This window comes from Cervus canadensis, chromosome 29, assembly GCF_019320065.1.
Source record: "Cervus canadensis isolate Bull #8, Minnesota chromosome 29, ASM1932006v1, whole genome shotgun sequence".
In the NCBI taxonomy this organism is placed as follows: domain Eukaryota; kingdom Metazoa; phylum Chordata; class Mammalia; order Artiodactyla; family Cervidae; genus Cervus; species Cervus canadensis.
The window spans coordinates 39,247,726-39,319,814 of record NC_057414.1 but is presented as its reverse complement, the minus strand read 5'-3'; the positions used below and the strand labels follow the sequence as shown (position 1 = coordinate 39,319,814).

General features: G+C 38.7%; 2 protein-coding genes and 1 pseudogene across 3 annotated transcripts in view; all 3 read right to left on the bottom strand.

Moving 5' to 3' along the window:
- Positions 1-4,843, bottom strand: part of LOC122431307 — a 14,545-nt pseudogene extending 9,702 nt beyond the window's left edge.
- An 8,802-nt stretch (positions 4,844-13,645) lies between these two features.
- LOC122431305 (solute carrier family 22 member 9-like) lies at positions 13,646-44,429 on the bottom strand. 2 transcript variants are annotated; one of them, XM_043452568.1, is made up of 10 exons: positions 43,842-44,429; positions 42,369-42,472; positions 31,457-31,611; positions 31,186-31,354; positions 27,315-27,438; positions 19,722-19,852; positions 18,839-19,053; positions 15,975-16,083; positions 15,309-15,512; positions 13,646-14,416 (listed from the first exon to the last, which is right to left on the bottom strand). In XM_043452568.1, the coding sequence occupies exons 1-10, from the start codon at positions 44,241-44,243 to the stop codon at positions 14,356-14,358; spliced, it is 1,674 nt and encodes a 557-aa protein (XP_043308503.1). In that variant the 5' UTR covers positions 44,244-44,429; the 3' UTR covers positions 13,646-14,355. The 2 variants fall into 2 exon arrangements, with proteins under 2 accessions (XP_043308503.1, XP_043308504.1); XM_043452569.1 differs by having other exon boundaries at positions 19,722-19,837; positions 43,842-44,426.
- Positions 44,430-55,433: 11,004 nt separating this feature from the next.
- LOC122431306 (solute carrier family 22 member 9) overlaps positions 55,434-72,089 on the bottom strand; it is a 25,528-nt gene continuing 8,872 nt past the window's right edge. The window contains exons 3-10 of the mRNA XM_043452571.1: positions 71,345-71,499; positions 71,074-71,242; positions 69,651-69,774; positions 60,784-60,899; positions 59,909-60,123; positions 58,446-58,554; positions 57,562-57,765; positions 55,434-56,668 (exon numbers count right to left, since the gene is read on the bottom strand). Of these exons, the coding sequence (XP_043308506.1) occupies positions 56,608-56,668; positions 57,562-57,765; positions 58,446-58,554; positions 59,909-60,123; positions 60,784-60,899; positions 69,651-69,774; positions 71,074-71,242; positions 71,345-71,499 (1,153 nt within the window). The 3' untranslated portion in view covers positions 55,434-56,607. The remainder of the gene's footprint in view (positions 56,669-57,561; positions 57,766-58,445; positions 58,555-59,908; positions 60,124-60,783; positions 60,900-69,650; positions 69,775-71,073; positions 71,243-71,344; positions 71,500-72,089) is intronic.

Sequence of the window (72,089 nt, the reverse complement as noted above, 5' to 3'; positions counted from 1 at the left end):
TTAATTTTCTGTCTCATACTAATAGGACAGCTCCTTGAAGGCTGGGACTCTGACTTATTCTATTATTTATGATCTGGCATGATGCCTGGCACAATTTAATTTTTCAATACACACTTTATATATGTGCATGACATGAAGAATGATTTAACTAATGATCTGAAACAGTATCTACCTTCTATGCCTAGGAGAGAAAATAAGATGAAAGCTTCTCTGAGACATTTTGGCTCATTTCTGCTCTTGGAACTTGTAATGTAGAATGTAAACGGTACACAATGTGGATTTTCATGATGGTGGTCACACCATACTTGCTGGGACAGAACAGAACCTGCCACAGGTGGGTGCTCACTAAATAGACCATGAAAGAGGGTGCGTGGATGAATGAACTGACAGCAGAACCTCCTTGTTCTCTATTCTGTATGGTCTCTAATCCTTCTTGCCATTACCTTTGCTGCTCTGAAAAATGGTCGTCAGAACATTAATTAGAAAAGAATGGATTTTTAAAAATTACTTTCTCTTACATAGACTGAGACCAAAACACAGTCTTCATTATTATTATTGCTCAGTGCTTTCTGCTTCCATTGACTAAGATATGTGTCCAGTCCTTTAGCAACTGCATATCCTTCTCTAATTTTAGCTCAAATGATGTTGACACTCTTTGAAAACCAGGATGATAAGGTCAGAAGACCCACAACCACACCTGTGATCTTACCTGACATTCTTCTTACAGATACTACCTATCTATAGACGTTAGGTTATATCTTCCCTATATTCCACAACCACCTCTCAGCCTCCTCACCTCCATGGTTAGGGTGTCTCCAACATTCTTCCTTCCATTCCTGTGTGCACTTTTTAAAGTTCCTTCAAGCCCTCCTCGGGTCTGTTGGTGATAATCAGCCACCGAGCAGACTCTGCCAGCCACCTAGTCAAAGAGGACAGGGTACAACTAACTCGCATTTCCCTTTTTTTCATATAACTTTTATCCACAATTATGAAGGGGTTCGGGATGTGCTATAGAAAAAAACGATGCTTTGGTATATTGGTTATTTTGAGCTGAAGGCACTGCACTCGAGAAGTGGAAGATCCAGGAAGAGAACTCTCTGACCTCCCCCTTTCTACCTAAAAGTAGGTCATAAAATTTCCCCTGAGAAAGATGCCCAAAGGCTGGGAAGTGATGCCCAAACAGACCTATACAAACAAACTTACTGAAACCACTCTTACTTTTTCTTAGTTTTTCCATAAGCTTTCTAGTAACTATCCCATAAATTACTGCCCTTTCCTCTTTGTCTTGTCACATACTCACAGCTTATTGCTTTTAATGTGAAAAGGCATATAAGCGTTTGGGCTTAATGGCTTCTTTGGGTTTTAATTTTCCTTTTGAAGACTCATTTATACATGTAAAACTATTAAATACATTTGTGTGCATTTCTCCTGTTAACCTCTCTTGTGTCCAAGGTTACCCACAGAATATAAGAAGGTAGAAGAAAGTTTTTCCTCCCTTGTAGATGTCTTTTCCCTCCCATCTAATACTCATCACTAATAGGTTATACCAGAAAATAAAAATTTACTCCTCCTGTACCATGACAAAGAAAATGCAAGGATGACACAGACAGGAGGTTTATTGACTCCCCTCTTATTCAGGAGATGTGCCAATTTTATCAAATAAAAGTATAATGTGCTTAGCTAAATTTTTAATCAAACAAACTGAATAACTCCAATAAATATTTTGGACATACTTATACTAAAATTTTATTTGCTATTTATCTGAAATTTGAATTTGATGAAATAGCCTACATTTCATCCAGTTAGCACGTAAAAATACAGAACTCTCAGATACATGGAAATTTCACACAAACAATGAATAATTTTCACTGTAACTACATGTCATGTAACATTTGGCATGTTATTATACAACAATATTTGTTGCCTATTTGAAATTCAAATTTAATTTCATGTCCATAATATTATTTGGCCACCCTGTCTATTTAGCCTGTTGAATTGCACAGATTAGTAGAGTACATGCTCAAGGGTTGAGCAAAGACCAAACAGAATTCAAGTGTCCTGATTCCATGCTTCTTTCTTTCTTTCTTTTATTTTTCAGAAGTTTTATTTATTTATTTTAATTTTTGGCCACCCCCTGCCGCATGCGGTATCTTAGTTCCCTGACCAGGGATTGAACCTGCACTCCTTGCATTGGAAGGTGGGGGTCTTAACTACTGGACTGCTGGGGAATTCCCGTGCTTCTTTCATTCTAGGACCTTCTAATACTCAGGGAGAGCTTATACCTTGAAAACAGAAAGCTGACAAATAATGGCACAGAAAACACCAGTTGAAGGGTGCACCAGTCTCGAATGGCAAAAGCCAGACCTCCTAAGAGTATTTGTGCAGCACCACTGGCACAGATTACTAGTGCTGTTCCCAAGGTTTGGAATCAGGGCGCCATCCACTCTAAAACTGAAAGAAAATACAAACAGAATTTTGACCTCAAGCAAAGGTGGAATGTCACCATCACAGTCAAGTCAAATTGTACAATATCCAAAGTGCTGACTTACCAAGTATAGTAATGTTTGCTATTATGGTTGGGACAGGAAGCCCAGCCAAGAAGCATGGTGAGCAGTAAACGAGGAAGGTGGGGGCAATGACTGCAGAGGTGTCAGCAATGGCAAGCTGGAGCAAACATCACCTGAGCGTCGTCTTTCGCCCAAACCTGAGAATCAAGTACAGGTCAGAATATGGGGCCGATAGCAATATATTGTAAACATACGTGACGAAAGGGCACATTGTGAAATTTAGGGAATGTTTTAACAAGTGAAACTTCACACTTGAAACCTAAAAGAATCAACAACAGATCTCAGAAGCAGCCTTCTTGTTCATAACCTGAGCATAACAAAGTGTCTTCTCTACTCTGTTACTAGTGAATCTTCAACAGCAATTGAAACCAAATAAGACAGCCTGCAATATTAGAAATTTTCACACATCATAAATATTTCTTGTGCCAACAGATGTATTTGGCATAGTAAGATGTCTTTTTAGCATCCAGAACACAGTGGATTTAGGGACTCTAGGACCCTGCAGGCTAAGGCTAAACTGATGTGAAACATCTCCTGTTTTTAATTTCTAGTTTCGTACTGTGGTCAGAAAAGATTCTTGTTATGATTTTAATAGTCTAAATTTTCTAAGACTTATTTTCTAAGAAGCCACCGTCATCCATCCCATAGAGTCCAGGAAGGACTGAACATGGCAGCCCTAACCAAGGCCAACAAAGCCATTTTCCACATCTGTGTCTTCACACAGGCTGAGTCTCATGCCATGAGGCATCTTCTCTGTTTCCATAGATAACTCTTTCTCATGCTCCTAAACCACATGTTACCGCACCTCCTTTCTACATCCTGTCCTGCTGTGCTTCCAGATCTGATGGAAATATCATTATTGTGTTTAGTATACAAAACTTAATGTTGAAAAAACAGCATTCACCACACTGATTAATTCTCTGTGTTTCTAAAAGATTGGAGGCCGGGGTAGCTCTAGGATGGTGAAGTTTGTGATATTTATTCATTAATGAAAGAATGATTCTTGAATTAATAAAAATACCCAGGAATAAGAAAAGCTATTATCTAGAGATACTCACTTGTCTGATAAATAATTATACATGATGCTTCCAACAAGCATTCCAGCCACGAGTAGGAATTTAGCCACTGAGTTCAGTGACTGATAATCATACATCAGGTCCCGCTGGAAGAGAAGGAGAACCAGCAAAGGAGAGCTCCATAGCATCTTATAAGCCCTCAGTGGAAACACCTTAATATTACTTGCAAATTTAATATCAGGCCTCTACCTTCTTCTTAATCTTCCATTTCTGCATTAGCTGATCTTCTCATTCAGACTTCAGTTTAAACATTAATTTTTTGGAGAAGCCTCCTCTCAATCTGTTCTATTAAGTTCTATTAATGCCCTGTTTCACTCCATACTAACTGATTCTAAATCTTGGCCACAGAGTGCAGTGATTTGAGTTTTAAGAATTTATCGATGCCTGAATTTTGCCACAGGTGTTCTTATATGATAGTTCTGAGGTAGTCTTGGGCATAGAGATTTTTGTTAAGCTTCCAGATGTCTCTAACTCACTACCAAATATCATGTAATACTTGCTTAAACCTGGTCTTCCTAAGAATAAAAGCATTGTGAATGCAGGGTTCATGTCTATTTCTGAATCCATCATTTAACAGAGAAGTAATTAATGTTTGCCAAAACAACAAAGAACAAACACCTACCTAGTGTTAGAAGCATGTTCATTCCTCTGTTACCACTAAACACTCAGACCATGTACTCACAAGAGGTAAATGAAGACTCTTACCTCAGTCACGATGGTGGAGGAGAAGGTACTTTGGTCATACACCCAGCCGTCCACACAGGGTTCCATGTCCAGCTCTCTCATGTTGGTGAAGGTCCCATTCAGGTGAAGGAACTGCCGCTGGGGGTGACTGAAGCGATGACACTTCTCTGGCCTCAGGTTTGAGTCCAGTGGGATGGAGATTCTCAGGAGGGCATCTTGACTGAGGGTCCCACTGTCATTAGCAGAGTCAGTGTCTTTGTCCAAGATGTGGACCCAGCAGCGATGACCAGGGATGGCTGCAGTGAAGTTCTCCAGTAGGATGTGAGGGCTGACTATGAGGCTGGAGACACAAAGGAAAACCATCTGAAGGATCTGGAATCTCCCCAGGCCTCCAACTTGGTCCAGAAGGTCCTGAAAGGCCATCAAGGCTGAGCAGGTGACCCCTAAGAAGAGGCAAAATGACTATCCAGGAAAGTTCAAAAGAAAAAATGTTTCTAGGTGCAATGTCACAGTATGTGTGTGTTAATCCTGACTGCACTTTTTTCTCAATTGGCCCTGTCTCACCTCTAAAGCTGGGCCATAGAAGCTGCTTCTCCAAGTTGTTGGAGGGTCAGGAAGGTAGCTGGTTTCATTAACTCACAGAGAGAAATATTTTGCTGAGGTAACTTTAGCAGTTGACAATTAAATCTGTTAAGAGTGTACTTTGTAAAAATTTTGTACTGAGCAATACCATGAAGTCAGCATTGGACTCTGAATTACAATATTGGGCTTTGGACTTTGCTGAAAGAACTGTAATAAATCTGTTAAACGATTTGCAGTTCTTCCCAGAAAACATAATTTGTGAGACACAAGAGTGAAATGCATTTGATTTTTTTTAAAAGAACAGAAAATGTATTACTTGTTTAGTATTAAACTTTAATTAAAGTGTTAATGAAAACTCCGTTGAGTTAAATTAAACAAGTGAAATGTGATGCAACCCTTCCCATTGTGGTAAGTGGCATTCTATTTCAGTTCAAATCATACCACAAATTCACACTGGAAATAAGTTACTCAAAATCGAGGCAGATTGGGCTGTAATGGAGGCCAGAGAGGTTAGTTTGTGTCAGCTCATATAGAGGCTCATTTTTACTGGTTGATCAATAGATCATTTCAGATAACATTTATGAGGATCTTTTTCTGTTCTAGTTTTAGAAATACAGCATTATGTCAAACAACATCTTCACAGCTCTTACAGTCTGGTGAGTAAAGGAGAAATAAATAATTATACTTGATATCATAAAATTCATATGGCAGATGCACAGTGTGCTAGGGAAGAATTGCAGAGAAAATATGAGATAAAATGTCATAACACTATTGATTAGCGCTAAATCATCTATTAAAATTTCTCTGTTTACAGTTTTACCGAGATATCTTTTACATGCCATCTAAATCATCTATCTAAAGTGCATAATTCACTGAGTTACAGTTATCACAGAATTTGTGCAACCATCACTATTATTTCTATAGAACATCTTTAACACCACCAAAAAAGCCCAACTGTAGCTAAAGGTGATAGAAATTTCCATTTTATCTAGTGTGCTTATTTTTTTCTTCCCTGTGATATTGTGATTTACGATTAGAAACATATATTTGGTCTTCATCTTAGTTCCTGGCACCTTGAAATTTCCTGTGTTGAGAGCAATAAATCTCTCTTTTTTATGTTAAGTAAGCCACTCTAGCAAATTAATAGAAGCTGCCAACTAAAAGTTGGCACTTGTCATCTGCTTCTGTAAGAATTAGCTTATTATTAAAAAAAAGAATTAATTTATTAGCCACTGCAATTGCTGACCTCCAACACACCCTGAAAGGATTTCAGAGTTGAGATCAGGAATGAGGCACACTGTGCTCTGGGAAAAGACTGGCAAATATTTAACTATACCTTCAGATAGTTAGATATTTTCAGAAGATTTTATGAGCCCCAAATCTTGCATCTCCTCATGTCTAGAAAAGCATGAAAATTATTACTGTTGACATCTGTTCCTTGTGACTAGCAGCAAGCCTCTGACAAAATGTGTGCTTGAGTGCATTTATTGCCCTTTATTAAAACCATGTGTAATATTGACCTTCCCCCAGAGCTACCTAAGATGTTGTCTCCCAGGTTATAGTCATCATTTTGCCCCAAATAAAACTTAAACTCACAACTCTCATATTATGCCATATTATATTTCAATCAACAGTTTTGGTGACCATGAAGGGACCCAGAGCAGACTTCTCTTCACCTGAGCTCTATGAGGAACCAAAGCCTTGGTATCAGCAGAGGCCTCTCTAATTTTTCCAAATAGTTACTGCATAATTGAGAAAAACTCACAAACTGGAATTTGTAAAATAAAATGGTTACCTTATGAAGTGTCAACTGAAAAAAAAATGCATCTCCCTACACCTCTATACCCACCTGCACCTCCCCACTCCCTCTCCGTTGTATCTTTGGTAGACAGCCTCTTCACTGTCTTTATCTTATACTATCCAGAGGAATGTTCTGCCGTTGTAGATGTATTTTTATTATCTGGGAGGAGGGTCATATGGGACCAGAGCTTAGAATTTCCACTGGCTGGCACAACGAAGCTTTTACTTTGCATATACACTGCAGGTGCAGGTTTATGACATTCCAAAACTTTGACTGCATCCATTCCCTTGAACCGTTCTCTATCCTATAGTTACAGCAGCAGTTCTCAACATTTTTGACACCAGGAACTGGTTTCGTGGAAGACAATTTTTCCATGGATGGGGGGGAGATGATTTTGGGGATGATTCAAGCACATTACATTTATTGTGCACCCTATTTCTATTATTATTACCTTAGCTCCACCTCAGATCATCAGTCATTAGATCCCAGAGGTTGGGGACACCTGAGTTGCAGAACATTTCCAATCTCCTCACAGTTCAGTGACTGTCAGAACAGAACATACACTTGTGTTCTGGCCTTTCTGTCTTTGTTCTTCAATATTCCCCAGGTACTAACTTTTTCCTGCACTCCAGCCTCTTTCTAAATAGCCGTCATGGCAGCACCATTGGCCAGTTCCTCTCGATCCGTCGTCCAGTTGGATAATCTGGTAGTCTGGATGCCAAGGACCACTCACTAACTGCACCTCACCCTCCTGCTTGCTCTGGTCACTGCAGTTAACTAGAGGAGGTGGTGGTGGTGATGGTAAGCTGGGGGTGCAGTGGTTGTCAGTTTCAGCCAGGTTGGAGAGCATGGGGAGAGGCGATGGGACAGGTCAGTCCTGTGGCTATTGGGACACAGTGCAGGGTGGAAGCTCCGGTCCTTGGAGTGTGGGTGTTGCAGGGAGATGCCTCTGCCACTGGCTGGTGTGGGCTGCTGTCCACTGCGCCCACCTCTCACCAGGTGGAGAGAGGGTGGGGCACCGCTGGCACCTGCAGGGACTCTGCCTGGCCACTGCCAGCAGAAGCACTGTGCCTGGCTAGTGATTTTTCCTAATTTGCTCTGTTATTCACTCCATGATATGTTTCCTACGTTTGCACTTTCTCCCTTTTCCTTGATTACTTTAGCTAGCATTTTTGTATTTGATAAGTATTTTCAGAAATACAATATGTATTAATTATGTGTTCTTTATTCTATACTGTATGCAAATACTTTTTGTCTTTGGTCTATTATTGTGGTTTCTTTTGGTTTGTTTTGTTTTACTTTTTGAAGTTTCTTGGCTGGAAATTCATTCATTATTTTCATTCTTTTATTATTTCTGATAGAAATATTTAGTGCTAGAATTTGTGTTTGATTACTGTTTTTAAAAAACCCTGTAATCTCCTGTCTGTAGTGTTTTAATTATTTTTATTTTTGAGTAGTTTGAAATTTCAGTTGATTTTTTCCTCTTTCAACAAAGAGATACTTAAGAGGTAGCTTTGCAAGTTCCAGGAGGGAAAGCCTTTTAATTTTTTCTATTGCATGAATTTTTAATTTTCTTTAGATGATTAGAGGTTGTGGGTTGGAATATGTCATCATATTCCATCATAGAAATTACTGATTTTTCTTTGTGATTTAGTATGATATTGTGATATAGTAAGAAGTATATATTTTGGTCTTTGTACCTGGCTCCTGGCCCCAAACCTTTCTAATTTCCTGAAAGATTAAGGCACTAGGAGTATCTTTCATTCTAATATTTGATCTGTTCCTGACACATAGCTCGTAAATCCCTTGTAAAAAGAAGGTGATGGACCTCCTTTTATTTTCATGAGGCTGCCCTTGCTGGGCTATAGGATAGCTTCAGGATGGGGTTGTTGTTCAGTAGCTCAGTCTTGTCCGACTCTTTGTGACCTCATGGACTGCAACACACCAGGCTTCCCTGTCCTTCACCATCTCTCAGAGTTTGCTCAAACTCGTGTCCATTGAGTTAGTGATCCCACCCAACCATCTCATCCTCTGTCATTCCCTTCTCCTCCTGCCTTCAATCTTTCCCAGCGTCAAGGTCTTTTCCAATGAGTCAGCTCTTTGCGTCAGGTGGCCAAAGTATTGGTGCTTCAGCTTCAGCATCAGTCCTTACAATGAATATTCAGGACTGATTTCCTTCAGGATCGACTGGTTTGATCTCCTTGCTGTCCAAGAAACTCTCAAGAGTCTTCTCTTGCACCACAATTCAAAAGCATCAATTCTTTGGTGCTCAGCCTTTTTATTTTCTAACTCTCACATCCATACATAACTACTGGAAAAACCATACTCTTGACTCTATGGACCTTTGTAGGCAAAATAATGTCTCTGCTTTTTAATATGCTGTCTAGATTTGTCATTGCTTTGCTTCCAAGGAGCAAGTGTCTTTTAATTTCATGGCTGCAGTCACCATCCACAATGATTTTGAAGCCCACGAAAATAAAGTCTGTCACTGTTTCCATTGTTTTCCCATCTATTTGCCATGAAGTGATGGGACCAGATGCCATGATCTCAATATGTTGAATGTTGAATTTTAAGCCAGTTTTTTTCACTCTTCTCTTTCACCTTGATCAAGAGGCTCTTTAATTCCTCTTCACTTTCTGCCATAAGGGTGGTGTCATCTGCATATCTGAGGTTGTTGCTATTTCTCCCAGCAATCTTGTTTCCAACTTGAGCCTTATCCAGCCCAGCATTTCACATGATGTACTCTGCATATAAATTAAATAAGCAGGGTGATGATATACAGCCTTGATGTACTCCTTTCCTAATTTGGAACCAGTCTGTTGTTCCATGTCTGGATCTAATTGTTGCTTCTTGACCTGCATACAGGTTTCTTAGGAGGCAGGTAAGGTCGTCTGGTATTCCCACCTCTTTAAGAATTGTCCACAGTTTGTTGTGATCCACACAGTCAAAGACTTTAGCATAGTCAATGAAGCAGAAGTAGATGTTTTTCTGGAACTCTCTTGCTTATTCTATGATCCAATGGATGTTGGCAATTTGATCTCTGGCTCCTTCCAGATGTACAAGCTGGATTTGTAAAAGGCAGAGGAAGATCAGGATGGGGGCTGGTCACCAGAAAGACCAAACCATGATCAGAAATTTTGAAGTTTTTGCCTTACCCTCCCAGTCCTCTGGGAAAGGAAAGAGGGACTGGAAATTGAATTAATAATCCATCATGCTTATATGGTGAAGCCTCTATGAAAATCCCTGAACTATGGGGTTCTGAGGGGGCTTCCCAGGTGGCGCTAGTAGTAAAGATCCTGCCTGCCAACGAAGGAATCATAAGAGACAGATATGATCCCTGGGTCAGGAAGACTCCCTGGAGGAGGGCATAGCAATCCATTCCAGTATTCTTGCCTGGAGAATCCTATGGACAGAGGAGCCTGGTTGCCTACAGTCCATAGGGTCACAAAGAATTGCACGTGACTGAAGAGACTTGGCATGCATGCATACAGCGTTCTGAGAGCTTCCAGGTTTGTGAACACACCCATGCACTGAGAGGGGGCGGCACACCCCGACTCCTATGTTTAGAACCTTTCTAGACATCACGCTATATACCTCTTCATCTGCATGCTCATCCATATCCTTTCCTGTAATGAATCAGCGAATGTCAATAGTTTCCTTGAGTTATGTGAACTGTTATAACTTGAGGAGAGGGGGCCAGGGCCAACCCCAGTTTTGTAGCTGTCAGACACAAGTGTGGATAACTTGGGGACCCACTTCCTTTGATTGACATCTGAAGTGGGGATAGTCTTGTGGGACTGAGCCCTTAACCTGCGGGCTCTGACACTAACTCCAGCAGAGGTGTCAGAACTGAACTGAATTTTAGGACACCTAGTTGGTGTTGGAGAATTGGTTGGTGAGGGGAAAAACTCACACATCTGGTCACAAAGATGTTCTTTGATTAGACAGAAAACCTTTCACTTACTATATGATTAAATTTTTTGTGTGAATTTTTAATATTTGCTTGATAGGAAGGCGTAGTCTGGAATATTAGATAGTAAAGTTCAATAGGTTGATCCACAAGATTTACCTTAAGATATCTAAAGATACTGCATTTTAAAGGCCGTCTATATCCTTTCTTGTTGATATGCCTTGTATTGAGGGAAGTGGTTAAAAATCTCCTATTATTTTGGCATTTCAATCTTTGTCTTCTTTCATATAGATCACTTTTCTGAAGGTGATTGATGCAAATATACTCATGACTAATTTATCTTCACATGCTAGCAAGGTAACACTCAAAATCCTTCAAACTAGGCTTCAAAAATATGTGAACCAAGAACTTCCAGATGTACAAGCTGGGTTTAGAAAAGGCAGAGGAACCAGAGATCAAATCGCCAACATCCATTGAATCATAGAGAAAGCAAGGGAATTCTAAAAAAATCTACTTCTGCTTCATTGACTGTGCTAAAGCTTTTGACTCTGTGGATCACAACAAACTGTGGACAATTCTTAAAGAGATGTGACTACCAGAATACCTGACCTGCCTCATGAGAAACCTGTATGCAGGTCAAGGAGCAACAGTTAGAACCAGACATGGAACAACAGACTGGTTGTTGGGAAAGGAGTACATCAAGGCTGTATATTGTCACCCTGCTTATTTAACTTATATGCAGAGTACATCATGCGAAATGCCAGGCTGGATGAAGCACAAGTTGGAATCAAGATTGTCAGAAGTATCAATAACCTCAGATATGCAGATGACACCACACTTATGGCAGAAAGCGAAGAGGAATTAAAGACTCTTGATGAAGGTGAAAGAAGAGAGTGAAAAAGCTGGCATAAAAATCAACATTCAAAAAAACTAAGATTATGGCATCCATTCCATTACTTCATATAATTTCCAAAGTACAAGTTTTTCACCTCTTCATTCTAACTGTCTTATTCTTTTTTTGCTATTGTAAATTAAATTATTTTCTTAATTTCTGTCTTAGATAGTTCATTGTTAGTGTATTGAAATGCAATTGATTTTTGCTTGTTGATTTTGTATCTAGCAATGTTACTGCATTTGTTTATTAGTTCTCACAGTTTCTTTTTTTCATGTGAAGTTTTAGGGTCTTCTACAAATAAAATCATAATCATTGAAATCATACTAAATTTTTTCTACAAGCACACTGAAATAGAATAAATCAACAACAGGAGGAAAACTGGAAAATTCACAAATATGTGGAAATTTAACCACATACTCTTGAACAACCAGTGGGCCAAAAAAGAAATCAAAAAGGAAATTATTTAATATCTTGAGACAAACAAAAATGAAAATGCAAGGTATCTAAACTATGGTATGCAGCAAAATAGTACTAAGAGGGAAATTTATAGTAATAAGTGCTTTCACTAAAAAAAAGAAATATCTCAAATTAAAAATCTTAAGTTCACACTTGAAGAAACTAGAAAAAGAAGAAACTGAGCCTAAATTAACAGGAGGAAGGAAACATTAAAGATTAGAGCAGAAATAAGTGAAATAGCAGACACAATTAAAAAATCCAAAACTAAATAATGTTTTGGAAAAAATAAAATAAAACTGACATTTTTCACTAAAGAAAAAAAACAAGAGACAAATAGATGAAATCAGAAGTGAAAGAGAAGAGACATTACCATTCATGCCAGAGAAATTAAAAAGATCATAGGACACTGCTATGAACAATTATACAACTAATTGGGTAAGCTATAAGATATAAATTCCTAGAATCTGGAAGAAATAAAAATTCTGAGCAGGCCAATAATGAGGAAGTAAATTAAATCATTAATTTAAAACCTCCCAACAAAGAAAATGGTGCATATGTCCTCAGTCGTGTCCAACTCTTTGCAACCCCATGGACTCCACTGTCCATGGAATTTTCCAGGCAAGAATATTGGAGTGGGTTGCCCTTCCCCACTCCAGGGCATTTTCCTGACCCAGGGATCAAACTCACATCTCCTGTATTGACAGGCAAGTTCCTTACCAGCTGAACCACCCAAGTCTTCATGCCAGACTTCTCGGATGGTTCAGTGGTAAAGAATCCACCTGTCAACATAGAAGACTCAGGAGACATGGGTCAGATCCCTGGGTCAGGAAGATCCCTTGGAGGAGATCCCATTCCAGTATTCTTGCCTGAAAAATCCCATGGACAGAGGAGCCTGGATGGCTACAGGCCAAATGGTTGCAAAGAGTCGGACATAACTGAGCACATACACACTTTGGTATAACAAAGAAAAGCACATACACACTATGTTATAACAAAGAAAAGCTCGGGACTAGATAGCTTCACAGATGCATTCTACCAGACATTTAAAGAATTAACACAAGTTCTCAAAACTCTATCAGAAATTGAAGAAGTGGGAACACTCCCAAATTAATATTTTGAGGCTAGCATTATCCTGATACCAAAGCCAAAGACACTATTAATACAAGAAAAGAATGTTATAGGCCAGTATTCCTGATGAATGTAGACACAAAAATTCCCAACAAAATGTTAGGAAATAATTTGATATCTTGTTAAAAGGGTTATACATCATGACCCAGTGAGATTTACCCTTGATATGTAAGGATGGTTCAACACATCAGGTCAATAATGTGACAGGCCACATAACAGAATGAAGGATAAAAATCAAATGATCATCTCAATGAATGGAGAAAAGAATTTCACAAAAAATAACACCCTTTTGTGATAAAACACTAATAGACAGGAATAGAAGGAAATTGCCTCAACATAAAAAAGGCTATCTATGAGAAGCCCACAGCTAACATTATACTTAACAGGGGAAACTGAAAATGTTTCCTTTAATATGAGGAACAAGGCAAGAATGTCCACTCTTGACACTTCTATTCAACATAGTACTGGAAGTCCCAGCTGGAGCAATTAGGTAAGAAAATGAGATAAAAGGCATTCAAAACAGAAAGAAAGCAGTATAATCATCTCTCTTGTTTATTTGTTCCATTTAACTTTATTCAGGTAGATTTTTCTGATTTACTATGTGATCAAATTATTAGCAACTTCTAAACACATGGTTAATGCTATTTTTTGCACAATACTCTATTTCTTCTAGTGATTTATAACCAAATTATGATATATTAAATGTTAAAATACTATGGTCTGTTTCTGGATTTCTTTTTATTTGAAAATGCATCTGCTATTACTATTTTCTTTCTTTCTTTTTCGTTTTTACTATTATAGCTTACAATGTTAAAGACTTGCACATGCCTCTCCACTTAACAAGCAGCTCAATCCACTCTATAATCCTCTTTTTCTGAATCATCTTGTCTACTATTAATTTCTAAATATATTTGGAACAAGTTTTAATATCTCAAAAAATACAGAGTTTTTTTTAATTGTAATTCCCCTACCAGTTATTCTACCAAGTAACTGCAAAAAACACTAGTGTTTTCACTATACTAGGTTTCTACCATTACATAAACATTCTAATTTAAATATTTTTATAATTCTATTTTCTTTCATACCTCTTACAATGATTGGTTGTAAGTATTGAATATTTAGCAATTAGTACAACAATTGTAAATGGGATCTACGTTTTTATTGTATCTTTTGTTTTATTTATTTTTCAATTTTTTTAATAGGAAAGACACCAATTTTTTCTTCCTCTTTGATGAGCAGTTCATTCCAGGAATCCCTTAACACTGTGTCACTTTCATGAAAGTATCTTCCTGCTTTGTTTTTCTTGACCTTTTTTCCCTAGGACAAATACAAATAAACCAGTAAGCAAACACAAAAACAAAAAGACATGGAAGAAGCCTATATGCCCTACATGTTTATTTTTTAGAATAAGCTAATCTTTTATCCACCAGCTTGGGTGAAAACTGTGACCTCTGCTCTGAGAGTTGGAATGAATCTTGTGAAGAAAAAGACCAAACGCCCAGAGTAAAATTTGGGAAGGCAGCTTCAATAGCTTCTACTTTTACTTTTGGACACCATTGCATTGGTCAAAAGTCTTTGGAAAAGGCAAATGGAACACAGAAAGTCATAGAATCATTTCCCAGTCATCACTTTAAGATCCCAATATTTATTACTCTTCTCTCTTTTTGTAACATTTCATTTCCAGGGAAAGTCAGATGGTCCGAATCTCACAGGCAACACAATAGGACTCTTTCCCCTGAGATATCTGTGGGAGGGGAGGGGCTCTTGTCTTCTCCTTGGTCTCCCTCAGGTCTTCAGTGACCTGGGCAGGTCACAGACCTACAGACACCAACAGTCTCAGAGAGCTTACTGCCCTCACTGGGCTGAGGTCTGCCAGGGTCTGAGGGATGAGAATCCGGTGTTTGGATCATGTTTGTGAAACACCTTCAGGGGTGTGTATGTCACACCAAGGCATCTAATTTTGGCTTCTTCACCTCTAAACCTACTGGTGCATACTGATGTTGGTCTGGGTGATCCAGGGAAGCTTGGGGGAGTCTGAGGTCACTGTGGGGAGGGATGAGACTGTAGCTAAACCAAAGGCACTGATCACCTGGAAATAGCTTAGAGCTTAGCTTGTTTGGGGGACAGTGTCTCAACTCATGTTTTGCCCTCTTCGTCACAGACCCTGAGTGCACAGCTCCCCCAAGGGACGCTTGGAGGGTTTACTCACTCATTTTCCACATCCTGGATGGAGTCGGGCAGAGGCTTATTCTTGGTTTCAGGAAGGAGTGGGATAACAAGACCAGCGAGGATGGGTAAGACTCCGTAGATGATCCAGGGCAGGTGTGGGGAATACACAGTTAGGATCATCAAGAGGGGAGCCAGGGCTGCCCCAGTATTAGCAGCAATTCCCATGATTCCCACAGATGTTACCCTTAGGGTATAAACAATAATACAAGAAAGTCAAGTACAAATCTACAATATAATTTGTGATTTATTATTGTGCTTTGATTATGGTAGATAGCATAGCAGTGGAGAAGGCTGATGACATATGCTTGCTTTTGAAATTTTCTATTAGTCATAAGTGATTTTTTTCAAGTTCCAGTACACTAAGTGCATTAAAACACGGTTTGATCATTAAAAAAGATATCATTACTCATGCCATCTATCCTTTGTGTGGTTCAGAAGACTATATAAGATGATGCATTTAAGGACATCACCCAGTACCCAACAAAGTCTGCTTTAAATAAATTTGCTTATAAATTGCTGGTGTTTTGTAATTATAATTGATTGCCTTGATAACTAACCAATCTTCTTTTCTTCCTTCAACAAATGTCAGTTAATTCAGAAAGGTCTGTTTTGATCCTGAAAGAGTATCCATGAGATTTCAGTATACCTGAGCACAGTAGGAATTAGTTCACTTCCATGGCAAAAATTGCTGGCAAATGTGGCAAAAGAAACTCCTGTTGCTAAAGCTGCCAAAGCCATACGCAGGGCCTGCATTTCTGGAGAGAGAAAGACCAGTGAGGCTCATGAAATCTGAGCTGAAGCAATTGCATTCCTATAATTACAAATGAAAATCTGAATGGAGGTGTTTGCAAGTATACCCTGTAGAGAAGCTGCAGGGGTGGAAAATGTGCAGTGTCTAATAGGCTGAGAAATGTGACTTATCTACTTTTTATGGCTCATGATGAATAAAAGCGTCTGGGTTATTTCCTCAATTCTCCTTGAATGTCTGAGATTTGCAGAAGAGGAAAAGGAATGTGAGACCAGCAGGTGTTCTCTGGCACTAATTCTGTTCTGTGTCTCCTCTACCCTTGAGGTAGAATGTAGAACTCTTGTTGGCAGTTTCTGAGGGATATGATCATTGCTTAAATCCTCATGAGTTTGAAACATTGGTGCATATGCAATAATTACAAGGGACTTATATTGCAGAAGAATATAATAAAAGGGCAGAACTGCTATGTTAATGAACAATTTGAAGAGTAACTAGATTTAGAATAATGTTAAAAAATCAGGAGTAAGGACCTTCACAAGGGAAAGAATGCTAGCCTTCAAGAAACACTGAAGGCTAGGTTTAGTCAGTTTCCACCCAGTTACAGAAAATCTCATAAGAATGTTGCAACATTGGAGTGACATTGATTGTAAGGCAGCAAACTTGCTCTGCTGATGCTGTTCAAGATGAAGAGAGGAGCAAGAGTAAAAAGAGAGCTACCACATGACCCAGCAATCCCACTACTGGGCATATATCCTGAGAAAACCATAATTCTAAAAGCACATCTACTCCAATTTGATTGCAGCACTGTTTATAACAGCTAGGACATAAAAGCAACTAAATGTCCATCAGCAGATGAATGAATGCATAAAGAAGAGGTGGCACATATATATAAGGGAATACTATTCAGCCATAAAAAGGAATGAAATTGGACCCCTTGTAGTGATGTAGCTGATCCTAGAGTCTGTCAGACAGAGTGAAGTTAGTCAGAAAGAGAAAAACAAGTACCGTATATTAATGCATACGTATGGAATCTAGGGTTAACATATATATACTACCATGTGTAAAATAGCTAGCTAGTGAGAAGTTGCTATGTAGCACAGGAAACTCAGCTCAGTGCTCTGTGATGAGGTGTATGGGTGGGATGGGGTGGGTAGGAGGGAGCTCCAAAAGACAGCAGATCTCTGTATACATATAGCTGATTCACTTTCTTCATACAGCAGAAACTAACACAACATTATAAAACAATTATGTTCCAGTAATAATAATGAAAAAAAGATGAGGAGTGGAACCTGCTAATCAAGTATCATGTAAAATATATAACTGCACACTGGGAGTCAGGTGAAGCATGGTGACCATTTGGGTTCCCCTATTTATTACACATGATTGCTGAATTCAGTGAAATTGATTCTAAGAGAGGCCCTTAACTACAGTGACTTGTTCCTAATGGATATTTCTTCTTTGCCTGAAGATAAGAAATTTTTGTTTTCTTGAGGTCAAGACCACACCCCTAAACCAGAGTTGGAGAATATATATACATTCTGGAGACAGAATCATGGAATAGAATGTCATGGTTCACTGCATGAAGCAGGGCACTCAAAGCCGGTGCTCTGGGACAACCCAGAGGGATGGGGTGGAGAGGGAGGTGGGAGGGGGGTTCAGGAATGGGGACACATGTACCCCCGAGGCTGATTCATATCGATGTATGGCAAAAACCATCGCAATACTGTAAAGTAATTAGCCTCCAATTAAGATAAATAAGTTAATTAAAAAAAAGAGAGAGAGCCTGAAGAGAGGAAGTGACAGTATTGTGTCCTTGCATGAGATGCAGTTACAAGGTCTAGACCCTCCAGGTTGCTGTTGTTTAGTCGCTAAGTCGTGTCCAACTCTTTGAGATCTCATGGACAGTAGCTCACCAGGCTCCATGGGGGTCTCCAGGCAAGAATACTGGAGTAGGTTGCTGTTTCCTTCTCCTGGAGATCTTCCCAACTTAGGGATTGAAACCGTGTCTCCTGCATTGCAAGCAGATTCTTTACTTCTGAGCCATCAGGGAAGCTCCTAGACCCTCCATACTTACTATAAAAAGGCAGGACTTCCCCGGCCATCCAGTGATTAAGACTCGCATTTCCACTGCAGGGGGCCTGGGTTGGTTCCCTGGTCAGGGAGCTAAGACCCCTGCATGCTGTACCGCATGGCCAAAAACAAGCAAAGCAAACACCCAAATGAAGTGTGACTGGGCAAAGCCAAGTGATCAAATGCTATCTTAGAGAAACTGTCAGTAATACATGGTATCAGTTTCCGGATACTTCTTGGGCATGATATCACAGCCAACCTCGACAGATCTTTGGCTCTTTTTCTGGCAACTTTATAGCAGAATATGTACTAAAAACACCCGAGGCTTCCTAGGTGGCGCTAGTAGTAAAGAACCCGCCTGTCAATGCAGGAGAGGCAAGAAATGCAAGTTCAAACCCTGAATCAGAAAGATCCCCTAGAGGAGGGCATTGCAATCCACTCCAGTATTCTTGCCTAGACAATCCCATGGACAGAGGATCCTGGTGGGCTACAGTCCATAGGGTCACAAAGAGTCACACAAGACTGAAGTGACTTAGCATGCACATGTACTAAAACTCCAGATTGGTTTTGGGGAATTGTTAGAACCCAATCTCCATTTTCTTTTTGCTTGAAGTAGGTGTGACCAGTACACACTTATGAGAAATGAGGGCGGGGAAGACATTTTCTTTCTTGAATATTTGGTCTTTTCTTACCTTCAGACACGCATGTGATGGTTAGAGTGGAGACTGCCAGCAGAAATATGAAAAGCATCTGGGTTATTCGACGGCCCAGGTGATTCAGGGCCAAAAGAGCAGCGTAATTGGCTGGGATGGTGACTATGCCAAAGAGAATCTGGAACATGAAAATATTGCTCCCCAAGTGCTGGAGGTGGAGAGTCAGGCCAAAATGGGTCAACACGTTTGCAAATCTATGGTGAACAAAGGTGAAAGACACATAAGTTTAGACTATAGGCCCTACAAATTGCAATAATATTGGCCCAGACAGGCAGTGGTTGGCGATAAACTATTAAGGAATGGTCTATTTTGTGACATATTTCCTTGCAAGATTATCACTTTAAAATTACCATAAAATGATTGTATGATGATGGAAATCATAATTATTATTACACTTTCGGGGAGAGAGTTTTGCTGTAGAGGAGATATGATGGAGCCTTCTAGAATTTTGGCTTTTTTTCTATACCTTGATCTGGGTGATAGCTATCTATATATGGAATTATTCATTGGACAAGATGTATTTGTTCATTTTATTATTTGTAGTTTTACTTTAATTAAAATTAGAACAAGTGAAGAAACTTATAGCCAAGAAACTTATAGCCATTCGTGTGCCATGACTGACATTCTCAGCATCTGCATGATGAGCCTGGTAGGGTGGTGTGACAAGCAGAACTCATTGTATAATTGCTTTTGTGCTTGCCTTTTCATAACCTTTTCACTTTTACCAAACATAGCAACCATATTCCTAACTTCCTTATGCTTTGTCTCAAATCTGTCCCTCTAGCATGTTATAGATGTTGCAGTAACAAATACAATCACATCTCCACTATTTAACAGCCTTCATGTGTTGTGTGAAACCTACCTCACAAAGGACAGGAGACAGATCCTTTTACGCAGGTTGGGCGTGCGGAACAAGTCAAACACAGAAGGTTTGGTCTGTGCTGCCTCCAGCTCCTCCTGCATGGCAGATCTCAGGACCTTCAACAAAACAAACTGTTCAGTGGTCACACAATTGTAGGCTTTGTGAGGTTCCCAACAGAGGACCCGGTAGATGACTTCCCTTTGTTTCTACTGGAAAATACAGACACTGAATATGTAATGACAAGTGTACAGTGTTATGAATGGAGAATCATGGAGTTAAAGGGAAATTGTGCAGTGACAATGACATTTTGGCATGAGACTTAATTTGCCTGTTGGGAATCAAAAGGGTGTCAAGATTGTAGATTCAGGCCAGGAAGGCACTAAAGGAAGAGTTACTTGAATTTAGGTCCAAAGCTTCATTTTTATGAGAGGGGCCTGAAAGTCTGGCAACTGAGCTTGGTGCTCAGTTGGCTGCTCTTGGTAGGAAAGTTTTTTTCAGGAAGGAGACTAATTCTTGTGACAACCTTAACTTTGGTCCCTGAGTCAGCCTCTTTAAGGAAAATCCTAGCATGTTGTGCCTTCATGAATAAAATGCCTAGCATTAAATCTAAGGACAAATTCAGAGGAGATCTTGGAGTAGTATATTTTATGCCCAGACTTTATTACCTGGTGTTACACAATGGCTCTGCCATTTGTCAGGTATGTACCTTGAGAAGTTAATTGAATATCTTTTAGCCTCAGTGTCCTTGTCATTAAAAAGAAGAATAAGCAGGTGAATAAATCAGAGAATCAGGATTAGGATATTCAGAGAACAAAAAATAATGCCTTTCTCATAGAGATTTGTAGTCACAAATGTGCATATCAGTTTACGTCTAGTACAGCTGGGATCCTTATTAATTTATTAACTAAAGATTTTTATTTACTAATTTTTAATTGAAATACAGGTGATTTATAATATCATGTTAGTTTTGGGCTTACAGCAAAGTGATCCATATATATAAATTATGCATATAATCATATACATAAAAATTTTCATGTTGTTTTTATTATGGGTTATTATAAAATACTTACTATTATTCCCTGTGTTATAAAGTATACAGTAAACCCTTGTTGATTACCTATTTTGTATATATTAGTGTTAGTGTTAATCGCTCAGTTGTGTCTGACTCTTTGAAACCCCATGGACTGTAGCCCACCAGGCTCCTCTGCTCATGGGATTCTCCAGGCAAGAATACTGGAGTGGGTAGCCATTCCCTTCTCCAGGAGATCTTCCTGACCCAGAGATCGAATCCAGGTCTCCTGCATTGCAGGCGGATTTTTTTTTACTGTCTGAGTCATTAGGGGAGCCCATATATAATAGTGTGTATTTATTAATTCTTTGCTCATAATTTACACCCCCCCCACCTCACCTTTCCCGTCTGGTAACCATAAGTTTGTTTTCTATGTCTGTGAATCTGTTTTCTAAATAGATTCATTTGTATTATATATTTTTTAAAAGAATTCATGTATAAGTGATAAGTAATATTTGTCTTTCTCCAACTTACTTCATTTAGTATGCTATTCTCAGGGTCCATACAGGTTGCTACAAATGACAATATTTCATCTTTTATGGCCAATATTCCATTGTGTATATACCACATCTTCTCTATTCATTCATAGGATGTAAGTGTATTAGTTACTAGTTGTGTCTGACTCTTTGTGATCCCATGGGCTGTAGCCCACCAGGCTCCTCTGTCTATGGGATCCTCCAGGCAAGAATACTGGAGTGGGTAGCCATTCCCTTCTCCTTGGGATCTTCCCAACCCAGGGATCAAATCCAGGTCTCCTGCACTGCAGGCAGATTATTTATCATCTGAGCTACCAGGGAAGCATTCTTTGGATACTGTTATCATTAACTGTAGTCACCATGCTGTACATTAGATCCCCAGACTTATATCTAAAGGTTTTTACATTTTGACCGATGTCTCCCCATTTCTCCTTTCCTCCAGCCCCTTGCAACCACTATTCTGTTCTTTGTTTCTAAGAAACTGATTTTTTCTTTTTTCGAGATTGCACATGTAAGTAGTAGCATAAAATATTTGTCTTGCTTATTTCCCATAGCATAATACCCTCCAGGTTAATCCATGTTGCTGCAAATGGGAAGATTTCCTTATATTTTTAAAAGTCAGAATAATATCCCATTGCATATGTCTGTGTGTCTCACACTTTCTTATTCATTTAACTTCTGAAGGACATCTAGACTATTTCTAAATTTTGTCTATTGTGAAAACTGATAAATTAATATGGATGTGCAGATTTCCCTTCAAGATACTGATCTCATTTCCTTTGGATATACACCCAGAAGTAGGATTGCTGGGTCATATGGTAGCTCAGTTTTTAACTTTTTGAGAAACTACCAATTCTACCATTGGTAGCATTTTCCACAATGGCTGTACCAATTTACATTCTCATCAACAACGTGTGTAAGGTTTTCCTTTTTCAACATCCTTGTGAACATTTGTTATCTCTTGTCTTTTTGACAATAGGTGTGAGATAATACTTCATTGTGGTTTTAGTTTGCATGTCCCTAAATTTATGCTGAGCACCTTTTCACATACCTATCGGCCATTTGTTTCTCTTTAGAAAAATGTCTATTCAGATCCTTTGCTCACTTAAAATTGAATTATTTGCTCATTTGATAAAAGTTAATAGTTTATTTATATATTTTTTGAATATTAACTCCTAAGCAGATACATGGTTTGAAACTTTATTTTTTTAATATAAATTTATTTATTTTAATTGGAGGCTAATTACTTTACAATACTGTAGTGGTTTTGCCATACATTAGTTTCTCCCAAGTTGTAAGTTGCCTTTTTCAATTCATTGTTTTCTCAGCTGTGCAGAGGCTGTTTAGTTTGATGCAGTCCTACCTTTTTATTTTTGCTTTTGTTGCTTATGCTTTTGGTATCTTATTCAAGAAACATTGCCAAGACTCATGTCAAGAAGCTTTTTTCTTGTTTCCACCCCCACCCCCAGGAGTTTTATGCTTTTAGGACTTACCTTTAAGTCTTTAATCTATTTGAAGTTAATTTTTGTGAGTTGTGTAAGACTGGGACTCAGTTTCATTCTTTTGCATATGAATATCCAGTTTCCCCAATACCATTTATTGGAGAGATTATTCTTTCCTCATTGTGTGTTCCCTTATTAAAATCTTGTGGGACGTTTATGTATGGGTTTGTATCTGGGCTCTCTATCTGATCCACCATTCTTTGTGCCTGTTTTTATGCCAGCACCATACTGTTTTGATTAATATAATTTTGTGATATAGTTTGAAATCAGGATTTGTGATACCTCCAGCTTTTTCCTTTTCAGGATAGCTTTGGCTACTCAGGGTCTTTTGTGGTACCATACAAGTTTTAGGATAGTTTTTTCTACTTCAAAGAAAAATGCATTTGAATTTTGATAGAGATTGCATTGAATTGCATATTACTTGGGGTAGTATGGATCTTTCACAATGTTAGTTACTCCAATCTAATACATGGGATATCTTTCCATTTATTTGTGTCTTCAGTTTCTTTCATTAATATTTTATAGTTTTCTGTATACAGAAAAATTTCACCTCCTTGCTTAAATTATTCCTAAATATTTTATTGGTTTTTTTTTTACTGTTGTAAATGGGTTTGCTTTCATAATTTCTCTTTCGTATAGTTGGTTGTTAGTGTGTAGAAATGTAATTAATTTTTAATATTGTTTTTTTTATCCTTCAACTTTACTGAATTTGCTTATCAGTTCTAACAGGCTTTTTATATGGAGTCGTTAGCATTTTCTATTGTATAAACTTAATAAATAGAAACTTCAATTAGATAGAATCAAGAGATTAGAAGGGGGAGCTTCCATGTCTTATGATAGTAGTAGAGCCCAACAGGAAGAAGAAAGACTCCTTTTCTTTCCTGGCAAGGAAAAACCAATGAAGCCATGGACTCTCTGTTAACTATAAAAGATCTTCCAACTGCTTTTTCCTCCCCACAAAGGTGTTTTCTTTCCCTTCCCATGCAGGAACTTGCACATGGCTCACCATGGTTGCAAGCCCTGAAATGCAATTCTTTATTGATCCTGAATAAACCCATCTTTAGTGGAGAAATACCTAGCAATCTGTTTGCTTCATGTCAACACTGTACATAAGATCATAACATCTGCAAGCAGAATTGATTTTACTTCTTCCTTTCTGACCTGGATGGCTTTATTTATTTTTCTTGCCTAATTATTATGGTAAGGATTTCAAACTATGTTGAATAGAAATGATGAGTGTGGGCATCTTTCTCTTGTTCTTGGTCTTAAAGAAAGGCTTTTAACTTTTCACCATTGAGTATGATGTTAGCTATGGGCTTGTCATATATGGCCTTTATCATATTTAGGTACATTGCCTCTATACCTGATTTTTTGAGAATTTCTCTCATGAAAGGATACTTAATTCTGTGGAATCGTGATCCCAGAGAGCTGGACACAACAGTGACTGGGGTTCCTGGGGAAAGGTCTCACCACAGTGGCAGTGGCAGCCTTGGAGAAGAAACACAGTATCTAGGACTCCAGGTATCTCTGACATCTGATCAGCATAGGTGAAGCCTACGTGAGTCCTCAGAAGCAAAGTCTGTAAAAGTCCATGAGGGTTGCGGCTTGCAGAAGTATCCTGTTCTCCATTTCCTCATGGGGTAATATCCCTGCATGGGGACTCCTCCTGTTACCAGGCTACTCTGGGTTGGAGCACGGGGTGATGCAGGTAAAATGCTTCCTGCACTTCTTCTATGCAGATATCCTTTTGACTTTTGTGTTTCTGCTGTTTTGTCCTTGTAGTCCAGCCTTTTTCCAGAGCTATTTTTCTTGGTTGGTAGTTGTTTATTTTGGGCTCCCCTGGTGGCTCAGTGTAAAGAATCTGCCTGTCAGTCCAGGAGATGTGGGTCAGGAAGATACCCTGGAGAAGGAAATGGCAACCCACTCCAGTATTCTTGCTTGGGAAATCCTACAGACAGACAGGGGCCTGGCGGGATATAATCCATGGGATTGCAAAAGAGTTGTACACAACTTAGTGGCTAAACAACAACAACAAGCTGTTTATTTATTGTTTTTATTGTTTTTAAGGGGGAGGCAAGTGTTGGCCCCTCCTAGCCCTTCATCCTGCTGATGATACTCTAGGGCTAGATATTTAAAGTCACATCTATTATTCCAATTTTCACTGGAGTGAAAAAACAAAGATTTTGCTTTCTGTCTTTCTGTAAACTTAAAATTGTACCTAAGTTGTATGTGTTTTGGGAAAAAGAGATGTGTTATATACTGGGCTCTCAGACATTCAAGATTGGAGTAATAATAATGCATATATGTGAAATGGTACAGATAAATTTATTTGCAGGGCAGGAACACAGACGCAGATGTAGAAGACAGACGCATGTACACAGTAGAGGAAGGGGAAGGTGGATGAATTGGGAGATTAGGGTTGACATATATACACTGCCATGTATAAAATAGATAGCTGCATAGCACAGGGTGCCTGTGATGATCTAGATGGGTGGGAAGGATGGAAGGTGGGAGGGAGGTCCAAGAGGGAGGGTATATGTGTATACATACAGCTGGTTCACTTCATTGTACAGAAGAAACTAACACAACATTGTAAAACAATTATAGTCCTGTTAAAAGATAAACTGATATTTAAGTGGATGTAAGTGGAACAAATTTAAGTTATGATTGAAGTGGGTGTGTCAGGCCATTCATCAGATGAAGTTAAAACAAGATTAAGATCACAAATTTCTAAGTTATTTTTACAAAATAAAAAAATCAAATTAAACAATACTGAGTAGTCATTCATGCAGTGAATCCATCTTGTAAACCAAATTTCAGTTGTTCCTCTTGTGTGAAACTCCCTTCCTTCCCCTGGCACTGAGGGGATTGTCAACTGCCTTTCACTTTGATAATGCCTTATTCTTGTCTTACTTCTTGCTTGTATGACTTGTTTTTGTTATGTGCCTGGCCCTTGTAAGATCAAATCTTTCATTCTCTGTACTGGGCCAAACTGGTAGGCAAAATGTCAGATTTGGGCTTGACTATAAAGATAGTTCCTCAGAAGTAAGTTGGTAAAATCTAATTTTGTATGAGATAGAGTTCTATCAATGCAGTTTTAAAAGAACCGTAGGTCAACACCAATTTAGAGGTTTTCTTTTTTATTTTGAAAGCATGTACCAACATATTCTCCATCATGTCAAGGACCCTCAGGGGTATTATCTCTGTGTAATGGATTCATTTTGGGAGAAACTTTGATTTCTTCCCAGGTGGCTCAGTGGTAAAGAACTCTCCTGCCAATGCAGGAGACGTAAGAGACACAGCTTCAATCCCTGGGTCAGGAAGATCCCCTGAAGAAGGAAATGGCAACCCACTCTGGTTTTCTTGCCAGGAATATCTCATGGACAGAGGAGCCTGACGGGCTACAGTCCATGGAGCTGCAGAGAGCCAGACAAAACTGAGCATGTTTTGATTCCTTTCCCCCATCTTCAGTAGAATCTTAACTCTCAGAAGCATTTTGCTTCTCCTTATTCAAATCTCTTTTAAAAAGAGCCTCTGCTTTCTTTTGGGAGTATAAAAATTTTCATTAGATATGTCATTGAATATGCTTCCAGAAAAGTTGCATTTCTCTTCTTGAACCAGCTAATTATTAATTTTTTTTCCAATAAAATGAAGGTAGACTCTTTTTTCAGGGTCTTCAATAGAAATCTTTCTATCTCCTATCATTGCAAACATTTAGACTAAAAAATATCTGTTACTTTCCCCCTCATATCTATATGAAAGATTCTTGAAGGCTGGGATTCTGGCTTATTCTGTTATTCATGACCAAGTAACATGTCTCACACACTAATCTTTTGTTAAGTATTTTATGTATGTGCATGATATGATGAATGAGTCACTTAATGGTCTACAATGTTTTACTTAGCTAGGGAGGAAAATAAAAAAGAAAATCACTTCTTTGAGGCATACCTAGTCAGTTTTACCCTTGGGACTTGTGGTAAGTTGACTGTCACTTTCACAAAACAGAGATTTGTATTGTTGTGTTCACTGTCAGAATTCCAGGGATAGAACCAAACTTGCCATAGGTAGGCATTAAGTAGATAGCATGGATCAAAGTATTTGTGAGTTAACGAACAGAAATATGAAGCTCCACATGCTCTATTTGCACAGTCATGAACCTTTCCTTCTGGTCTTGTTGCCCTGAAAAAAGGCGATCAGAACATTGAACTGTAAAGAGTAAATTAACTTTGATTACTTTCCCTTACCAAGTTAATGTGTGACCAATGCTCAGTCTTTCCAGTTGTTAATAATTAGTACTCTTTTCCTCTGTTAAGTAAAATATCTGTGTCTAGTTTTAGCAGCAACGTGTTCTGTGCCAAGGCCAACACAAACAATGTTGATACTTGTTGAGAAACTGGACAGTGAGGTAAGAAGCCTCATAACCACCACTGTGATCTTACTTTCCCTTCCTCTTATGGATATGAATGATATATATGACATATAGATAATATAAAGAATAGCATATATGTTTTTCTTGCATTCTGTAGCCAGCTCCCAGCCTCCTCACCTCCATGGTTAGGGTTTCTCCAGCATTCTTCCTTCCATTTCTGTGTGCCGCTTTTTGAAGTTCCTTTAAGCCCTTTTGGGGTTTGTCTATAATAATCAACCACCGAGCAGATTCTATCAGCCACCTAAAAAAAAAAAAAAGAGTAGGACAACAGTGTAGTCATCTCTCACTTGCCCATTTTGCACATAGCCTTTGTCCAGAGATGCCTTTCCCCTCCAGTCTGATGCCTACCACTTGTTGGATTATACCAAAATTTATAAACTTACATTCTCTTGTACCATAACTAGGGGAAAATGAGATGACCTCTCTGTGCAGTTTACCTTCACTATTGAGATTGCAGGCTGGAGTCATATTGACTCCCTTCTCAACCAGAGGCAAATTTACCAGGGAGCTCATGAAGCTGAAACATGAGGGATCCTTACTTGTACAGGCCTTTGCCAAGGTTCTTGTAAGGGCACAAAAAATGTCTCCTCATAATGTGTCATTTTTCTAAAATAAGGGCCCTTGAGTGATTTATGTATGCCAAAGGCTCACACAGTTTGGAATCGCTCCTGCTCCTACCAGTTATGATGGAATCTGGCTACATAAGTGAGTTACTTACAGCTGCCTTGATTTTATCATCTGTGTAACAAGGAGGCAGTCTCCCATATACTCTGTAGAACTGTCATGAGGATGTAGTGACATAATGGGTGAGCCTGACAGAGACTACATCCTCCAGTCTAAATGAACTCACGTCACTATATTATTAATATATCTGTAATCATTTCTCTGAGGGAGAGTCATTTTCAGACAATAATCTTCTTCTGAACAGCCTTCTTAGGGGGAGGCGTGTAATTGCCATTCCTGAGTCTTTTTAAGAGAAGGGCAAAGTTGTGCATGCTGTTCAGTTGCCAAGCTGTGTTTGCCTGTTTGTGACCCCATGGACTGCAGCACGCCAGGCCTCCCTGTCCTCCTCCATCTCCTGGACTTTGCCCAAATTCATGTTCATTGCATTGGTGATGCCATCCAACCATCGCATCCTCTGTAATCCTTTTCTTCTGTCTTCAATCTTTCCCAGCATCAGGGGCTTTTCCAATGAGTCAGCTGTTTGCATCAGGTTGCCAAAGTATTGGCGTTTCAGTTTCAGCATCAGTCCTTCCAATGAGTATTCAGAGTTGATTTTCTTTAAGTTGACTGGTTTGATCTCCTTGCTGTCCAAGGGACTCTCAGAGTTCACATAGAACAAATGATAAAAAACCATCCAATCTGAGCTATTTCAAATCCTAAAAGATGATGCTGTGAAAGTGCTGCACTCAATAAGCCAGTAAATTTGGAAAACTCAGCAGTGGCCATAGGACCGGAAAAGGTCAGTTTTCATTCCAATCCCAAAGAAAGGCAATGCCAAAGAATGCTCAAACTACCTCACAATTGCACTCATCTCACACGCTAGTAAAGTAATGCTTAAAATTCTCCAAGCCAGGCTTCAGCAATATGTGAACCATGAACTTCCAGATGTTCAAGCTGGTTTTAGGAAAGGCAGAGGAACCAGAGATCAAATTGCCAACATCCGTTGGATCATTGAAAAAGCAAGGGAGTTCCAGAAAAACATCTATTTCTGCTTTATTGACTATGCCAAAGCCTTTGACTGTGTGGATCACCACAAACTGTGGAAAATTCTGAAAGATATGGGAATACCAGACCACCTGACCTGCCTCTTGAGAAATCTGTATGCAGGTCAGGAATCAACAGTTAGAACTGGACAAACTGGTTCCAAATAGGAAAAGGAGTAAGTCAAGGCTGTATATTGTCATCCTGCTTATTTAACTTATTTGCAGAGTACATCATGAGAAACGCTGGGCTGGAGGAAGCACAAGCTGGAATCAAGATTGCTGTGAGAAAGGTCAATAACCTCAGATATGCAGATGACATCACTGTGATGGCAGAAAGTGAAGAACTAAAGAGCCTCTTGTTGAAAGTGAAAGAGGAGAGTGAAAAAGTTGGCTTAAAGCTCAACATTCAGAAAACTAAGATCATGGCATCCGGGCCCATCACTTCATGGCAAATAGATGGGGAAACAGCAGAAACAGTGACTGACTTTATTTTTGGGAGCTGCAAAATCACTGCAGATTGTGACTGCAGCCTTGAAATGGCTTAAAAGACGCTTACTCCTTGGAAGGAAAGTTATGACCAACTTAGACAGCATATTAAAAAGCAGAGACATTACTTTGCCAACAAAGATTTGTCTCGTCAAGGCTATGGTTTTTCCAGTGGTCATGTATGGATGTGAGAGTTGGGCTATAAAGAAAGCTGAGCGCTGAAGAATTGGTGTTTTTGAACTGTGGTGTTGGGGAAGACTCTTGAGAGTCCCTTGGACTGCAAGGAGATCCAACTAGTCCACCCTAAAGGAGATCAGTCCTGATTGTTCAATGGAGGGACTACTGTTGAAGCTGAAACTCCAATACTTTGGCCACCTGATGTGAAGAGCTGACTCATTTAAAAAGACCCTGATGCTGGGAAAGATTGAGCGCAGGAGGAGAAGGGGACGACAGAGGTTGAGATGGTTGGATGGCATCACCAACTCAATGGACATGAATTTGAATAAACTCTGGGAGTTGGTGATGGACAGGGAGGCCTGGTGTGCTGTGGTCCGCGGGGTTGTGAAAAGTCAGACATGACTGAGTGGCTGAACTGAACTGAACTGATCCAATCTGACTTAATTTAAACTAGAGGAACCATGCTGCTTTTCCTTTACATAGTTGTGGAGGTGAATTTGCTTCCCATTCCTCTCTCCAACATCAGTTAAAAAAATGAAAAATGTCCATATCTTCTGTATCACATAATTTTTTTTACAAAGTGATACCTATAATCACAGATTGTAATGGAGGCTAGCTCACCTTCAGATGTTTCACTCTGTAGGGATAATATTTTTGTAGCAATTCTGTTTGCATCATACTTGTTAAGTCTCATTAGTAAGGATGGAAAGACTGCAAAAGACTCAGAATTCCCAGAAGAAGATTCTTTGCTATCCTCTGTCTTTAGGGTTGCTGGTTTTAGCATGTAAAAATAGTGTGCCTAATTAAATTTGAACTTCAAGTAAAAAAGGTAAACTTTGTATTAGAACTATGCCCCATGCAATATTTTATTTATTTTTTATTTTTTTTCCAAGGAGTTATTAATTTGTTTTTTCATTTATTTTTATTAGTTGGAGGCTAATTACTTTACAATATTGTAGTGGTTTTTGCCATACATTGACATGAATCAGCCATGGATTTACATGTGTGCATGTAAAAATAGTGTGCCTAATTAAATTTGAACTTCAAGTAAAAAATGTAAATTTTTTATTAGAACTATGCCCCATGCAATATTTTAGATAAAAAATTATTTGTTGCTTGTTTGAAATTTTAATATAATGGGATTTCTTTTGTTTTATTCAGTAGCAAACAAAAATACAGAACCCAGCTAGAAATTTCATATAAATCACGAACAAATTGCAGTATAATTATGTACCTTACAATATTTGGGATATAATTTCACAAAAATATTAGCTGGTTATGTTAAATTCAAATTGCATTGAATGGCCTTAACTTTACCTGGCAAGTCTGCCTGTTTTGCATCTCGAATTGTACATGGGGCGCATATAAGAAGAGTACATACTCAGGTATGAAGTGAAGTGAAAGTCACCCAGTCATGTCCGACCCTTTCCGACCCCGTGGACTGTAGCCTACTAGGCTTTTGTCCATGGAATTTTCCAGGCAAGAATACTGGAGCGGGTTGCCATTTCCTTCTTCAATACTTAGCTGTAGACCAGGACCAAACAGAATTCTTGTATCTGATTCCGTGTACATTCTCACCCCAGACTCTCACAAGACAAAGGAGTAAAGAAGGCTCATACCTTGAGGTCAGAAATAAAACAAAGACTGGTGCAGACATCACTAGCTGGAGAGTGTGCCAGTCTCGAATGGCAAAAGCCAGGCCTCCCAAGATTGTCTGTCCCAGACTAGTGGCCGCCATCAACAGTGTAGTTGCCATGGCTTGGAATCGGGGCTCTGTCCATTCCAGTGCTGAAAGAAAACACAAGCGGAGTTTTTAATTCAAATAAACATGGAATCTCAAGGTCAGAGTTAAGACTTGGAAAACCCTGAAGATACAAAGCATTGACTTACTGAGCAAAACATTAGTTGTCAGGAGGCACGTAGCAGCCATTCCAGCCAAGAAACGTAGTGAGCAGTAAATGAGGAAGTTGGGGGCAATGACTGTAAAGGTGTCAGCAATGGCAAGCTGGAGGAAACACAGCCTGATTATAAACTTCCTCCCAAACCTGAGAAAGAAAGCACCAGATTAGGCTATAGGAACGATAACAACCTCTTGTAAAAACTAGCAAAAAGAAAGCACTTTGAATCCTTAAAGAATCAATAATAAATGGCAGATCTGAGAAGCAAACTTCCCGTGTGTAAACAGAAACTGAATGTATCAAAGCCTCTTCTCCCATTCTGTTACTAGTATTGGGTTGACACCAATTCAAACCATTTAGGCAGGTTGCAATATTTTGGAATTTTAAAATATCAGAACTGTCCCTTCTACTAACACATGCCTTTAGCATAAGGATTCTGTACAAAACCTACACTCAGGGAATCTAAAGTTGTACTTGCCAATCTAGGCCCACATGGTTTACAACAGAACTTATTTGAAAGCAACACCTGTGGAATAAATCCATCACAGTGGCTGGCATATGAGACCCTCCTTGCTGACTTTGGGTGTGTGGGCTTTGGGCAACAGGTTTCCTTCTAAAACAATATAGAAGACAGTCATGACAAAAGCAGGGGGACTTAGAAAATTCTGAGAGGAGTTTGATAAGATGGAGAAGGAAGAAACACAGAAACAAATATTTCAAAAGAGGGATTTAAAGAGGCAGCCCCCCCAAGTCCCAGGCAGCAGGGCAGCCACCTTGATTCCTGCAGCTGCCACACCCCAGCTCCCAGAGCCACTATAGTGCTATGTTAGGATGAACACACAGAGAAGGGATGAAAATTTGGGCTGCTACTGGGGCAGAACTGTGAATGCCTGCATGGGAGGTACATAAGTTCACTGTGATCACATGGGCCCCACTTGCTATAGCACTCACTTCCTTTGGCACAAAGCTTGCACTTAAGGGCAATGGAACCTTATGGAATCTGACCCTTAGGGCTTCTATTCCAACAACTGGGGATTAGATCCCACCCCTGACAGGGCTATGACAGTCACGGAGCAAAGAGGAAGATCTACCCAACATTCAGTGCAGGCTATGAACCTTGCAACATCAATTACACCTCCTATTAAGGGTAAAATGACAAGCATGCTCTGAGGAAAGATGTGGTAGGCATCCATACCCCAAACAGCCCTTGCACCAATAATATTAGAGGGCTGCTACCAACGCAGCCCTCACTTGGTGGAGCTGCATGGAGACTACACTACTGGACCTTCCTCACAGCTGGAGTTGGCACACCCCACCCAGCTGGTACCTGCTCATTCCCCCACAAGTGAAGGTCTTTCTCCAACAAATCTAGTCTACAAAGTTTGGAAGAGGTAATTGTTCCATGAAATGTGCATATATCAATGCAACACTACAAGAAACATAAAAGATCAAGGAAACATGACACCAACAAAGAAACAGAATAGTTTTCCAACAACTGACCTCTAATAAATGGATGTCTTTGAACTGCTTCATGAAGAATTCAAGGAAACTGTCTTAAGGAAACTCAATGAGCTACAAGAGAATGCAGGTTGGCAATTCAATGACATTAAGAAAATAATACATGAACAAAATGAGAAGTTGAACTGAGAGCTAGAAATGATAAAAATGAACCAAATACTAAAGCTGAAGAATACAATAAGTGAAACAATATACAGAGCACCAACAAAAGATGTATAAAGTGGAGGAAAAATCTATGAACTCAAGGACTAGTCATTTGAAATTTTCCAGTCAGAGAAGAACAAAAAAAAAATTTTAAAGAGAGTACAGAATGCTTGTTGGATTATGAACACCAACAAATAAAACACTATTCTCATTATGGAAGTCCCAGAAGAAGAAGAGAAAGAGAAAGAGAAATTAAGAAAAGGGCAAAATATTAAGAATTAATTAAATAAATTAAATTAAAATATTAAGAGCAAATATTAAGAATCCGAAGGCAGAAATAGACAGTAGTGCAATAATAGCAGGGGACTTCAATACCACTTTCAACAGTGGAAAATGGAAATGGCAAATCAATAGGAAATAATGATTTGAACTATATATTTTTTCTCCCAGTCTATCCCTCCCTCCAACCCTTCCCCACTGGTAACCATAAGTTCATTCTCTAAGTCAGTGTTTTGTGAATAAGTTCATTTGTATATTTTTTTTAAGATTCCGCATATTAGCAATATCATATATTTGTCTTTCTCTGTATCACTAACTGCACTTAATATGATAATCTCCAGGTCCATCAACATTGCTACAAATGGCATTATCATTCTTTTTAATTGCTGAGTAATATTCCATTGTATATATGAATCACATCTTTATCCATTCATCAGTTGATGGACATTTAAGTTGTTTCCACATCTTGGTTATTGTAAATAGTGCTCTATGAACACAGGGGAGCATGTACCCTTTTGAACAGTGTTTTTCTCCAGATGTATGCCCAGGAGTGAGATTGTTAGATCCTATTATAGCTATATTTTTAGTTCTTAAAGAAACCTCCTCACTATTCTCCATAGTGGCTATACCAATTTACATTCCCATCAACAGTGTAGGAGGGTTTTCTTTTCTCTACAGCTTCTCCAGCATTTATTGTTTGTAGATTTTTTGATGATGGCTGTTTTGACTATAATCTACCTGCAATGCAGGAGACCTGGGTTGGGAAGGCCTCTGGAGAAGGGAATGGCAACCCACTCCAGTATGCTTGCCTGGAGAATCACATGGACAGAGGAGCCTGGCAGGTTACAATCCGTGGGGTTGCAAAGAGTCAGATACGACTGACTGACTAAGACTACACATTCTGACCAGTGTGAGGCGATATCTTATTTTAGTTTTGACTTGCATTTCTCTAATAATTAGCGATGTTGAGTATCTTTTCATGTGCCTCCTGACCCTCTGTATGTCTTTTTGGAGGAATGTCTATTTAGGTCTTCTGCCCATTGTTTGATTGTTTGCTTCTTTGATATTGAGACACATGAGCTGTTTGTAAACTTTGTAGACTAATCTCTTGTTGGTTGCATCTGTTGCAAATATTTTCTCCCATCCCAAAGGTTGTCTTTTTATGTTGTCTATGGTTTCCTTTGCTGTGCAAAAGCTTTTAAGTTTGACTAGGTCTCATTTGCTGACTTTTGCTTTTATTTCCATTACTCTAGGATATGGCTCAAAAAAGATATTGCTGTGATTTATGTCAAAGAGTGTTCTGCCTATGTTTTCCTCTAAGAGTTTTATAGTTTTCAGTCTTACATTTAGGTCTTTGATCCATTTTGATTTTATATTTTGTGTATGGTATTAGAAAAATGTTCTAATGTCATTTTTAAAAAACATGGAGCTGTGCAGCTTTCCAAGCACCATTTATGTCTTCCCTCTATTGTATAGTCTTGCCTTCTTTGTTGTAAATTAATTGAACCTAAGTGTGTGGGTTTATTTCTGGACTTTCTATCCTGCTCCATATTGATCTATTTGTCTATCTACTGGTACTAGTAACATACTGTTTTGATGACCACAGCTGATTCCTCCAGCTCCATTTTTCTTTCTCAAGATTACTTTGGTTGTTTGGGATCTTCTGTGTTTCCATACTCATTTTAAGATTTTTTTGTTCTAGTTTGTGAGAAATGCCATTGATAATTTGATAGGGGTTGCATTAAATCTGTAGATTGCCTTAGCTAGTATAGTCATTTTTGACAATATTGATTCTTCCAATCCCAGAACATAGTATATATTTTCATCTATTTGTATCATCTTCAATTTCTTTCATAAGGGTCTTATAGTTTTCAGAGTATAGGTCTTCAATTCTGTTCTTTTTCTGTTCTTTTGTTGTTAGAATATAGAAGTGCAACAGATTTCTGTGTATTAATTTTGTATCCTGCAACTTTACTGAATTCATTGCTGAGCTCTAGTAGTTTTATTGTAGCATCTTTAGGATTTTATATGTATAGAAATCATGTCATCTGCAAACAAACATCAAATCATGATATGTATAGCATCATGTCATCTGAAAACAAACATCACAATCCAAATCCTATGGAAAAATCAGTTCTAAGAGGGAAGTTTATAGCAATACAACCTTGCTTAAGTAAGCAAGAAAAATCACAAATTAATAACCTAACCTTACACCTAAAGCAACTAGAGAAAGAAGAACAAACAAAATCCAAAGATAGTAGAAGGAAAAAATCATAAAGATCAGAGGAGAAATAAATAAAACAGAATTGAAGAAAACAATAGCAAAGATAAAATTAAGAGCTGGTTCAAAAAGATAAGCAAAATTGATAAGCCTTTCACTGGACTCATCAAAGAAAAAGGAGAGAGGACTCAAATCAATAAAATTAGAAATGAAAAAGAAGTTACAAAGGACACCACAAAAATACAAAAGATCATAAAAGAATACTACAAGCAACTACTTGCCAATAAAATGGACAACCTGGAAGAAATGGATAAATTCTTAGACAGGAGTAGTTTCCTAAAAATAAACCAGGAAGAAATAGAAAATATGAACTACACTTTAGATTAAAGGAACCTAGTAGACTATATAGAACATCCCATGTAACAATTGCAGAATATACATACTTCTCAAGTGCACAGAGAAGATAGGTCAAAAGTTGGGCCATGAAATAAGCTTTAACAAATTTAAGAGGATTGAAATAATGTCTGGAAGAGTGAAGGACAGGGAAGCCTGGTGTGCTACAGTCCATGGGGTCTCAGAGTTGGACATGACTTAGCAACTGAACAACAATAAAATCATATCGAGTATATTTTCCAACCACTTTGGAAATTGGAAGTTATTTATTATAAAATTTGAAATTAATAACAAAGAGAAACTGAAAATTCACAAACATGATGAAATTAAACAGCACTCTCCAGGACAATCAATGGATCAAAGAAGAAATCAAAAGAGAAATGAAAATATGATACCAAGGAAAATGGAAGCACAACATTAAAAAAGTCATGGAATGCAGCAAAGGCATTTTAAAACAATATTTAACACAGTTTATAACAATAAATTCCTATGTTAAAAAAGAAAGAACTTAAATTAGCACCCCAACTTTACACCTCAAGGAACTAGAAAACTAAACCTAAAGCTAGCAGAGGAAGGAAATAACAAAGATCAGAGCAGAGATAAATAAAATAGAGATTAGAAAATAGAAAATATCAATAAAGCAAAGTTTTTTTTAAAAAAAATTAACAAAATTGACAAACTATTAGCTAGACTGACAAAAAACTATAGACTTCTATATTGAGAAGACTCAAATGAATAAAATTAGAAATGAGAGGAGACATTAAAACTGATACCACAGAAATACAAAGGCTCATAAGCAATTACTACAAATAATTATATGCTAACAAATTGGATGGCCTTTAAGGAATAGATAAATTCCAGAAACACAACCTACTAAGAACCAACCATGAAGCAACAAAATATTGGCAAGCTCAATTTAATGGTACACTTAAAGAATCATACACCCTGATAAAGTGGGAGAAACTAAAGAGCCTCTTGATGAAAGTGAAAGAGGAGAGTGAAAAACTGGCTTAAAATTTAACATTAAAAAAACTAAGATCATGCACTCTGTCCCATGATTTCATGACAAATAGATGGGGGAAACAATGGAAACAGTGGCAGACTTTATTTTCTTGAGCTCCAAAATCACTGCAGGTGGTGATTAGCCATGAAATTAAAAGATGCTTGCTCCTTGGAAGAAAAGCTATGACAAGCCTAGACAGCATATTAAAAAGCAGAAACATTACTTTGCTGACAAATGTCCATCTAGTCAAAGCTATGGCTTTTCCAGTAGTCATGTATGGATGTGAGAGTTGGACCATAGAGAAAGCTGAACACCGAAGAATTGATGCTTTTGAACTATGGTGTTGGAGATGGTCTTGAGAGTCCCTTGGACCTGCAAGGAGATCAAACCCATCAATCTTAAAGGAAATCATTCCTGAATATTCATTGGGAGGACTGATGCTGAAGCTGAAGCTCCAATACTTTGGCCACCTGATGTGAAGAACTGACTCACTGGAAAAGACCCTGCTGCTGGGAAAGACTGAAGGCAGGAGGAAAAGGGGATGCAGAAGACAAAATGGTTGGATGGCATCACTGACTCGATGGACATGAGTTTGAGCAAGCTCCAGGAGTTGGTGATGGACAGGTAAGCCTGGTTTGCTGCAGTCCATGGGGTCACAAAGAGATGGACACGACTGAGTGACTGAACTGAACTGAACTGATAAAGTGGGAAGTGGGATTTATCCCTGGGATGCAAGAATGGCTCAACATACACAATCATTAACGTGATACACCATGTGAACAGAAAGAAGGATAAAAATAGTATGACCAATTCAATAGATACAGGTAATGTAGTTCATAATGTATTCATATGTCAAAATATCACATTGTTCACTTTAAATATATATAGTTGTATCTGTCAATTATAACTCAATAAGAATATTGATCTCTGCATTTTCTCATGACATTTTCACAGATGCCTGGGTTACAGGTTTCTTGTAAGTGAATACTCTAATTCTGAGCTGTTTTCTAATTTACATTTATTATGATGCATTCCAATTTCGTAGGGACTTCCTTCATAGCTCAGTTGCTAAGGAATCTGCCTGTGATGCAGGAGACCCTGGTTGGATTCCTGGGTCAGGAAGATCTGCTGGAGAAGGGATAGGCTACCCACTCTAGTATTCTTGGGCTTCCCTTGTGGCTCAGCTGGTAAAGAATCTGCCTGCAATTTGGGAGACCTGGGTTCAATCCCTAGGTTGGGAAGATCCTCTGGAGAAGGGAAAAGCTACCCACTCCAGTATTCTGGCCTGGAGAATTCCATGGGCTGTATAGTCCATGGGGTCGCAAAGAGTTGGACACGACTGAGCGACTTTCACTTCACTAATTCCAATTTCATAGTTCTTAGCTGAGCAGCAGTTTCCATTATGCAGATGGATGATAAGACTCTCCTCAGTTCTCCAGTATGTCTGTGGGAGACATACTTCAGTGGTGGCAATGATTGTCTGTTTCAGAAGCACTATCACAGGACTTATACATACTGAAACAGCAGTTATTGGATTAATTGTATGGTTGTCAAAGTTATCTTTAGAGAACTGCTTTTGCAAAAATCAAAATCAAAATTATGGCATACTTTTTCAATAGACCACCAATGACACATTGTTGTGTACCCATATGTTTAGTTTAATAGGATTTATACACATCACACATGGGTAGCTATGGTATGGTGACCATTCTCTGAGCATCCATAACCATTCAGCTAACAGAGCGTAGGGGCAAATCAATACAATGCTCATGGCCAAGGCTAAAAACACTTTTAGCCATATGATGTCTGCAAAGAAGTGGAATCCCATGTCATGGAACATCTTCTTTCTGTTCCTATAGATAGCTGTTAATTTCCAAATTACATGTTATGGCATTCCCTCTCTAAATTCTGTCCAGAAACGCCTCCAGGTCTGATGGAGATGTTGCTTCTGTATCTTGTATGCAGAACTCAGTGTTGACAAAATGGCACTTATCACATCGATTAATTCTCCATTTGTGTATCTATATTCCTGGGGAGATTACGTAAGTCCCACAATATTGTAATTGTAATACAGTTCAGTTCAGTTGCTCAGTCATGTCTGACTCTTTGCGACCCTATGGACCACAGCATGCTAGGCCTCCCTGTCCATCACCAACTCCCAGAGATTACCCAAACTCATGTCCATTGAGTCAGTGATGCCATCCAACCATCTCATCCTCTGTTGTCCCCTTCTCCTCCCTCCTTCAATCTTTCCCATCATCAGGGTCTTTTTAAATGAGTCAGCTCTTCATATCAGGTGGCCAAAGTATTGGAGTTTCAGCTTCAACAGCAGTCCTTCCAATGAACACTCAGGACTGATCTCTTTTAGGATGAACTGGTTGGATCTCCTTGCAGTCCAAGGGACTCTCAAGAGTCTTCTCCAACACCACAGTTCAAAAGCATCAATTCTTTGGCACTCAGCTTTCTTTATAGCCCAACTCTCACATCCATACATGACCACTGGAAAAACCATAGCCTTGACGAGACAAATCTTTGTTGGCAAAGTAATGTCTCTGCTTTTTAATATGCTGTCTAAGTTGGTCCTAACTTTTCTTCCAAGGAGTAAGCGTCTTGTAATTTCAAGGCTGCAATCACCATCTGCAGTGCTTTTGGAGCTCCCCAAAATAAAGTCAGCCACTGTTTCCACTGTTTCTCCATCTATTTGCCATGAAGTGATGGGACCAGATGCCATGATCTTAGTTTTCTGAATGTTGAGCTTTAAGCCAAATTTTTTACTCTTCTCTTTCACTTGCATCAAGAGGCTGTTTAGTTCCTCTTCACTTTCTGCTATAAGGGTGGTGCCTTTTGCATATCTGAGGTTATTGATATTTCTCCCAGAAATCTTGATTCCAGCTTGTGCTTTCTCCAGCCCAGCATTTCTCATGATGTACTCTGCATATAAGTTAAATAAGCAGGATGACAATATACAGCCTTGACTTAGTCCTTTTCCTATTTGGAACCAGTTTATTGTTCCATGTCCAGTTCTAACTGTTGCTTCCTGACCTGCATACAGATTTCTCAAGAGGCAGGCCAGGTGGTCTGGTATTCCCATCTCTTTCAGAATTTTCCACAGTTTGTGGTGATCCACACAGTCAAAGGCTTTGGCATAGTCAATAAAGCAGAAATAGATGTTTTTCTGGAACTTTCTTGTTTTTTCAATGATCCAGCAGATGTTGGCAATTTGATCTCTGGTTCCTCTGCCTTTCCTAAAACCAGCTTGAACATCTGGAAGTTCATGGTTCACATATTGCTGAAGCCTGGCTTGGAGGTGTTGGAGCATTACTTTGCTAGTGTGTGAGATGAGTGCAATTGTGCAGTAATTTGAGCATTTTTTGGCATTGCCTTTCTTTGGGATTGGAAGGAAAACTGACCTTTTCCGGTCCTATGGCCACTGCTGAGTTTTCCAAATTTGCTGCACTTTCACAGCATCATCTTTTAAGATCTGAAATAACTCAACTGGAATTCCATCACCTCCACTAGCTTTGTTTGTAGTGATGCTTCCTAAGGCCCATTTGACTTCACATTCCAGGATGTCTGGCTCTAGGTGAGTGAGAGTAATCACACCATTGTGATTATCTGGGTCATGAAGATCTTTTCTGTATAGTTCTTCTGTGTATTCTTGCCACCTTTTCTTAATATCTTCTGTTTCTGTTAGGTCCATACCATTTCTGTCCTTTATTGTGCCCATCTTTGCAAGAAATGTTACCTTGGTATCTCTAATTTTCTTGAAGAGATCTCTGGCCTTTCCCATTCTGTTGTTTTCTTCTATTTCTTTGCACTGATCACTGAGGAAGGCTTTCTTATCTCTCCTTGCTATTCTTTGGAATTCTGCATTCAAATGGGTATATCTTTCCTTTTCTCCTTTGCTTTTTGCTTCTCTTCTTTTCACAGCTATTTGTAAGGCCTTCTCAGACAGCCATTTTTCTTTTTTCTTTTTCTTTTTCTTGGGGATGGTCTTGATCCCTGTCTCCTGTACAAGGTCACGAACCTCTGTCCATAGTTCATCAGGCACTCTGTCTATCAGATCTAGTCCCTTAAATCTATTTCTCATTTCCACTGTTTAATCGTAAGGGATTTGACTTTGGTCATACCTGAATGGTCTAGTGGTTTTCCCCACTTTCTTCAATTTAAGTCTGAATTTGGCAATAAGGAGTTCATGATTTGAGCCACAGTCAGCTCCCAGTCTTGTTTTTGCTGACTGTATAGAGCTTCTCCATCTTTGGCTGCAAAGAATATAATCAATCTGATTTCGGTGTTGGCCATCTGGTGATGTCCATGTGTAGAGTTTTCTCTTGTGTTGCTGGAAGAGGGTGTTTGCTATGACCAGTGGGTTCTCTTGGCAAAACTCTATTAGCCTTTGCCCTGCTTCATTCTGTACTCCAAGGCCAAATTTGCCTGTTACTCCAGGTGTTTCTTAACTTCCCACTTTTGCATTCTAGTCCCATATAATGAAAAGGACATCTTTTTGGGGTGTTAGTTCTAGAAGGTCTTGTAGGTCTTCTTAGAACTACTCAACTCCAGCTTTTTCACCATTACCAATTGGGGCATAGACTTGGATTACTGTGATATTGAATAGTTTGCCTTGGAAACAAACAGGTATCATTCTGTTGTTTTTGAGATTGCATCCAAGTACTGCTTTTTGGACTCTTTTGTTGACTATGATGGCTGCTCCAACTCTTCTAAGGGATTCTTGCCCACAGTAGCAGACATAATGGTCATGTGAGTTAAATTCACCCATTCCAGTCCATTTTAGTTCGCTGATTCCTAAAATGTTGATGTTCACTCTTGCCATCTCCTGTCTGATCACTTCCAGATTGCTTTGATTCATGGACCTAAATTCCAGGTTCCTATGCAATATTGCTCTTTACAGCATTTCACCTTGCTTCTCTCACCAGTCACATCCACAGTTGGGTGTTGTTTTTGCTTTGGTTCCGTGTCTTCATTCTTTCTGGAGTTAGTTCTTCACTGATCTCCAGTAGCATATTGGGCACCTACCGACCTGGGGAGTTCATCTTTCAGTGTCCTATCTTTTTGCCTTTTCATGCTGTTCATGGGGTTCTCAAGGCAAGAATACTGAAGTATTTGTAATACTGAAGTAATTGAAATAAGTATTCTTTTTTTGTTGTAATTTTTTGAGTATTTAACTGTATGAACACAATGATTAATCAAAGTTAAATAAAACACTTCTATATTGTTATGATTGATGCTTCATAAAACTAAGTTGAAATAGATATTTCTTAATGAAAGAATAATTCATAAGCTGAAAGTACTTGAGAATAAAGAAAGCTATGATTGAGAGATACTCACCTGTCTGATAAAGAGCCATACATGATGCCTCCCACCAGAATTCCACTCATGACTAGGAATTTAGCCACTGAGATCAGTGACTGAGATTTACATACCAGGTCCCACTGAAAGACAAGCACACCGTCACTGCAGAGCTTCACAGCAGCTTAAAATCTCATTACCATAGGTAAAATAGCTAGTGGGAAGCGGCTATATAACACGGGGAGCTCAACCCAGTACTCTGTGACAACCTAGAGGGGTAGGATGTGGGGGTGGGAGGGAGATTCAAGAGGAAGGGGCATATGTATACTTAAGGTTTATTCATATTGTTGTATGGCAGAAACCAACAGAACTTTTTAAAGCAATTATCCTCTGATTAAAAATAAACTTAAAAATCTCTCAGTGGAAATCTGGTCAAAACTTCTTAACATTACTTGCAAAGTTCAATATTTGGGGCCTTTATCACCCTCTTCAGCTTCTTTTTCCTACATTAGTTGACCTTTTATGATTCAGGTCTCATTTAAACATAACTTCCTTAGGGAAGTATACCCTAAATCTGTTGGTTTTAATAATCTCCAGTTTACATCAGACTGAGTAGTTCTCAGTCTTGGCCACAGAGTGGAATCATTTGAGGCGATGTAACATTTTCCAGTGGTCATGTATGGATGTGAGAGTTGGACTGTGAAGAAAGCTGAGCGCCAAAAAATTGATGCTTTTGAACTGTGGTCTTGGAGAAGACTCTTGTGAGTCCCTTGGACTGCAAGGAGATCCAACCAGTCCATCCTAAAGGAGGTCAGTCCTGGGTGTTCATTGGAAGGACTGATGCTGAAGCTGACACTCCAATACTTTGGCCACCTCATGCGAAGAGTTGACTCATTGGAAAAGAGCATGATGCTGGGAGGGATTGGGGGCAGGAGGAGAAGGGGGAGACAGAGGATGAGATGGCTAGATGGCATCACCGACTCGATGGGCGTGAGTTTTGGTAATCTCTGGGAGTTGGTGATGGACAGGGAAGCCTGGCGTGCTGTGATTCATGGGGTCGCAAAGAGTCAGACATGACTGAGCGACTGAACTGAACTGACCTGAACATTTTACTGATTAGAACTTTACAGTAGATGTAATATGACTGCTCTGGAATATAGCCTGGGAATGGAGTTTTTCATCAGTCTACTAAATATTTGTAATATACAACCAAGTGATGAGCATCACTGACTTGGTATAACATTTTTAACACATTACATAAATTACTTGTTTAGACTTTGGTCATCCCAAGAATAAAAGTAGTATAATAGAAGGGTTCATTTCTATTTTGGAGCTCATTAGACTCATTAAATATATAGGTGCCTGGCATTTAGTAGAGAGGCAATTAAGATTCCCTGAAAGGATGAAGGATGAACACCTACCTAGGGACTAAAGGCTGGAAGCATGTTCATTATTCTGTTACCCCTAAACACCCAGGTCATGTACTCACAAGAGGCAAATGGGACCTCTTACCTCAGTTACGATGGTGGAGGAGAAGGAACTTCGGTCATACATCCAGCCATCCACACAGGGCTCTGTGTCCAAGTCAGTCATGTTGGGGAAGGTCCCATTCAGGTGAAGGAACTGCCACTGGGGGTGGCTGAAGCGATGACACTTCTCTGGCCTCAGGTTTGAGTCCAGTGGGATGGAGACTCTCAGGAGGGCATCTTGACTGAGGGTCCCAGTGTCATTCGCAGAGTCAGTGTCATTGTCCAAGATGTGGACCCAGCAGCGATGACCAGGGATGGCTGCAGTGAAGTTCTCCAGTAGGATGTGAGGGTACACTATGAGGCTAGAGATACAAAAGAAAACCATCTGAAGGATCTGGAATCTCCCCAGGCCTCCAACTTGATCCAGAAGTTCTTGAAAGGCCATCAAGGATGAGCTGGTGATCCTCAAAAGGAGGCAAAATGACTATCTAGAAAAGTTCAAGGGAAAAAATATTTCCAGCTGCAGCGTCACACTAAGTGTGTGTTGATCCTGGCCACACTTTATCCTCAACTTGCTCTTCCATCAGGATAGTGGAAGCTGTTTCTCCGTGTTGTTTTAAGGTCAGGTAAGTAATTAGCGATTTATTAGAGATCAATAATTTGCTGAGTAACTCTAGCAGTTGATGATCACATCTGTTACATGTTTACTTTGTAAAAATTCTTCTACCCAGCAGTATCCAAAGTAGCATTGAACTTTGATTTGTAGATTCTCTAGTAAATAAACTAAAATAACCTTATATTGTGTGCACAGTCCCTTTTCAAAGTGTAATATGTGAGACTCAAAAGTTAAGTGCTTTTTGACTTTTTGTGTGTGAAAAGAAGTGAAAATAGATTTTTGCTCAGTTAATACTAAATTTTTATTAAAAGAGTTAATGAAAACAATCCTGAGTTAAATTAAAACAAGTGATATGATGAAATCCTTCTCTTTCAGTAACTGCTTCAGTTCAAATCAGATCAATGAAAATCAACACAATGAAAATTGTTGTTGTTCAGTTGCTAAGTTATGTCTAACTCTGAGACCCCATGGATTGCAGCACACCAGGCATCCCTTTCCTTCACCATCTCCCAGAGTTTGCTCAGATTCATGTCCACTGAGTCAGTGATTCTATCTAACCATCTTATCCTGTTGTCCTCTTCTCCTTTTGCCTTCAATCTTTCCCAGCATCACAGTCTTTTCCGATGAGTCATTTCATCATATCCGGTGTCCAAAGTATTGGAGTTTCGGCTTCAGCATCAGTCCTTCCAATGAATATTCAGGGTTGATTTCCTTTAGGATTGGCTGGTTTGATCTCCTTGTAGTCCACGGGACTCTCAAGAGTCTTTTGCAGCACCACAATTCAAAAGCATAAATTCTTTGGTCCTCACTTATGATGCAGCTCTCACATCCATAAATGACTAATTGGATAAACCATAGCTTTGCCTATATGGACCTTTGTTGGCAAAGTGGTTTTTTTGAAATGAGGGGAGAGTGGGCAATGATGGAGGGTAGAGGGCTATGCCAATGGAAAGTTCTTATAGAGGTTTATTTATTTAGCTTGTTTATTCATACAGATAGCATTTGTGAGGATCTTTTTTGTGCTAGTTTAAGGAACTATAACTTCATGGCAGTTATAATCCAGTGGATAAAGGAGAAATAAATAACTAATTATAATCTTATGTCATAAGGTACACAATATGGCAGAAGCACAAAATTGCTATGGAAGAATTGAACAGAATAGAGTGGAATAAAATATCACCTTGAATAGCATTAAATATTCTTTTAAAAATCTAAATATAACTGTTAAGCAAAATACATAGAAGTAAATACGAAAAGATTGTAAATAAAATTTCTTGCTTCTTTAAAGGAAAGACGCTTGCTCCTTGGAGGAAAAGCTATGACAAACTTAGTCTGTTAAAAAGTAGAGACACACTTTCACAGTTTTACTGCTGGGCAGTAAGGTACACAAAGCAGAACCACTTGTAAAGGGTGCACACATGTGACGATGTATGCCAGACACATGGACAAACTGTCTGACTGGACATACGAGCGCACACTCTCATCTTTGCAAGTTCTCAACTTGAAGGTTTGTGTGTAGGGGATTCACTGTGTACAGAACATTTCACCCCAAAGCAGCAGAACACACATTCTTTTCAAGTATACGTGGAATATTATTCAGCATATCACATTCTAAGCTGCAAGAAAAATCTTGATAAATTTAAGAAATTTGAAGTCATATCAAGCACAATTCTATGTGAATAAAAAAGTCAACTAAAAGAGGAAACTGTACAATATACAAACATATGCATGTGGTTACTAAACAGCCAAGGGGTCACTGAAGAAATCAAAGAGGAAATTAAAAAAGCACCTGGAGACAAATGAAAATAGAAACACAATGATAAAGAATCTATGGGGTCCAGGTTCAATGCATGAGACAGGTACTCAGGGCTGGTGCACTGGGATGACCCTGAGGGATGGGATGGGGAGGGAGATGGGGGGGGGCGCGTTCAGGATGGGGATCACATGTACACCCATGGCTGATTCATGTCAATGTATGGCAAAACCCACTACAATATTGTAAAGTAATTAGCCTCCAATTAAAATAAATCAATTTTAAAAAATATATGGGATGAAGCAAAGGCAGTTCTAAGAGGGAAGTTTATAGCAATACAAGTCTACATAAAGAAACAAGAAAAATCTCAAATAAGTAATCTAACCTTACACCTTGGAGAAGGCAATGGCACCCCACTCCAGTACTCTTGCCTGGAAAATTCCATGGATGGAGGAGCCTGGTGGATTGCACTCCATGGGATGCAAAGAGTCGGACACGACAGAGCGACTTCACTTTCACTTTTCACTTTCATGCATTGGAGAAGGAAATGGCAACCCACTACAGTGTTCTTGCCTGGAGAATCCCAGGGATGGGGAAGCCTGGTGGGCTGCCATCTATGGGGTCGCACAGAGTTGGACACGACTGAAGCGACTTAGCAGCAGCAGCAACCTTACACCTAAAGAAACTGGGAAATAAGAACGAATAAAACACAAAGTTAAGTAGAAGGAAAAAAAGAAGAAAGATCAGAGTAGCAAAAATGAAGCAAAGATTAAATCCCCAAACAATAGAATAGATCAATAAAACTAAGAACTAATTTTGAGAATGGAAGAAAATGGACAAACCTTTAACTGGATTCATCAAGAAAAAATAGTTCAAATAAATAAAATCGGAAATGAAAGAGGAGAAATTATAAATGGCACAACAGAAACAAAGGATCATAGGAGATTATTGTAACCAACTATGTGCCAATAAATGCACAACATCCTTTAGAAATGGATAAATTCCTAGAAAGGTACTATTTTCCAAGATTGAATCAAGAAGAAATGTCCACAAAACAAATGTCCAGGATCAGACAGCTTCACAGGGTATTTCTATTATACATTTGAAGAAAACAATAGCTATTCTTTCAAAATTTCCAAAAAAATTGAAGTAGAAGAAAAACTCCCAAACTTATTCATTAAAACCAGCATCACCCTGATTCCAAAACCAGACAAAGATACTCAGTTCAGTTCACTCACTCAGTTGTGTCTGACTCTTAGCGACTCCATGCACTACAGCATGCCAAGCTTCCCTGTCCATCATCAACTCCCTAAGGTTGCTCAAACTCATGTCCATGGAATCAGTGATACCATCTAACCATCTCACCCTCTGTCATCATCTTCCCCTACTGCCTTCAATCTTTCCCAGCATCAGGGTCTTTTCCAAGGAGTCAGTTCTTTGCATCAAGTGGCCAAAGTATTGGAGTTTCAGCTTCAGCATCAGTCCTTCCAATGAATATTCAGGACTGATTTCCTTTAGGGTCGATGGGTTTGATCTCCTTGCAGTCCAAAGGACTCTCATGAGTTTTCTCCAACACCATATTTCAAAAGCATCAATTCTTTGCCACTCAGCTTTCTTTATGGTCCAACTCTCACATCCATATAGACTACTGGAAAAACCATAACTTTGACTATATGGACCTTTGGTGGCAAAGTAATGTCTCTGCTTTTTAATATGCTGTCTAGATTTGCCAAAGATACACACACACACACACACACACAAATACAAATTGATATCACTGGTAAACATAGGTGCAAAAATCATCAACAAAATATTAGAAAAGTAAATTTAAAAGTACTTCAAACAGATGGCTAACAAACACATGAAAAGATGCTCAGCATCACTCATTATCAGAGAAATGCAAATCAAAACCACAATGAGGTACCATTACACGCCAGTCAGGATGGCTGCTATCCAAAAGACTACAAGCAATAAATGCTGGAGAGGGTGTGGAGAAAAGGGAACCCTCTTACACTGTTGGTGGGAATGCAAACTAGTACAGCCGCTATGGAGAACAGTGTGGAGATTTCTTAAAAAACTGGAAATAGAACTGCCATATGACCCAGCAATACCACTCCTGGGCATACACACTGAGGAAACCAGATCTGAAAGAGACACATGCACCCCAATGTTCATCACAGCACTGTTTATAATAGCCAGGACATGGAAGCAATCTAGATGCCCATCAGCAGATGAATGGATAAGGAAGCTGTGGTACATATACACCATGGAATATTACTCAGCCGTTAAAAAGAATTCATATGAACCAGTTTTAATGAGATGGATGAAACTGGAGCCCATTATACAAAGTGAAGTAAGCCAGAAAGATAAAGAACATTACAGCATACTAACACATATATATGGAATTTAGAAAGATGGTAATGATAACCCTATATGCAAAACAGAAAAAGAGACACAGAAGTACAGAACAGACTTTTGAACTCTGTGGGAGAAGGTGAGGGTGGGATGTTGTGAAAGAACAGCATGTATATTATCTATGGTGAAATAGGTCACCAGCCCAGGTGGGATGCGTGAGACAAGTGCTCTAACCTGGCGCACTGGGAAGACCCAGAGGAATCGGGTGGAGAGGGAGGTGGGAGGGGGTATCATGATGGGGAATACGTGTAAATCTATTGCTGATTCATGTCAATGTATGACAAAACCCACTGAAACAGTAAATAAATAAATAAATAAATAAATAAATAAAATACTGAATAAAAAAAAAATAAAAGTACTTCAAAATAAATACACACCATGTCAAGTGAGATTTAGCTCAAGGATGCAAGGATGGTTCAATAGTCACAAATGAATCCATGTGATATGCCACATTAACAAATTGAAGAATAAAAAAATCAAATCATACGATCAAGTCCATAGATGCAGAAAAAGCTTTTGGCAAAATTCAACATCCATTTATGATAAAGACAGTTGACTAAATGGGTAGAAAAGGAACATAATTAAAGGTTATATATGATAAACATACAGCCATAATCATACTTACTGAAATACTGAAAACATTTTATTTAAGAATGGGATCAAGACAAGGATGCTCACTTTTTTCACTTTTATTAAACATAGTATTGGAAATCCTAGCCATAGAAAACAGACAGAAAAAAATTCAAAGGATCCTTATTGGAAAAGACAGAGTAAAACTGTCACTATTTGCAGATGACATAAAACTATATATAAAATCCTGAAGTGATGATTTATAAAACATAACAACTGATAAACTAATTTTGTAAAGTTGTAGGATGCAAAATTAATATACAGAAATTTGTTTCATTTCCATGAATTAAAAATCTGTTAGAAAAGGAAATTAAGAAAACAATCACCTTAAACATTTCATCAAAAGAAAATTTAGCTAGGGAGGTGAAAGAGTTGTATTTGGAAAACATAAGGCATCACATCATGCTAATCTCTGGTTTCCCAGGTGGCTCAGTGGTAAAGAATCTGCCTGTCAAGCAGGAGACATGGGTTCGATCCCTGGGTTGGGAAGATCCTCTGGAAAAAGAAATGGCAACCCATTCCAGTATTTTTGCCTGGGAAATCTCATGGACAGAGAAGACTGGTGGACCACAGTCCATGGGTTTGCAAAGAGTTGGGCAAGACTGAACAACTTGACAACAATAAAGACATCAGTGAAAGAAGCTGAGGAAGATACAAACAAATGAAAAGACACTCATCTACAATACAAGCCACAAGATTCTGTATTTGTCTCTTTACTTTGTCAGGGATTTTAGACTTTTACATGGTATTGTGTTGCTGCTTATTGTCTCTTTGCTTCAACTTGGAGGACTCCTTTAAGCATTTCATATAGGTCTGATCAAGTGATGATAAACTTCTTCATCTTTTGTTTGAGAAAGTCTTTCTTCTTCTTTTAAAGGACAGTTTTGCTGGATGTAGTATTCTTGATTCGCAGTGGTTTTTTTTTTTTCATTGAATTTATCATTCCACTTCTTTCTAGACTGCAAAATCTCTGTTGAAAATCTGCAGATAATCTAATAGGCACTCTCTTGTGCATAACAAGTTGTTTCTCTCTTGTTGCTTTCAAGATTCTCTCTTTGTTTGTGGCTTTTGATTATATGATTATAATGTACCTCAGGATAGGTCTCTTTAGACCTATCTCAATTGGTGTTCCAACTTGACTTTCTATTTGTCTCCTTGGACTTGGAAAATTTTGGCTATTAATTCTTCAAATTGTTTCTCTGATCCTTTCTTTCCTATTTTGTGACTCCCATAATGTTCATGTTGTTCCACTTGAATGTGTTCCATAAGTCCTTTTAGCTCTCTTCATTTTTCTTTATTTGTTTTTCTTTTTGATCCTTTGCTTTGGTAATTTCAAAAGTTCAGTCTTCAAGTTGGTTGATTCTGTCTTCTGCCTGGTCAAGTCTGTTGTTTAGTCCTTCTCGTAAATTTTTCAATTTAGTTTTTCTATTCTTTGGTTCCAGAATTTGTCTGGTTTTCATTCATAGTTTACACCTCTGTTGATAGTGTCATTTTGTTCACACATTCCCCCCCGCCCCCCCCCCCCGCCATTTTGTTACATTGTCTGTGCTCTCTTTAAGTCACTAAGCATTCTTACCATGGTAATTTTACATTCTCTGGCAATTCATGTATTTCTATTTATTTTAGGTTCAGTTTCTGGAGATTTAGTTGTTCATTTAAATGTGTCATGATTGCCTGTTTCATTGTGTATTTTGTTATATTTCTTATTGAGATTTTTAACATCTGAAGAATCAGTTGGCTCTTCCAAACCCTGTAATCTGGTCTCATACAGGGAGGACTTCAACAAAGCCTGGCTAGAGATTCTGGAGACCTCTCAAGCCTTTTCTAGATATATGTCCTCTCTGACTTTTGTGTGTAATCTCTAGTTTGAAGAAGCTGGCTGATTTTTACTCAGGACTTCTCCCCATTGTAGTACTGAGGCTAGCAGATGCTGTGGTAAATCACTGTCCTGGGTCTCCTTCTAGTGTCTGTTTATGGTATTGCATATCCTGGTGCAAGGTTTATGTCTTTATTTTCAGAGACACCCTCTTCAACCTGGCATCCATTCCTATTTGTATAGATGATAATCTCTCCAGAAACCTGGTATAAATCAGTTGAATTTACAATATTTCAATTTCTTCTCCAGGAAGAAGATAGAAGTCGGTGATTTCTAGTCAAATGCGCCTCAGTGTGAGGTGTACAGAGGGGCTCTGATCAAAGAAGGTGGAGAGTGTCAGGAATTCCCTACTGGTTGAAGATGTTGGCTTCATGCTCATCTGGAGTGCATGAATATTTTTATTGGATTCTGGATTTCTCACAGAAGTACTCTGTAATTTTATTGTTAAATCTGTGGGGGAGGAAGGTCTAGGACTTCTTTTTCTGCCATCTTGCTAAGATGTTGCTAATGTAATTTTGTGGGTTGGAACTTTTGGGCCATCAAGTAGTAGCGATTGATACTGCTGAATGTGTTGCGACACTAGATATATTATACATGTGTAGTACTCTGGTTGTTGTAAAGGATGTTACCAATAGGTGTAACACTGAAGGATATACATCCCTTTAACCAAGGACCCAAAGAATAGATGTATGCATTAAGTCATACTCTTGCTGTGGTCCATCTATCTTGCCCAGAGGGATGATATGTTTCTTTTATTATTACCATAGGTTATCTAAAATGGAACAATAAACACTATATCTAGGAAGTAAAGCATATTGATAGATGACAAATGGCAGCTCTGTAGTTGAGATATCCTCAAAGAAGAGTTTTTAGCTCTTACAGAGTGTGCTGTACAGACAATGGCTAATGGTGACTAAGCCTCTTAACCTCTGTCTTGTGATCCACAGCAACTCATGGACTCTGAACAAAATAGATTCCGGGGAACAAGGCTCAACTAATGTCTCTGAGTTTTCTGGAAAGAAAGATTATGTGTCCATGGGATGGTGAAAAATCCACCCACCAACCAACCAACCCCAGATTTACTTAAACTGCATGAGTGGTGACACAGACCAGCTCTCTAGTTTTCACACATTTCCTTTTCTCAGGTCCATAACAAGACTATATTCCATTCAGTAACTTTGAGAAAATAAAGAGTCAATAACTTGCTAGCAAGGATACCAGTGGAAACCTCTTTCAGCAGAGATTTCCATGCCATGTCTTTACGTGAATCATCTGCTGTCTTATTATAGCTGCCCTGGCTTTAGGTACCATGCTTGTTTAGGACAAGCTCATTTTAGAAAAGGCAGAGGATTCAGAGATCAAATTGCCAACAACCGCAGGATCATCGAAAAGCAAGAGAGTTCCAGAAAAGCATCTATTTCTGCTTTATTGACTATGTCAAAGCCTTTGACTGCATGGGTGGAAAATTCTGAAAGAGATGGGAATACCAGACCACCTGGCCTGCCTCTTGAGAAATCTGTATGCAGGTCAGGAATCAACAGTTAGAACTGGGCATGGAACAACAAACTGGTTCCAAATAGGAAAAGGACTAAGTCAAGGCTGTATATTGTCACCCTGCTTATTTAACTTATATGCAGAGTATATAAGTTAAATAAGTATCATGAGAATCAATGGGCTGGAGGAAGCACAAGCTGGAATCAAGATTGTGGGGAGAAATATCAATAAGCTCAGATATGCAGATGACACCACCCTTATAGCAGAAAGTGAAGAGGAACTAAACAGCCTCTTGATGCAAGTGAAAGAGGAGAGTGAAAAATTTGGCTTAAAGCTCAACATTCAGAAAATTAAGATCATGGCATCAGGTCCCATCACTTCACGGCAAATAGGTGGGGAAACAGTGGAAACAGTGGCTGGCTTTATTTTTTGGGGCTCCAAAATCACTGCAGATGGTGATTGCAGCCATGAAATTAAAAGATGCTTACTCCTTGGAAGGAAAGTTATGACCAACCTAGATAGCATATTAAAAAGCAGAGACATTACTTTGCCAACAAAGATCTGTCTAGTCAAGGCTATGGTTTTTCCAGTGGTCATGTATGGATGTGAGAGTTGGACTGTGAAGAAAGCTGAGCTCCAAAGAGTTGATGCTTTTGAACTGTGGTGTTGGAGAGGTCTCTTGAGAGTCCCTTGGACTGCAAGGAGATCCAACCAGTCCATCCTAAAGGAGGTCAGTCCTGGGTGTTCATTGGAAGGACTGATGCTGAAGCTGAAACTCCAGTACTTTGGCCACCACTTGTGAAGAGTTGACTCACTGGAAAAGACCCTGTGCTGGGAGGGATTGGGGGCAGGAGGAGAAGGGGATGACAGAGGATGAGATGGCTGGATGGCATCACCGACTTGATGGACATGCATTTGAGTAAACTCCGGGAGTTGGTGATGGACAGGGAGGCCTGGCGTGCTGCGATTCATGGTGTCGCAAAGAGTCGGACACGACTGAGTGACTGAACTGACTGACTGACAACTGTTTAGGAACGTTTGACTAGACTTCATGATGCTATTTCTGAATAATTAATATACTCATGTTTTATATAAAAATTGTCAAAAATTATATACAGCCTCATGGCTTAGAAAGGTATCGTTGAAGGGTCTCTATTAAGGGGTAGTTGGTATCTATAGCCAGGAGGAAGATCTAATACTACAGTAGGAGAAAGGATTTGCCATACAGCATTTCCTCACTTGATTTTAAATGTCGTTAGTTCTCTGAATTCTCTTTTTCCTTTTATAAAACTCCTCTTGAGAAATACTGCAAAATACAGAGTAAATGAAACATATTCACTGGTAATCCTGTTGCAAGACAATAACAATTTGGAAATACTGACCAGGTTTTTGAAGAATCGGCCTGCAACTTTGTGTTAAACTGAAAGGATACTTGCCCAACCCTCTCATTCCAATTTTCTATACTTGCGCTTACTGTACTTCTTGTATTACGGAGCATCTGCTGGGCCACAAATGTGAATGGTAGCATCAGATACCATGAAGGGGACTTCCCTGGTGGTCCAGTGGTTAAGAATCCACGTTGCTATGCAGGGGGCACAGGCTCGATCCCTGGTCAGCAAACTAAGGTTCCCACATGCTGCAGAACAACAAAGTCTGTGCACTGCTACGACTGATCCCACACACTCAGGGAAACCCCGTGCCAGAGCTAGAGTCTGTGCACAGCCACGAAGATACCATGTGCTGCAACTGAGACCTGATGCAGCCAAACTGAGACCTGATGCAGCCAAGTCAAAAACAAAAAACCCATGAGGACCCATGGGGCTTTCTCTGCCACAAAGCATCATATTTTATGGGCTGGCAGTCAGTCTTTGGGGCGATGCACAATAGATGCTGTCTGGTTTTTCTCATGATGGGACATCAAGCATTTCATTAGGAAGAAGGATGGATAAACCGATGACATTCATCATTGATAGTTCCCTGGCATTCCTTTCTCTCTCGCTTCTTGCAGGTTGTCACTTCTGTTTCTTGGTCTCTTGGAAGTTATTGGCAGGAGAAAAATAAAAGAAGATTGTAAGACTGATTGATTTGCTTGAGTGTGTTTCAAAAGCTAAAGCCCATGGGGTAACTAAAGGGTGTATGTAGAAGAGCTAATAAAAGAAAGAAGTTGAGTGTCTGGGAAGTCCGAGGATGAAGGAATGCTTGTAGATCTTGGGGGAGCAAGAACCCAGTCCTGAGCCCTGGCAACACTTCATGGAAACAGAAGACTCCTACGTCTATAACTGTATAAGGAGCTAAGCTGTCAGATGGGAAGCCCCAGATTCCAACATCTCATTATGGTGTGAATGGTAAAGTTGCTGCACCAGAGTGTCTCTTGGTCCAGTAGTAACCTGGTAATCTCTTTGAATAGACGACTGATAACCAGTGCAGTCCTCCTTGTAACCACCTTGCCACTGTATATACTCCTAGAAGCTAGAAAGCTCTGGTGTGGAAGACTTATGGAAATAACTTCCCAAAGTAACTGATTTGCAATTTTTCACCAGCCTGGGGGGAATGAAGACTTTAAAATAAATCTTCTTTGATCATATAAAATAAAAATAAGATGCCATACCAGTACATGTGGACTAATATCTGTCACACGTAGATTAATATTTGCTAATATATAATTTTTTTCATTTCCTCTGTGTATCCAAGGTTCTTAACACGCTGCTTAATGACATGTTGAACAAATTATTGCTGAATCAATGAAATATTTTTAAAGCTACTTATAATGACACCATTCTGTTTTACACAACTGTATGGCATATGTTATTTTCTAATTCAGCCATCAATTTACAAATTTTCATTTACATTCTTTTGGAAAATAAAAGTTGGTATTTTATTTAGTTTGTATGTCTTTAAATTCCAGTGGTCTTGTACATTTTCATAAAGTTATTAGTCATAGGATTTTTTTTATTTTGAAAAGTATATGTTCTTGCCTTTTGACCACCTAATATTGAATTATGTATTCTTTCCATGATTATTAGAATCCCACATATTATTATATAGTCATTTTGAAAATTGTTATTTGGTCTTTTTCCAGTTTATTTTTGATGACCGTACAATATTTTAAAATATTGCATTATCCTTTTAAAACTTAGAATACAGAAACTGATAAAGAAAGTAAAATATCCTAAAGGTACTTTATCATTTTGGTGAATATTAATATTTTTCTGGATTTATCCCATAAGTTTTTAGAGTTTTGTTCAATAGAGGTTTTAAATAGAGGTATTTAGTCAAATGCACATATATTTAAACTGTTGGCATTTGTTTTTACTAATCAGAAAGTTTTCTTAATCCTGAGATTTTGTACCCACATTTTCTATTGAATAATGTGACTTAATTGTTCCATTCGTCATTTTAAACATATGGAATACTTTTTCAAATTATTAGTCATTTATTTCCAAAGTTAGTTAATGATACTTATTACATAATCATTTATTTCTATCAGTGATTTATGCTGTCCCAATTTCCAAATTTCAAGTGTTCTACATGCCACAAGCCTATTCTGGACGTCTTTTGAGTTGTAAATGCATCTGCATTTCATTTCAGCATGTACTGCCCCATATACTTGTACCACCTTCCCTTCATAAACTTCATCTTTTGAATCTTGCCTATTATTAACCTGTAGATAAACTTGGAACTGTTTTTCAAGTTGTTCCCCTAATAATTATTCCATCAATGACTGTGCCATTAATTGGAACAGAATCAATGTTTTTTAATGCTATTCTGTCTCTCTATCCAGAAACATACATGTTTTATTATGATTCCTTTAAAATCATCATTACTTTCCTCAAACTTCATATAATGATCAGTCATAGGCATTTTGTACGTAGTTATTTAGAACTGCAATTGTTAATGAGGTCCATTTTCCTATTACATCTTTTTATTTATTTGTTTTCCAAATTTTACCAATATTTGGGAATGACCCCATTTTTTCTTGTTTATCTTGCTCTTTGATTAGCAGATAGTGCCTGGAATGGAATTCCTTAAAATTGTGTCACTTTCATGAAAGTACCTTCCGGCTTCGCTTTTCTTGAGTCTTTTCTCCTAGAGCAAATACAATGAAAACAACAAAAGAACAAGATTAAAAAGCATGGAAAAGGCACCTATATCTTAAATTATTTAGAGAAAATGGATTGTGTTGGTCTGTGAGTATTGATAAAAGCACTGACACCTGTCCTGAGGATCTGAGTAAATTTTGTGAAGAAAAGGGCCATGCTCCCAGGACAGGATCTGGGAAGGCAGCTTTGATATTGGACACCAAGGTGTCGGCTAACTGGGTCTTTGGAAGAGGCAAAGGAAATATACAAAAGTTTTAAAATCCTTTCAAATTCTTGATCTTCTAAAAATACCTTAATTACCACCCTTCTCGTCTCTTTTTTCAACACTTTCATTTCTAGTGAAAACCAGATGGTCTGAATCTCACAGGCAGCACAACAGGACTCCTTCTTCTAAGACATACTGTCATCTTAGAGAGAGGAAGGGCTCCTGCCCTCTCCTTGGTCTCCCTCAGGGACCTGCTTCAGTGACCAGGGCAGGTCACAGACCTACAGACACCGGTAATCTCAGAGAGTTTACTGCCCTCACTGGCCTGAGCGCTGCCAGGGCCTGAGGGGCAAGAATCTGATGTTTAAATCTGCATGTTTGTAAAACACCTTTGGGGTTGTTTATGTTATACTAGGGCACCTAATTTTGACTTCTTCATCACTAAACCTACTGGTGCCTACTGGTGCTGGTCTGGGTGGTCCAGGGAGTCTTGGGGGAGTCTGAGGTCACTGTGGGGAGGGATGAGGCTGTAGCTAAACTCAAGGTACTGACCACCTAGAGACATCTAGATGTAAGCCTTCCCCTGGAGACAATGACCTTGTATGGTACCTTGGCCTTCTTACACAGACCTGTATCACACAGCAACTCTAAGGGACAACCAGGGGTTTACTCACTCCTTTTCCACATCCTGGATGGAGTCAGGCAGAGGCTTATTCCTGGTTTCAGGTAGAAGTGGGACAACAAGGCCACCAAGGATGGTGCAAACTGCATAGATGATCCAGGGCAGGTGGGGGGAATACACTGTTAAGATCATCAAGAGGGGAGCCAGGGCTGCACCAACATTAGAAGCAACTCCCAAGAATCCTGAAGCTGTTACCCTTGGAGTGAAAACAACAATACAAAAATAATCTGGTATAAATCCATACATGTAATATGAGATTTATTATTTTGCTTTGACTATGGGAGACCACATGGGGTTCCTAGGTGGAGTTAGAGGTAAAGAACCTGCCAATGTAAGAGACAGGTTCAATCCCTGAGTTGGGAAGATCCCCTGGAGGAGGGCATGGCAACCCATCAGTATTCTTCCTTGGAGAATCCCATAGACAGAGCAGCCTCGTGGACTACAGTCCATAGGGTCACAAAGAGTCAGACATGACTGAAGCAACTTAGCATGTATGCAGACGTGGGAGACATCACAGCAGTATTTAGATACATGAAGACTAATGATGTACTTTTTACATTTAAAATATACTTATTTGCTCACAAAATTTTTTAAGTGCACAAGCGTTTTTTTTAAAAAGTTTTTGTTACTTAAAAATACTCTTACCCATAGCACCTTAATGGTTCAGCAGATTATGGGAGATGATACATTAAAGGGCTTAACATGCCTAACAAAATTGAGATTTTGATTAAAATTTTGGCTGTAATTTTTATTATTAATACTACTATAATCAATGCTTTCGATAATGATTCAGATTAGTTTTCTTCCTTCTATAAGTCTTAATTAGCTGGGAAAGGTCTATTTTGACTCTGCTAGGGCTTCCATGAGCTTGTGTACCTGAGAACCGTGGGGATTAGCTCATTTCCATGGGCAAAACAACACATGAGAGTCACAGAAGAAACCGCTATTCCCAAAGTTGACACAGCCATACGCAGGGTCTGCATTTCTGGAGAAGAACATCAGTGAGACTCAGGAAATCTGAGATGAAGAAATCAACATCCCCCAAATTATAACTGAAAAAGACACAGTGGGAAGCATTTGCATGTGCTAAATACTTAGTAGAGAAAATGCATGGAGCGGAGAATGTGCAGAGACTAATAGCTGAGAAATGTGACTTATCTGTATATTACAGCCTAAATGAGAATTTGAAAACCTGAGTATTTGAATCAACTGTATCTGCATATCAGAGATTTTAGAAGTTTCCTAAAGATAGAGGGGGGAACAAAATCCCAGAAAGGGTTTGCTTTCATTTATTCTATCCAGTGTCTCCTCTGTCTTTCATGTATAACATAGGACTATCATATGAGCAATTACTGACAAATGTTAAGACTCCTCAATATCCTTTAAAAGTCATGTGTTTACACAATATTGACAAAGGGCTAGTAATGCAGTAGAGAATCATGAAAGAATGGGGCTCATGTTAATGGATAAGCTGGAAAATTGCTTGATCTAGAATAATATTTTAAGATTCAAGAATAAGGATCTGTTTTAGGGAAAAAAGTAGACTTTGGAAACCTCTGAAAAGATGTTTCAGACAGTCAGTTTTCTATCCCATTAAAAAAAAAAGTTCATGAAAGTATTACAACGTTGGAGTGGGCTCTGTTGAAAGGCAGGAAATTTGCATTGCTGCTGATATTCAAGATGGGATCCTGCATAAATGCCACTGCACTGGGAGTTACCTGAAGCATGGTGACCATCTGGCTTCCCTTATTCATTGCATACAGTCATTTAACTTAGTAACATGGATTTTAAGAGAGGCTGTTAACAGCTTTAATGCATTTCCCCCTATTCTACACATCTACTATGCTTGAAGGGAAGGGATTAAAAATACCTTGGAGTCAAGATGACAACCTGGAACCAGGTTGAAGTTATGGTGACCTAATTCCAGACACATGAGTGGATACATAGAGTCAGGTAGTAAAGTGTCACTGAAACTGTCATAATAGGAAAGAGACCAGACAGAGGAAGTGGCAGTATTGTGTCCTCATATGAGATACAATTCGATATATGACATAATACTGCCATTTACAGTTACAAGTGTGATTGGCCAAAGGGAAAGTGATCAATTGCTGTCCCAGGTACCAATTACCAAATACATGTCAGATATGATGTAGACAACTAGTCGTCTGAACTGTCTGAACTATTTTGCAGCCACTTAATGGCAGAATTTTTCCTAAATCCTCAGACTGGTTTTGGAGAATCCTTAGAACCCTAGCCTTCACTTCCTTCTAGCTTCAGATTCTGTCTTCAAATACCTGGGGTAAGACATTTTCTTATTTCAACCTGTGCTCTTTTCTCACCTTCAGGCACAAATGTGATGGCCAGAATGGAGATTCCAAGAAGAAACATGAAGAGTGTCTGGCTTACTTGACGGCCCAGGTGATTCAATGACAAAAAAGCAACATAATTGGCTGGGAGGTTGACTGCGCCAAAAAGAACTTGGAACAGGAAAACATTGCTCCCCATATACTGGAGGTGGAGAATCAGACCAAAAAATGACATGAAGTTTGCAAATCTGTGGTGAACAAAGATGAACGACATTTACCATAAGGTTTAGAGCCTTTGTGTTACAAATGATGATCATAACTATTAACTAAGCAGCCAGTGGTTGGTTTTAAAGTATAAAAACATGATAGGTTTTATGAAATATTTCCTCATAAGGTGATGATTTTAAAACTATAAGATAGTTATGTATTTGGAGCTCCTAGTTATTGTTACATTTTGGAGGAGGGTTTGGAGTATTTTTGTGGAGGACACATGATGGAACCTTCCAGGGATTTAGAGTTTTTCTGTATCTTTATCTGGGTGATGGTTGCATATTTACATATGGAAATATTCATCAGGCTATATATTCTTCTTCATTTTGTGGTTTGTAATTTTACCTTATTTAAAATGAAAACAAACAAGTGAAGAGAGTTAAAGCCAACATTGTATCATGAGAACATCTGAAGTTCTCAGCCTCAGTTTCTAGTGTAATATGATAAACAGAACTCTTTGTTGTATACCTAGCTCTGGGTCAGTCTTTTCATAACCCTTTGACTACTCAATACAGCAGTTATCATTATGGCTTTCTCTGTTTTATCTCAGATCTGTTCCCACCATGTTGTTCTTTTGATAAGGAATAGATTCATGTCTCCACTATTTTAACATCTTTCATGCACTGTGTGAAGCCCACCTTACAAAGGACAGGAGACAGATCCTTTTACGCAGGTTGGGTGTGCGGAACAAGTCAAACAGAGAAGATTTGGTCTGTGCTGCCTCCAGCTCCTCCTGCATGGCAGATCTCAGGACCTTCAACAACAACAAACTGTTCAGTTGTCACACAATGGTAGGCATTGTGAGGCCCCTAACAGAGGACAAGATAGATGACTTCCCTTTCTGTCTACTGGGAAATATAGTCATTGAAAATGTAACAATGGATGTAAAAGTGATATGAATAGAGAATTGCTGAGTTAAAAGGAACTGAAGGAAATTATTTAACAAATATTTAAACACAAAAATATTTAAATACAAAAAATATTTAAACACAGGATTTGAGAGGGCTACAGATCATTAGAAAGGGATTGTATGTCAGATACACAGATAAGAAAGGGAATCAAATCATGCTTACTTGGATAATGGTCCAAAGGTCCATTTGTGCCAGATGGGCATGAAAGACCTGGAAACTAAGCTTGGTTATCAGCTAGCTGTCCCTTGCAGAAAAACTGTTTATCTCAGGAAAAAGAACATTTCTTGAGATTCTTTGTTTTGGTTCTTTGTTCAGTCACTTTTTGGGGAATTCCTGGCATGTTGTGCCTCCATGAATGAGATGCCTAGATTTAAATCTGAGGACGAAATCAGGAGAGATCTTGGAGTAGAATGATTTATATTCAGAACTGGTTATAATATGGAGTTACTTAATAGTCCTGCAATATGCTGGGTATATACCTTGAGAAAGTTAATTAAATATTTCTAAAACTCAATTCACATGAACAACTCAATGAACATGAATTTGAGGAACTCCACGAGATAGTGGAGGACAGAGAAGCCTGGAGTGCCACAGTCCATGGAGTTACAAAGAGTTGGACATGACTTAGTGACTGAACAACAACAGCAAAAAAAAGAACAAGTAGAGGAATCAGAGTAGAAGAGTAGGTGAAGAAAAATAATAGCATTTCTCTCACAAAGATTTCCAGGGCCAGACATGAGGCTATAAATGTGCATATGGAATTGTATCCAACTTATCTCAGATACCTATTTATTAGTTATTCAAATAATATAGTCTTAATTCTTATCCCACCTCTACAAATGAAAAAATATCATAAAGTCCATTGGAATAATTTCATGAGGAATTCAGAGAAGTGAAAGGCCACCTTAACTGAGGACCTACACATGCAATAACATCCTTTCAGTTATAACCTGAGTAGCAAAAATATTGAACTTAGGCTTTTAAAAGAGAGGAGTCAGGATTGCATCATGGATGATAATGTAAGTTTAGTTCAGTTTAGTCACTCAGTCATGTCTGACTCTTTGCAACTCCATGGACTGCAGCATGCCAGGCTTCCCTGTCCATTATCAACTTCTGAAGCTTGCTCAAACTCATGTCCATTGAGTCGATGATGCCATCCAACCATCTTATTCTCTGTTGTCCCTTTCTCCTCCTGCCTTTAATCTTTCCCAGGGTCAGGGTCTTTTCCAATGAGTCAGTTCTTCGCATCAGATGGCCAAAATATTGGAGTTTCAGTTTCAGCATCAGCCCTTCCAATGAATATTCAGGACTGATTTCCTTTAGGATTGACTAGTGGGATCTCCTTGCAGTCCAAGGGACTCTCAAGAGTCTTCAACTCCGGTTCAAAAGCATCAATTCTTTGGCGCTCAGCTCTCTTTATAGTCCAACTTTCACATCCATACCTGACTACTGAAAAAAATGTAACCTTGACTAGATGGACCTTTGTTGGCAAAGTGATGTCTCTGCTTTTTAATATGTTGTCTAGGTTGGTCATAGCTTTTCTTCCAAGGAGGAAGTGTCTTTTAATTTCATGGCTACAGTCACCATCTGCACTGATTTTGGAGCCCAAAAAAATAGTCTGTCACTGTTTCCATTTTTTTTCCAATTGCCATGAAATTATGGGACCAAATATCATGATCTTAGTTTTTTTTAATGTTGAGCTTTAAGCCAACTTTTTCACTCTCCTCTTTCACTTTCATCAAGAGGCTCTTTAACTCTTCTTCACTTTTTGCCATAAGGGTGGTGTCATCTGCTTATCTGAGTTATTGATGTTTCTCCCAGCAATTCTTGATCCCAGCTTGTGCTTCTTCCAGTCCAGCATTTCGAATGATGTACTCTGCATAGAAGTTAATAAGCAGGGTGACAATATACAGCCTTGATGTACTCCTTTCACAATTTGGAACCAGTCCGTTGTTCCATGTCTGGTTCTAACTGTTGCTCCTTGACCTGCATACAGATTTCTCAGGGGGCGGGTAAGGTGGCCTGGTATTCCCATCTCTTTCAGAATTTTCCACAGTTTGTTGTGGTCCACACAGTCAAAGGCTTTGGCATAGTCAATAAAGCAGAAATAGATGTTTTTCTGGAACTCTCTTGCTCTTTTGATGATCCAGCAGATGTTGGCAATTTGATCTCTGGTACCTCTGTCTTTTCTAAATCCAACCTGAACATCTGGAAGTTCACGGTACACATACTGTTGAAGCCTGGCTTGGAGAATTTTTAGCATTACTTTGCTAGTGTGTGAGATGAGTGCAATTGTGTGGTGGTTTAAATATTCGTTGGCATTGCCTTTCTTTGGGATTGAAATGAAAACTGACCTTTTCCAGTCCTGTGGTCATTGCCGAGTTTTCCAAATTTGCTGACATATTGACAGCAGCACTTTAACAGCATCATTTTGTAGGATTTGAAATAGCTCAATTGGAATTCCATCACCTTCACTAGCTCTGCTTGCGGTGATGCTTCCTAAGGCCCACTTGGCTTCACATTCCAGGATGTCTGGCTCTACGTGAGTTATCACACGATTGTGGTTATCTGGGTTATGAAGATGTTTTTTGTATAGTTCTTCTGTGTATATTCTGTGTGATAATGTCAGAATAAGCTCAAATAATATCCTAAACTTGGGCCAGATGAGGGGTTCAAAGCCTGTAAGACTAGACTTGAATTACATCCAATATCAAAGTTAAATTTCAAGATATATCAGGAAGATCCCCTGGAGAAGAAAATAGCAACCCACTCCAGTGTTCTTGCCTGGGAAATCCCATGGACAGAGGTGCCTGGTAGGCTACAGTCCATGGGGTCACAATGAGTCAGGCACAACTTAGAAACTAAAACAGCAACAACGCATTGTGGTTATTTTATACTGGTCATTCATTTTTTTGTGAGCAAGCAGAGATATGAAGTGAGAGCAGAAATAGTTCTGTAGGGGGCAATGCCAGCTCACTCACAGAAACCAAGGAGCTCCTACTACCTGATAAAATTCTTATTCTGGGAAAAAGAGGCCCATGTTCAAATAGGAACCTGCTGTGTCTTCAGTTTTTAAAATGCACTTTTCTCTCTAATTTTCACTTCATTTTCTTTTTTTTTTTTTCGTTAAACCTATTCATACCACTCATAACACTCTCCCGGATTAAAATGCATGAAACAGCCCCTGTTTGAACCCTTGCCCAGTTGTGCCCTGGAATCAGTGTGAAAATTCATAAAAGCCCTTTGTTAAATGTTTAGATAGTTTGTTAAGCAGTTACCATCCAGTTGGTGGCTTGAAACTGGCTACAGTGGTAATATTCACATCACAGAAATGGATCAGCACCACAAATCTGAGACCTATGGCTTTTTTTTCTTTCTGTAACTAAAGTGTTAAACATTTTCCAGCACACCCTGGCTTGACCCCCACTGTAAGTTCTCCACTATCTGTAAGAGAATCACTTTAGGTTTGCTGTTGTTCAGTCACTCAGTTGTGTCCTACTCTTTGTGACTCCATAGACTGCAGCACTCCAGGTTTCCCTGTCCTTTACCATTTCCCAGAGCTTGCTCAAACTCATGTCAATTGAGTCAGTGATGCCATCCAACCATCTTATCCTCTGTCGTCCCCTTCTCCCCCTGCCTTCAATCTTTCCCAGCATCAGGGTCTTTTCTAATGAGTCTGCTCTTCACATCATGTGGCTAAAGTAGTGGAGCTTTAGCTTCAGCATCAGTCCTTCCAATGAATATTCAGGGTTGATCTCCTTTAGGATTTACTGGTTTGATTTCCTTGCAGTCCAAGGGACTCTCAAGAGTCTTCTCCAACACCACAGTTCAAAAACATCAACTGGGTAATGGTGTATGATCTTTTTAATATGCTGTTGAATTTGGTTTTCTAACATCTTGCTGATGATTTTTTCAACTATACTCTTCAGGAATGTTGGCCTATATTTTTTTCTTTTCTTTTCTTGTGGTATCTTTGTCTCACTTTGGTTTCAGGATTATATTGGCCTGACAAAATGAATTTAGGTTTTCCATTTCTGAAGTTTAAGAACACAATAGACTTTAAATGAATGGATGGAAAAAAAGACATTCCATGAAAATGATAACCAAAACTGGGCAGGGATAGTCCACCTTGTATGGATAAAATAGATTTTAATAAAAAACTGTCACAAGAGACCAAGAAGGCAATTTATAATGGCAAAATGATCATTCTAACACAAATATATGACATGTAACCTACAAAGACTGAATTGAGAAGAACTAGAAAGCCTCAATAGATGAATAACTAATAACCAGCATGAAGCAGTAATTAAAAATTTCAGAAATAAAAGCTTAACATTATATAGCATTACAGGTGAATTCTACCAAACATTTAAAGAATTAATACAAATCTTCTCAAACTCTTCCAAAAAATAGAAGATAGAAATCCTTCTAAATTAATTTTGTCAGGCCACTATGATCCTGACAGCAAAGTGAGACAAAGAAACCATAAGAAAAGAAAAGAAAAAAAATACAGGCCAACATTCCTGAAGAATATGGTCCAAAAAATAAGCAACAAGATGTTAGCAAACCAAATTCAACAGCAGATTGAAAAGATCACACACCATTACCCAGTGGGCTTTATTCCCGGGATGCAAGGATGGCTCAATATAAGCAAATAATATGATACACCAAAGTAGCAGAATGAAGCTGAAGATCATATGATTCTCTCAATAAATGCAGAAAACACATTTGACAAAATTCAACACACTTCCATGGCAAAAATTCTCAACAAATTAAGTACTGAAGGAACTTCCATTAAAGGCCATATATGAAAAGCCCACAGCTAATAACATCATACTCTATGGTGAAAAGCTGAAAATTTTTCCTCTAAGATTTGGAACTAGACAAGGATCGCACTTCAGTTCAACATAGAATTGGAAGTCCTGGCCAGAACAATTAGGTAAGAAAAAAATAAGGCATCCAAATCAGAAAGAAAGAAGTAAAATTATCTTTTTTTCAGACAACATGATCTTATTTGTAGAAAAACCTAAACACATATCCAAAAAGTTGTTAAATGAGTAAGTGAATTCAGTTAATTCACAGGATAAAAAATTAACATACAAAATCAGTTGTATTTCTATACACCAGCCACAAGTTATCTAAAAATAACATTAAGAAGACAGTCTTATTTGCCGTATCATCAAAAACAATAAAGCATTTAGGGATAAACTTAACCAAGAAGGTGAAAGATTTGCATATTGAAAACACTGAAGAAAGAAATTAGGGCAGATACTAGAAAATTAAAAGATATCCATGCTCATGGATTAAACAAATTAGTATTGTTAAGATGTCCATACAACACAAAGCAAAATGCAGATTCAGTAATAAATCCCTGTCAAAATCCCATTGATATTCTCTACAGAAGTAGAAAAAAAAAACCCTAAAATTCATATGGAAATACAGAAGATCCCCTGACAGTCAAAGCATTTTGAACAGGAACAAAGCTGGAAGCATCACATATTCTGGTTTCAAAATATATAATAAATCCACAGTAACCAAGAGCATGATACTGGCATAAAGACATGTAGACCAAAATAGAGAGCCCAGCAATAGACTCATGCATATACAGACAATTGATTTCTGACAATTGTACCAATAATCCACAATGGGGACAAGATTGTCTTTAACAAAAGGTGTTTATTAAAATTGGATATCTACACGCAAAAAATGAAATTGGAAACTTACCTTACACTATGCACCTGTGGGTGATTCATGTCAATGTATGGGAAAAACCACCACAATATTGTAAAGAAATTATGGTGGGAAGGGGGTTCAGGATGGGGAACACATGTACACCCATGGCAGATTCATGTCAGTGTATGGCAAAACCAATACAATATTGTAAAGTAAAAGAAAATAAATAAATAAAACTGAAAAAATAAAATAAAGTAAGTTAAGAAAAACAAAAAATCAACTTAAATAAATTAAAGATCAAAAACCTAAACTATAAAATTCCTAAAGAAAATATAGGAGAGAAGCTTGTTGATATTGGTCTTGGCAATGATTTTTTGGTTGTGACACCAAAAGCACAAGTAATAAGCAAAAATAGATAAATGGTACTATATCAAACTGAAAAGCTTTTACACAGCTTGGAAATAATTGATAAAATGAAAAAGCATCTGCAGACTGGAAGAAATTATTTGTGAGCCATATGTCTTATAGAGGGTTAATATCCAGAATATATACGAAACTCCTACAACTCAATAGCGAAAAACCCAAATAACTCAATTAAATTTCTGTCTAGTCAAAGCTACGGTTTTTCCAGTAGTCATGTACGGATGTGAGAGTTGCATTACAAAGAAGGCTGAACAATGAATAACTGATGCTTTAGAAGATGGTGGAGACGACTCTTGAGAGTTCCTTGGACAGTAAGGAGATCAAACTAGTCAATCCTAAAGGAAATCAACCCTAAATTTTCATTGGAAGGACTGATGCTGAAGCTGAAGCTCCAATACTTTGGCCACCTGATGTGAAGAGCCGACTCATTGGAAAAGACCCTGATGCTGGAAAAGATTGAAGGCAGGAGGACAAGGGTATGGCAGAGGATGAGATGGTTGGATGGCATCACCAACTCAATGGACATGAGTTTGAGCAGACTCCAGGAGATAGTGAAGGACAGGGGAGCCTGGCATGCTGCCCTCAATGGGCTCGAAAAGAGTTGGATATGACTTCGCAACAGTGACAACAACAAAAAATGGGCATATGAACTGAATAGACCTTTCTGCAAAGACCACATACAAACGGCCAGCAGGTACATAAAGAAGTGCTTAACATCACTAACTGTTAGGGAAAGGCAAATCAAAATTATGAGTTACCACTGCACACCAGTTGGAACGGCTATTATAAAAAAAGTGATAAGTATTGGCGAAGATGTGGATAACAGGGTATCCTTGTACACTGTTGCTGGGAATGTGAAATGCTGTGGCCACTATGGAAACAATATAGAGGTTCCTCAAAAAATTGAGACTAGAACCAGTATATTATCCTGTAATCCTTCTTCTGGATATACATTCAGAGGAATTGAAATCAGGATCTTGAAGAGATATCTGCCCTCATATATTCATTAGATTATTCCCAATAGCTAAGATATGGAAGCAAATGTCCATTGATGGATGAAAAGAAAAGGAAAGCGGCATCTATATATATGCAAAATGGTATATTATTCAGCAGTAAAAATAAAGAAATTTTGCCATTTGCCACAGCATGGCTAACCTAGAGGATATTATGCTACAAAAGATAAGCTATGTGCAAAAGAACAAATACTGCAGGATACCACTTATACAAGGAATCTAAAATAGTCAAACTCAAAGAAGCAGAGAGTTTCTGAATAGTGCTTGTCAGGTGCTGGGGGATGTGAGAAATGGGGCAATATTTACCATAGGGTACAAAGTTTAAGTTGAGCAAGAAAAATCAATCCTAAAGGAATATACTCTATAGCATTGTGTCTAGGGTATACTGTACTGTGCACTCAAAATTTGCTGTGATGGGAGGTCTTATATTGTGTTATCACAAAAAAATAATGAATAAAGAAGGATGGAGAAAGTTTTAGGAGGTAATGGATATGTTTATTGTATAAACTGTGGTGATGATGTTCATATGTATACTAACTTGCAAATCCATCAAGTTGTACATTAAATAGGTACAGCTCTTTGTATGTTAAAACCTCAATAAAGTGGTTTCAAAAAATTGATCAGATGTGCCAATGAGTAAATTTGCAGAAATGTTTTATTGTTCTTGTTTGACTCTCTAGCCCCTAACCTTCTCTTTTTCCTATTAACGAGGGTAGATGATTTCTCCTTGTCTCTATTAGCATTCTTTCCATTCTCTTATCATTGCAAACAAAAAAAGTTAGTAATGGGCTTCCCTCATAGCTCAGTTGGTAAAGAATCTACCTGCAATGCAGGAGACCCTGGTTCAATTCCTGGGTTGGGAAGATCCACTGGAGAAGGATCGACTACCAATTCTAGTATTCTTGAGCTTACCTGGTGACTCAGCTGGTAAAGAATCCACCTGCAAGGTGGAAGACCTGATTTCAATCCCTGGGTTGGGAAGATCCCCTGGAGAAGGGAAAGACTATCCACTCCAGAATTCTGACCTGAAGAAAACCAGGGATTGTATAGTCCATGGGGCTGCAAAGAGTTGGACATGACTGTTTTTCACTTTCACATGCTCTTTTCTGCATGGTCATTAAGCTGCTGCTCTTCTTGTCTTACCATCTTGACAAAAAAGCCATTGGAATGTTAATTGGAAAGAAATGGATTAGTTTTTGTTTTTTTTTTTTTACTTTCTCTATCACAAAGGGCGACCAATACAGTCTTTACAATCATACATACTAAGGGCTTTCTGCCTCTGTTGAGTGAAATATCTGTGTTCAGTCCCTTCAGCACCATGATGCTCTCTCTTCATATTCACTCAAACAATGTGGGCAGCTATTGAAGACCAGGACAATGAGCTAAGTAGACCCCAACCACACCTGTGTTCCCACCCTTTATTCACTTGGACTCCAACTAGAGTATATGTCAGGTCAAGTCATCCCAATCCCCTCTTCTGTTCACCTCCATGGTTAGGGCATCTCCAGCATTCTTCCTTCCATTCCTGTGAGCAGCTTTTCTAAGTTCCTTTAAGCTCCTCTCGGGTTTGTTGGTGATAATCAGCCACCGAGCAGACTCTGCCAGCCACCTGATCAAAGAAGAGAACAGAGGTGCAACCAGCTCTCATTTCCTCATTTTTTCACATATCCTTTTTTTTCCCTGAAATAACTCTCCCCTCTCATCTAATACCTACCTCTTGTTTTGTTATACCAGAAAATACAATGTATATTCTCTCGTACCATAACTAGGGGCTTCCCTGACAGTTCAGTTGATAAAGAACCCACCTACAATGCAGGACAGCCCAGTTTGATTCCTGGATTGGGAAGATCCTCTGGAGAAGGGATAGACTACCCACTCCAGTATTCTTGGGCTTCCCTTGAGGTTCAGCTGGTAAAGAATCCACCTGCAATTTGGGAGACCTGGGTTCGATCCCTGGGTTGGGAAGATCCCCTGGAGAAAGGAAAGGCTATCCACTCCAGTATTCTGGCCTGGAGAATTCCATGGACTGTATAGTCCATGCAGTCGCAAAGAGTCAGACACGACTGAGCGACTTTCACTTTCACCATAACTAGGAAACGGTGAAGATGACCTCTGCATGCAGTACACCTTTACTGCCAGAATATAGACTTGGAGTCATAGTGTTCCCTTCCCATTATTCAGAGGGATAGTGACAGTTTTAGCAAATAGTGTGTTTAGTTAAATTCGAATTTAGATTAACAGTGAATATGAGTAAACCTTGAGTACCACTACATCCCATGCAGTATTTTGTACATATACTAAAAAGTATTTGCTGTTTATTTGAAATTTTACTTTAATGAGACACTGTATTTTTATCAGGTTAGTAAATAAAAATACAGAACAGTAGTGAAAGTGTTAGTTTTTTAGTTGTGCCCAACTCTTTGTGACCTTTGGACTGTAGTCTGCCAGGCTCCTCTGTACATGAAATTCTCCAGGCAAAAATACTGGAGTGGGTAGCCATTCCCTTCTCCAGGGGATATTCCTGATCTAGGGATCAAACCTGGGTCTCTTGCATTGCAGGCAGATTATTCCCTATCTGAGCCACCAGGGAATCCCAAATAAAAATACAGAACTCTCAGGTAAGTAGAAGTTTCATGTAAACAATGAGTGATTTTTACTGTAACTATGCTCCATACAAAATTTGGGGTTACTATATAAAGATTTTATGTTTTATCTAAAATTCACATTTACCTGAATGCCCTTGATATTATCTTGTAACACTAACTGTTCTACTTCTTTAGTTGTACACAGGGCACAGATTAGTTAAGCATGTGTTCAAGTATTGACTAAGACCAATCAGAATTCTTGCATGCTAACTCCATGTACCTTGCATCTAGGATCTTCTCAGATAAAGAAAGAAATTTTATACCTTGAGGAAAGAAAGAAGACAAATAATGGTACAGAAAACACCAGCTGAAGGGTGTGCCAGTCTCGAATGGCAAAAGCGAGTCCTCCCAGGATGATCTGGCCCAAGCAAGCGGCACAGATGGACAGGGTCATTCCCATGACTTGGAATCGGGGCACCATCCACTCTACAACTGAAAGAAAACACAGATAGGATCTTGACTTCAGACAAAGTTAGGATTTAAAAGTCAAATTTAAGGCTTGGAAAATGTCAAAGACCCAAAGTTTTGACTTACTAAGAACAGTACAATTTGTCAGGATGCTCATGGTAGAAAACCCAGCCAGGAAGCGTAGCGAGCAGTAAATGAGGTAGGTGGGAGCAAAGGCTGCACCGGTGTCGGTAACGGCAAGCTGGAGCAAACAGCATCTGAAAATTAACTTCCTCCCAAACCTGAGAAATGGAGACAGGTTAGATACGGTAGTAGTAACAACAGTATAGTAGAAATGAAAAAAAAAAAAATACACACTTTGAAATTTAGGGCATGTTTTCTAATTTTCTAATTTTTATTTTATTTTTTTAAAAATTTCTGTTTTTCTTCCCCCTACCTTGATTTTTTTTTAAAAATTAGATTTATTTATTTTAATTGGAGGCTAATTACTTTACAATATTGTGGTGGTTTTTGCCATACGTTGACATGAATCAGCCACGGATATACATGTGTCTCACCATCCTGAACCCCCCTCCCCACCCCATCCCTCTGGGTTGTCCCAGAGCACCAGCTTTGAGTGCCCTGCTTCATGCATCAGACTTGTATTGGTCATCTATTTTACATATGGTAATATACATGTTTCAATGTTATTCTCTAATATCGTCCCACCCTTGCCTTCCCCTACAGAGTCCAAAAGTCTGTTATTTACATCTGTGTCTCTTTTGCAGTCTTGTATATAGGGTTGTCATTACCACCTTTCTAAATTCCATATATATGCATTAATATACTGCATTGGTGTTTCTCTTTCTGGCTTACTTCACTCTGTATAATA

Bases quoted from the DNA above. Each gene is read 5' to 3' on its own strand.
- LOC122431305 (XM_043452568.1), bottom strand. From the start codon at position 44,243: ATGGCCTTTCAAGAACTTCTGGATCAAGTTGGAGGCCTGGGGAGATTC. The intron at 19,054-19,721 runs GTAGGTTTCACA...TGTTCACCATAG, and splicing joins TGTCTCCTGTCCTTTGTGAG to ATTTGCAAACGTGTTGACCC. The intron at 16,084-18,838 runs GTAAGAAAAGAC...TTCTCTCTCCAG, and splicing joins CATCACATGCGTGTCTGAAG to AAATGCAGGCCCTGCGTATG.